This window comes from Notolepis coatsorum (assembly GCF_963971535.1).
Source record: "Notolepis coatsorum genome assembly, chromosome: 20".
NCBI classification, from domain to species: Eukaryota; Metazoa; Chordata; class Actinopteri; order Aulopiformes; family Paralepididae; genus Notolepis; species Notolepis coatsorum.
In genome coordinates this window covers 27,077,705-27,149,793 of record NC_140184.1, presented here as the reverse complement: position 1 = coordinate 27,149,793, position 72,089 = coordinate 27,077,705, and the positions used below count along the sequence as shown (strand labels likewise).

The 72,089-nt window shown below is 42.6% G+C and overlaps 2 protein-coding genes across 2 annotated transcripts; one reads left to right on the top strand and one right to left on the bottom strand.

Annotated features, from left to right (window-relative positions):
• Positions 1-27,877: 27,877 nt before the first annotated feature.
• Positions 27,878-44,814, top strand: hdc (histidine decarboxylase; the record flags this gene model as incomplete). The annotated part of the gene is made up of 13 exons (XM_084337090.1): positions 27,878-27,905; positions 28,294-28,466; positions 28,607-28,720; positions 29,408-29,530; positions 36,614-36,751; positions 37,400-37,543; positions 37,767-37,833; positions 41,134-41,296; positions 42,170-42,260; positions 42,579-42,677; positions 42,940-43,041; positions 44,042-44,638; positions 44,734-44,814. The coding sequence occupies 13 exons, from the start codon at positions 27,878-27,880 to the stop codon at positions 44,812-44,814; spliced, it is 1,920 nt and encodes a 639-aa protein (XP_084193216.1).
• A 1,978-nt stretch (positions 44,815-46,792) lies between these two features.
• Positions 46,793-59,548, bottom strand: LOC311247351 (long-chain fatty acid transport protein 2-like). The gene is made up of 10 exons (XM_084337719.1): positions 59,057-59,548; positions 58,211-58,420; positions 56,200-56,358; positions 54,757-54,881; positions 54,053-54,247; positions 53,598-53,688; positions 52,812-53,010; positions 52,581-52,678; positions 50,832-50,962; positions 46,793-47,542 (listed from the first exon to the last, which is right to left on the bottom strand). Exons 1-10 carry the CDS (start codon positions 59,529-59,531, stop codon positions 47,369-47,371), a joined length of 1,857 nt encoding a protein of 618 aa, XP_084193845.1. The 5' UTR covers positions 59,532-59,548; the 3' UTR covers positions 46,793-47,368.
• Between the last annotated feature and the right edge of the window lie 12,541 nt (positions 59,549-72,089).

Below are 72,089 nucleotides of genomic sequence, written 5' to 3'. Positions count from 1 at the left end.
CAGCAAACACAGCTGCCCTGTGGCAGACTGACGGAATCATGTCTGCTAATCAGCGCCAACCACCATCAACAACCTTCATAAATACATTCAACATTAATGGAATAGGCTAACTACCAACTTAGCTGTAGCAGTTAGCTGTTATATGCAATCACATATGTTTAACTACGGGGTAGTAGTTGACCTAGTTGTTAGCTTAAGCTAGTTAGCTGTGGTTATTTACAAACATGTAGATGAGACTAATCATATACAGATCGAGAACATGGCTAACAGTTGGGAATTCTAAGGTACATCTTATTTAAGCATGTAAAATGGCAACTAATCAATTCAATCAATTAGATTACCAATATTATATCAACATGAAAATTTGGAAGGGAACATAATAGTATTTTATTTTAGTATTTACTATTATAATATTAGTAGCCGATTAATTTGCAGCCCGTCCTAGGTTCTGATTGGCTCTCTAGGTTAGCACTTTAGCTTCTGATGCTGTGGTGGGCACTAGTCCTAACATTGCTAACTAAACTTTTAGTCAGAGAAAAAACGTCACGAGTCACAACTATTTACGTCCACGTGCTGTAAGGAATCAGGAATACGGAAAGCACATTGTCTTGTAATAGAATGACTGAAATCACTGCAAGAGCTAGTATAGGCTAGCTAGCCCTCATGAACCGGCAGACACCAACAGTAGAATATGCACTATAGGCTACTGCACGCACCTGTCATGTTACTGTTGGTTCCTTCCACTTGAACTTCATCATCATTAGCAGCAGCAGCGGGTAAACATGTCTGTAATTTTAGAACATTGTTCTGCGTCTTTTACTAGCAATTTTAGTTTTTTAATTCTAGCTTTTTCAGATCCACCCTTTCTTTTTTTGCATTCTCCATTTCTGCGCTTCTAGGCCTACTCGCGGTTGGGAGGAAACGTGAATCTCATTCACTGATGTCTCATGTCTCATTCAAGACTGGCTAACAAAAGCATGTCTTTCACTTAACACCAAGAAAACAGTGTGTATGATGTTCACAAAGTCACCAGTAGAGGTCACTCACTCTAATGTGTTTCTGGGAGAGGCGGAGCTGGACATTGTACATTAATTCAAGTATCTTGGGGTCACATTGGACTCTACATTGACCTTCAAAAAGTCATGTGAAGAAAGTGACAAACAGTCAAGTTTAACATCGAAAACTTCAGGCAGATCAGGCCCTGCCTGCCAGTTAATGCTGCAAGGATGTTTCTGCATTCAATGATTTTATCACACATCGAGTAGGCCTACTGTTTTATCAACTGGTCTCTTTTATATGTCACTACTCTTACACCAATATAATTACTCTACAAAAAAGCCATAAAAGTATTTGATAGGAAACCAATTTCATTTCATCACTGTAATGTTTTAGAAAAACATAACATGCTAAGTTTCGAGAATTTCCAAGTTTTCAAATATACTTGCTTCATGTACAAGGTTCTTCATGGACTTGCCCCTCCCCCATTGAATGAGTTCATCCAACAGAAAGCAGACACTGGCATTACCACCACACCAGGGCCATCAGTAGAGGCCCCAGGCCATCAGGCTGCTAAACGAACAATGAATGAACACTACACAACAACAACCACCAAACGCACATAGCACACACATCCACACGCACACACTCACTTTAAACAAACACACTGTAGCACCCACTCCACACACTTATAGCACACACCCACTTTAAACAAACACACTGTAGCACCCACTCCCCACACTTTATATTTATGGATGAAGGATTGCACTACAACTCGTACACCTTACTGTAAATTGTACCTAAAATTGTACCTCATCCCATTTCTGCTTTGCACTAGATAGTACTGTACATTAGTACACTGCATAGTATTGTGTATTGTATATTATATGGTAACTCAGAACATTGTACACATGTCTATACCGAACACTGACCTCATTTTCTTCTTCTAAATTCATGCTATATTATGTTATTATGTTATTTGATACTATCTTGTCTAGCACAGTCTCTGGAGCGTAACAGTAAGAAGCATTTTGTATGAAAGTATCCTGTACTTCTGTATGACAACTATTAAAGAACTTGAACTTGAACTTGAACTAAGGTGCCTTTTCGGTATACTACCATTGCAAAAACTGTGTTCTCTGTTAAAAGTGGTAACTACTGGAATAGCCTACCAGTTGTGATTAGAGAGTGCCCTACATACTCCATGTTCAAGACCCATCTTAAACTGCATCTTAAGGCAAACCAGAACTGTGATCATTTTTAATCTGATTTTGTTTATGCAACTTGTTTATTGTTTTATTGCCGGCCCACACACTGGCCCACACACCGGCCCACATAATGGCCCACACACCGGCCCACATATGGCCCACACACTGGCCCACACACTACACCGGCCCACACACTACACCGGCCCACACACCGGCCCACATTAGTGGCCCACACACTGGCCCACACACTGGCCCACACACCGGCCCACACACCGGCCCACATACTGGCCCACACACCGGCCCACACACTGGCCCACATTAGTGGCCCACACACCGACTCACACACTGGCCCACATACTGGCCCACACACCGGCCCACACACCGGCCCACATACTGGCCCACACACCGGCCCACACACTGGCCCACACACTGGCCCACATTAGTGGCCCACACACCGACTCACACACTGGCCCACACACCGGCCCACACACCGGCCCACACACCGGCCCACACACCGACTCACACACTGGCCCACATACTGGCCCACACACCGGCCCACACACCGGCCCACATACTGGCCCACACACCGGCCCACACACTGGCCCACACACTGGCCCACATTAGTGGCCCACACACCGACTCACACACTGGCCCACACACCGGCCCACACACTGGCCCACATACTGGCCCACACACCGGCCCACACACCGGCCCACATACTGGCCCACACACCGGCCCACACACTGGCCCACACACTGGCCCACATTAGTGGCCCACACACCGACTCACACACTGGCCCACACACCGGCCCACACACCGGCCCACACACCGGCCCACACACCGGCCCACATACTGGCCCACACACTGGCCCACACACTGGCCCACACACTGGCCCACACACTGGCCCACACACTGGCCCACATTAGTGGCCCACACACCGACTCACACACTGGCCCACACACTGGCCCACACACTGGCCCACACATCGGCCCACATTAGTGGCCCACACACTGGCCCACACACTGGCCCAAAAAAAAAAGTTAAAAAGTAAAAAAAAAAAAAAAAAAAAAAAAAAAAGTATAATTTTTTTTTTTTTTTTTTTTTTGACCAGCCCACTTTGGTCCCGGCCCATCGGGATTCGTCCCGAACGTCCCGATGGCCAGTCCGCCACTGCACACACACACACACACACACACACACACACACACACACACACACACACACACACACACTTCAGAAACAAACATAGTATCAATGAGAGCATCAATAATACACCTGAGTGATGTCTAGTAAAATTATTTATTTTTTTGGGCCCCCCCCAGTGCTGGGCCCTTGGAATCATCCTAAGCTACCCCCCCCACCCCCCCCCCCCCCCCAGCTACGCCCCTGGATGTAGCAGTACTGTATCTGTATGTCGTGTGTGTCATATATGTTATGATGAATTGAAAATGGGGGACCCTGATGTAAACAAGACGAAAGTCTTTCTCTGGTCTGCATCCCCTTAACAATTGTATGTATTGAGCTGTACTGTACTGTACCCATTCTGCAATCTGTTAATAAAACTTTCAATCAATCAATCAATCAATTGATTTGTATGCTAAAATGAGCAACCCAATGTAGGCTTGCAAGTGGGTCCCATGATAACTTTCCATTTTTGGAAAGTAATGTGTCAGCTTGTGGTTGAGAGACAACAGGAGCATCTGCACTATGGGTATCATTCTCATCAGAGGAGGATGCCTCATAATCAGGGTCCTCCTCAACATTATCCCCTGTCTCATACACATTCTCTTCTATGTCACTTTCACCGTCAAAGAGCTGAGACAAAACTTCACTGGCAGAAAACCTTTACTTCAAGGTTGTTTTCAATGGAAGGCTGCTATGCAAGCTTTTATGTCTGCTCCTTCCCTATGTTGCGTAAAATACCAATGTCCTCGCAGGAACCATGTCCCCATGTTGCTGGAAATATCAGAGTTCTCGCAATGTGAGTATTATGCCCCCTCCCCTCCCGGTGTTGTATCAATGTCCTCGCAGGAACCATTATGGCCCCGCCCCCATGTTGCAAAATATCAGTTCTCGTGAAGTGGGTTATATGCACACGCCCCCCTCCCCATTTCACAGGAAATATCTTGTAGGTAGTCTCCCCTCCCCCATGTGAACTATGATGGTTCTCACACTGCAGGTATGGTATGTTAGATTTGGGCCCTAAAGCAGAGGGACGTTTTTTTTTAAAGATTATACATTTGCATGTAATAGTCACCTTAATATCATCATAAACAATCAAAACAAATATGTGTAAAGTGTTTTCTATATAAATGTGTACATGTTTTATACGGTTAAAACAGCCTGGGGTCAAATTGATGCTTGCAAAGTGTGTACAGGACATTGAAAACACATCATCATGTTGATTTTATGTTTACTCATTTGTAAACATACTGTAAACAAATTAGGAAAAGTCATGAAATAATAAGCAAATAAGCATTTAGATATGTTAAACATTGAATGGGTCAAATTGACCCCAAGGATAACTGGATGATTTAAGGTGTTTGTATGCTATACTGTTAATCACGCTTTAAGGTGTATACTGTTAATCAAGCTCTAAGGTGTTTGTATGCTATACTGTTAATCAAGATTTAAGGTGTTTGTGTGCTATACTGTTAATCTAGCTTTAAAGGCCAACTTGCAGGTTGTATTTTTGTTCAATAAACAATGTGGACTAGGCCAACGGTGACTTTCATGAAGAAGGAAAAAAAATATTTAAATTGACCCAGTTTTAGCGTTTTTATCAAACATTTTGTCTGCCCAACACAATCACCACGCACGTGGATATTTTAATCATTGGTTCATAATGTGCGCATGTAATCGAAATGATGTCGTCACGGCAGGTACAGGCACCAGGGGGCTGAGAGTCACACACAGCTAGTGGCAGGAAGCAGAGAGCCTTAATTGCTACTACTAGCCGAGTGATGAATGAAAATGTATCTGTTTCACCTAACAACACTATTGCTCCGTGATCATAGCCATCCATCTCTAAAGCTAACTACTATTTGTAAAAGCCACAACCACGTTACCATATGTAATAATGTAAATCATTGTGTCATTGTACATATTGTGTATACACTGTTAGAAGCTAACGATAGCTTAGCTTGGTAGCTATTGTTGTGCTAACAACATTCCCCGACACCCAGCTTGTTAGCCAGCATGAATGCCCGATTTAAAATGGTTCTCTCCTCCTTGTATACCCTTGTCCTCACAAGTATTCTGCCAGGGAACTTATGGACATGACAATAGTAGTAGTTATAAGGTGTTTGATCATTGTGTTGTTGTACATAGTGTATACACCGTTAGAAGCTAACGATAGCTTAGCTTGGTAGCTATTGTTGTGCTAACAACATTCCCCGACACCCAGCTTGTTAGCCAGCATGAATGCCCGATTTAAAATGGTTCTCTCCTCCTTGTATACCCTTGTCCTCACAAGTATTCTGCCAGGGAACTTATGGACATGACAATAGTAGTAGTTATAAGGTGTTTGATCATTGTGTCGTTGTACATAGTGTATACACCGTTAGAAGCTAACGATAGCTATGAGCTAACTAACGCTACAAGCTCAAACACCCTACAACCACCACTATTGTCGCGTCCACAAGCTCCCCCGGCAGAACACCCGCGAGGACAAAGGCACACCAAATCGGGCACTCATGCCGGCCAACAAGCCAGACGCCGCAGCACGTTGTTAGCACAATAGTAGCCCACTCGGTGCATCACAGTCACTGACTGTGATGCACCGAGTGGGCCACCATTGATCAACATGCAGCGACGTGTAGCTTGCATGATGCGTGTGCAGTGCTTTGCCACACAGGTCTGAGAAGAGGACCTGTACATGATTTTACTCGTTCCCCAAACTCCTCTACATGCCCCGATCTAAAATGGTTCACGACAGCAGACATAATGCTAACGTTAGCCAGCGCCATATATCCAGTAGTAGTACTATGACCCGGACGGGCATAAGGCATAAGTTGCCTCGAGTGACGTCACGGCCCTACTAGCGTCTGATAAGATTTTTAATTTGCTCGTGCATGTTATTCGTGCGTGGACCTTTTTAACCATTTCTGAGTGGCATTTCCGGCGTCAAATGGAAAAAAATAAATAATGAAATTATATACCAATGATGTAAACTACCCATAATTGATCAGTAGGGTTTAACCTGCAAGTTGGCCTTTAAGGTGTTTGTATGCTATACTACTGTTAATCAAGATTTAAGGTGTTGAGTAGGTATTTCAGAAAATGGTTTACCTGTGGAACTGCTACAGTATACTGTCAAAAGAGAGTGGTTAAAATGATGTGTTGTGTTAAAAAAATTAATTAAAGTACTTTATTTATGGTTTAGCAACCAAGCTGATTGCTAAACTGAGAACTGGTGTTTGCTGTGGGACTGAAAATAACCCACACCAAGTGAACTTCATAACAAACATATTTAACAAAAAGAGTAATCTGGATTTGAAGTGCCTTTTGAAGAACAATAGCACAGGATCAGCAGGTAACATGGTAACATACTGTAATGTTTACTACAAGGTAAACTGGATTAAAATCCCTAGAGTTCAAATGAACATTGCCCCAGGTCGACATCCTCAAATGCCCTATTAGTCCCTCTGGTTACAATCAGTTGAATGATGATTGTCTTGTGCCCACTTTCAGTGCTATAACATGGCTGTGTGCCTGGTGTGTTTGTATTACAACTAGATCCACATCGTGTGAATGGCTTTTGCAGATAAATGGATGTGAGACAGAACATGTTGAGCACAATGCACAGTAAATACCAGAGGGCGTGAACAGTCCAGGTGCTGCTTGTGCTTTTGTCAGGGGTTAAAAGGTATCAATAAGCTATGACATAGCTAGGTTTGCTCTCATCGTCATCCTACCACCATTCAGTCAGAGTTCATTCATTGTTCATTCCATAATGTTCCTCATATTCCCATTCCACGTATTTGTATATAACCACCACCATACAATGCAAACATCACAGGGAGCCCTTTCAGTAAGGGAAAACATGTTTTGTAATACATTCAGCCAACTTGTTATGTCATTTCAAATTGTGTGACGACCGTCACTGCCAGCCGACAGCCTGCACCGTCTAGTGGTAGTGAAAGGGTTAACCTTCTGTAGTGGTAGTGAAAGGGTAAACAAAAAAGAAAACACTGTTATCATAGGACGCAACGACAGTATTAGGTTGGGCTTGAAGAAGAGTCAATTGCAGTAATTTAGTTATCAGGCCTTGATCTTTCTAGTCGAGTCGGGATGTAAGAAATATATTCTATTAGGGTTGTTAGTTGTGGTGCATTAGAAAGGCTTTTGATCAGATAAAGGTCTGTAGTCTATCCACAGCTTTTAGACAGACTAGATTCCATGTCATGCTTTTTACGTCAACTTAAATTTTACTTCCACATAAAAGGCCTTTTAATGTATTACACTAAATCATCATTAACCCTTTCACTACCACACTACCAAATGGTTAACCCTTTCACAGCCACACGACAAAGGGTTCACAACCACACTACAGAAGGTTAACCCTTTCACTACCACACTACAGACCGTTAACTGTCTGTAGTGTGGTAGTGAAAGGGTTAACCTTCTGTAGTGTGTTAGTGAAAGGGTTAAGATTACAAATTATTATGTGGATGTTGAGCCTCAACCCCTGGGCTATAAGGGGACCAATCATGGCCCACCAGTTGCAGTCCATCATTAGTGGTGTGCTTTGGAAACAGGCACGTGCACACATAGAGGCCAAGGGGTGCCTGAGCACCTGCCTTTTTGAGCCTCATCAAAAAAGTGCCCCTTTTGATATATATATTTTCTTTGTACCGTTACGCATATAGACTGCCCTTCCAACTGAAAAATGTCAGGATAGAATCAAAATATTAGGTAAAGAGAGAGAGATGCCCCATATTCCATTGCAGTTTGCACGGCCTCCTCAGCGTGCCTCTCCGCGGACCTATATTTTATGCATAGCGTGGGTGGTGATGATGATGATGATAGAAACCGCTGTGGCGCATACAGTTGAATGCTGGTATTACACTCATTGAGGGACACGAAGAAGTCAAGTCCGATGGGATTTGGGAATCTCAAATACAAATTGGGATTGGAATAAAAAATGCATTTATATTAAACAATACAGAATATACAGCACTTCTTGGGGTCTGTAGGGTAAGCACTTATTCCCTCCCCCCTGAACATTTATGGAGATGTATGGGCCTTTTAAGTCAGTGATAAAAGTGTTTTTCAAGGATAAGTGAGCTCCTGCACTGATTATTATAGTTCAATATTCAATATTTGATCACCAAAACCCCACAAAAAGCATAAAAAGGCGGCCCCCGCCCGAAAAGGGCCCTTAAAAATCGCGCTTGCGCGCTACACGCGCTCGATTAATATATACACACAAGTGTAGTGCCCTTTTCAGCCTTTGAGCACCTGCCCCTCTAAAGTCCTGTGCACGTCCCTGTTTGGAAAGCAGGTGTCAGGCTCCTCATTCACTTCCATTGCTTTTGGGGACCTAATCTAAATATCATACTTCTGAAGTATAAACAAACTCTACAGATTTCAATAAAACAGACAATTCTGAGTCAAAGGTACGTCTTAGTTTTGGCATTTGATGTGTCTTTACAAATGTATCATCTATACAGCAGCAAGATACATCTGTGTGCTGTGTATCTTTGCCTTGCATGCAATGTTTTGGCATGCAGAGCTGTCTTTATGTCTGTACATCACAGCCTGCAAAATAGCTCTACCCCAAGTGCATTATTATTGTAACAAAAACTGACCCCGCAACCAAAATAATCTGAAAGAAAATGCGGTAATAACTTTGCATGTGTACATATCGCAAATAAGCAAATATTAAGCTTATCTGTAAATGTAAATGTATCTGAACATTTATGAGTTATCCCAGCTCTCAGGCAGGGGCCAATGGAAGACCCCTCAAGCATATTAGCTATTTGGATAACAGAAGAGAAACTAGACTCCTGCTGGAAACCAGGAAGAACACTGGTTTGAAAGCAAATGAGCTTGATTACAAGTTTGATTTGTTGTTTGAGTATGTGTATTGTAAATCAGATGTGTGATTAGGATGAACAATAGCAATGTATGTAAGAATAATCATCTGTATAACCTATAAGAGAGTTGAATCCATATAACAGTGTGATGAAGAATAACTGGTGTGGTACAACTTGCGTGGTTGCAAGGAAAAGGGAAGTCGTGGCTAGATGAGTCATGAACCTGAGAAAACATCTGCGGTTGTTTTGACAGATAAAATAGAGAAGTCAGTACTCTTATAACACTGTGCAGCGTGCATTCATGGGTGAGGGGTAAGTTATAAATGGGTTATGGCCTTGTATAGGTCAGTGGTTATGGCAGTTGTTCTCAGCCTTTTTCCTTCCAAGGCCCCCTTGTGTCCAATAGATTATTCCAAGCCCCACCTACACATAACACAGTTGTAACACAGTTGTAAATTATCATTCTGGCAGAAAGGTTGTTATAGTTATCACTGGTAATATCAACAATCTTTCTCGCAGAAAGGTTAGTGCAGTTATAACAAGTAGCTAGTCAGTTATCTTTCTGCACTTATCACTGGTAGTTTAACAGGTTGACAGGACCCTGCTTTAAAACCTGTTTTCCAATCAACTATGTGGATCTACTTTGCCTATGAACTATGTGTATTTACTCTGCCTATGAACTATGTGGATTTACTCTGCCTATGAACTATGTGGATTTACTCTGCCTATGAACTATGTGGATTTACTCTGCCTATGAACTATGTGGATTTACTCTGTGGAACTATATATTTGTCCGCCCCAGAATATGGCCCATAGAGACTGGAGACACCGGCTGTGAATGGGTCCAGGTGAGCAGCTGTAGATAATATGAACTAATTGAGGGGGAGACTTTGCTGGATGTATTTTTGGGCTGTCCTTTTTCCCTCCTCTGCTGTCCTCCTAAGCTTTCCTATAGGAGCGTGATGATGTCACAGGCCCTCACCTGGAGCTTTGGAATGGCAGACTGGTTCAACAAAGACGCCTCATGACAGCACGTTGTCCAGTCCACCTGCTATCTGCAACGTTGAGTTTTCACCATCTGCAAAGCTGACATTTACTATACCTTCACCCTACAGTGGGACCAGTCAACGGCAAAGTAATGTTGCTCTTGCTGTACATGTGTTTTTGGATGATAAACTGTGAACAAACATGCCACTGATTCAGCTCTGGTCATGAGAGGGCCCCTGAAACAGATTTAGTCACTGGAGAAACATTGTTTTGTGCCTGTTGAATTGATTGTACATGTCAGGTTTTCCCTGTTGAAGTTTCTATCCGTTGTGTCTGTCTCTCTGTCTGGAACTATCCTATTGTTTAAATCCAGGTGGATTTAGGTCTTTAGGTCTCTAGGGTTCCCATAAGGTCTGGGAATCCACGGAGTGAGCCCTCCAAGGAGGTTTTCTTTGCTTCAGGACACGGGAGTGTTGCACTCTCAGAATAGCCATTCCAGAAGGCAGATGATATTCTGAATTTAATGGAACGCATGTATGTCTACTACTCTGTGTGGATGGTTAGAAAAGCTGAAAGATACAGCGCTGTTATAAAGGGTCAGCATACCCTACAGGGAGGATCAACGTATGATGTTTTTTTTAGGGGAAGAGAGACCATCTTCCTGTACCATCAGGTCCATTTCATATCTTCTCACCACCGCAATTTAATGAACACTAGGGAAGCCAGGCGAGGAGAGGGACTCACTTCCACCCGTACAATACACACGTTTTGGAAATCCAGTTTTCTCTCTTCTAGGCAGAGATGTAGGCTACTTTGTAAATTGAATGCCACAAATGAATGGTTCACCACCTGGGTTAGTTAGAATGAACAGAACAAACTGTTTACACAGTTAATACAACTCCACATCCTGCACATGGATGAGCAGCCTGGTATCCACCTATTTGTGATAGCATGGTGCCAAGGATCCATCGAATCCTCGGTTAATAGCAGTGACATGTGATGATGATTTCCTTGTCTCACTATATAGGCTACCATGGAAAGATACAGATTTTTATAGCCAAACTGCTAAAGTGTAATTTACAGTGGCCAATTATCTCACAAGATTGCAGAGACATTGACACACACACACACACACACACACACACACACACACACACACACACACACACACACACACACACACACACACACACACACACACACACACACACACACACACACACACACACACACACACACACACACACACACACACACACACACACACACACACACACACACACACACACACACACACACACACACACACACACACACACACACACACACACACACACACACAGCTTAAATGATGTTATTATTGTAAACTACTAACTAGTCGGTCGCAGTCAACCAGCACCTGCTAACGGGTCTGACCCTTTACAGTAGCTCAGCTGGTTAGTGCGGCCGCCTGTGGATCCTATGGTCCCTAGGTTAAAATACACTCGGTTACATTATAATTACACTTCAGTTACACTGGTATCTCAATGAACAGAACACATCTATTCTTCCTTAATTATGAACTGTCTACACAATAGTCTAAACAGGATAAGGACATAGCCCAGGCACCATTTTGCCCACAGTGTGCCAGTTTAAAGCTGATACACTGATACACCCTGCTATTGACTCATTTAAACAAGTCATAATATCTACTTGACGTTATGATACTGTAGTTCCAGACTATTTGGTTTTACTGAAAAGAGTTATCACAGTTCCACATTATTTGGACATACAGTACATACTTTGGATATTCTATGAATATGAAATCCTAACCATTTGCTCCTCTAAGAATCAGTTCTATTTCATTATGGCTCCGCTCAGCATCAGTTGCATATATCTCGCTTCAGTGGATATGCACTGAATAAATTTCAAAATGTACCTTTACATACCAACATCCGTCTGACCACACCCCCATCTGCTGCCTACATAAGCAGGGGTGGGGCCACACACTCATCTCCTTCTCAAATTTCATCCACAATATAGTGCCTGTATACCAATCACTTGGCGAGGAAGAAAGTATTAGCTGGAGAAAGGAAAACAGAAGAACAAGGAGATACGTTGACATTATATCTTTATTTTCTCTCTCACTATTTTCGAGAAAATACGGCGATATTGTCTTCGTCACTGGAGTGTCTGGAAGATGATGATCATTCTAAATCTCCACCGGTTTTTTCGTATTAGGGGCTCGCGTCGCTTATATACTCCCCACCGGCAGTCCTCCTTGCTGCGGCTGGATAGGTATTTGAACCTCCGGTTATACAGCTGGACTGTGGAAGGCACCGTCTGTTGTGAGGGACTGGTTGTTTTCGAGCCTGGGTGAGTAATGTTTTGCTTGCGAGCGCCAGTTGTCTGTTAGTGCTATGGGGGCTAGCTGACAATTTTTACGAAAGCCGGCCCCAGATTAGGGTCCTCTGTTCGGCCTCTTAGGCGACGGCGGAGGATCTTGGTCTGAAGCCCATGATGGTCAACTAGTGGGCCGCGACCAGGACCTGCTGAACCCAGGATTCTCTGGACAAGCGGATACTTCTCTGTCCCGTGCAGGCCCCATCTTTCACTTGAGTGGAAGTACACCCTAAACGAGGAAATGTGGGCATGGATGTTCGTTATCGGAAGATCCATGTTCAAGTCGGCTGCAGCCCAGATGGGACTTGTGCCGGCTCCGCCGTATGTCTGGTAAAATCACCGTTGTAAACTGTGTTGACATTTCTTTTTTTCTTCTCTCTTAAAGGATGAGGAGGGTTTCAGACGGCGGCCTGTCTGAAGTGTGGCTTGTTATGTCGTTGTGTACAGTTCAGGTGATAGCTGCTTAGCTTGCGTGCTAGTTGTGGCCTACCTGTTAGCCAGTCAGCTGTTAGCTGCGGCACTAGCCCGTTGTGTCACTAGGCTAGGAAACGTTGCTATCAGTCGAGAGCGGCTGTTAGCTTAATGCTACACTGTTGAACGTTGCTATGACTATAACATGCCTTAAACACTCTGACTACGACGTCATCTTTGACAGAGGATGTTAGTCGAACCTACACCGGGAGCCCTGCCAGCGAGGACTGCGTCAACATGGAGAAACGTAGCGGCTGGGTGGCGCAGCGACGTTACCCTCGTCGCCAACACAGGAGATGCCGTGTTCAACTTCGGTGTCCCGTATCAGATTGCAGTTCTCTTGGCCTGCGCTCAGGGTAGGAGTCCCAACCGGACTTTAAACACTTCTTCTTTCCTTCCCTTCTAAATGTTTTGTAATAACGATGTTTTCCAAAACGTGTGTTGCTGCAATACATTGAGGATACGACGCGTGTTGTGTGTGAATTGTCGGGTGCTACAGTGTGTTTGTTTAAAGTGAGTGTGTGCTATAAAGTGTGTGGAGTGGGTGCTACAGTGTGTTTGTTTAAAGTGAGTGTGTGCGTGTGGATGTGTGTGCTATGTGCGTTTGATGGTTGTTGTTGTGTAGTGTTCATTGTTCGTTTAGCAGCCTGATGGCCTGGGGATAGAAGCTTCTTCTGAGTCTTTCTGTGCTCACCTTGAGACTCCGGTATCGCTTGCCTGACCGCAGCAGTTCAAAGAGGCAGTTGTTCGGGTGACTGGAGTCTTTAATGATTCTCTTAGCCTTGCCCCTGCAACGCTTGTTGTAAATGTTCTGGAGGGTGGGGAGCCCCCCTCCAATTGTGCGTTCGGCTGAACGTGTCACTCTTTGTAGTCTGCTTCGGTCTTGTGCAGTGCTATTCCCAAACCAGGAGGTGATGTTGCCAGTCAGGATGCTCTCTATTGTACATGAGTAGAAGTTCTTAAGGATCTTCTGACTGACTTGGAACTTCCTTAGGCGCCTGAGGAAGTAGAGGCGTTGTCGTGCCTTCTTCACAACACTGTCAATGTGTGTGGTCCATGTCAAGTCCTCGGATATGTAGGCTCCGAGGTACTTAAAGCTGTTGACTCTCTCAACCGGTGCCCCGTCGATGCTGAGGGGGCTGTAGTCCTTGACCCCCGACCTCCTGAAGTCCACAATCATCTCCTTTGTTTTGCTGACGTTCAGGGAGAGGCTGTTTTCCTGGCACCATCCCGCCAGGACCTTGACCTCTTCCAGGTAGGCCCTCTCGTCGTTGGCAGAGATCAGGCCCACCACCACTGTGTCGTCAGCAAATTTGATGATTGTATTGCTACTCCGCTGAGCCACACAGTCGTGTGTGTACAGGGAGTAGAGGAGGGGACTCAGAACACAGCCCTGGGGGGCCCCTATGTTGAGGGTGATGGATGAGGAGGTGCAGTTGCCTGCTCTCACCACCTGGGGTCTGCCCGTCAGGAAGTCCAAGTAGGGTAGCAGGAGTGTGTGGGTATGGGCCACAATGTGTAGGTCACACGTGGTTCCGCCTGTGCTGTGTGTTCAAGGGGTTCTAGTTCCCTCTTGCTCGCACTCAGGTGGAGTTGACTGCGCCCCCCCTTCATTAGGAAGGATGGGGTGACGGGGCTCCCCGAACCCCTTGATGTGGGCTTACGGGTCCTCAGGGGGTGCATCTGTCGGGCCTCGCGTCCACTCGAACCCATATCTCGATAGGCTTAAGAGCGGGACGCGATAAGCCAAGTACGATATATAACGGTAGGTTATGTATATAACCTAGTTATATGAGTACTGGCTGAGCGTCCCGCTCTTAAGCGGCCCTGAGTCCCCTTGAGGTGTCTTTTACTGGAAACGGGATTTTGGCGAGGAAGAGTGTATTGGTGACCATGCCTACTGTCTTACATTTACATTTTACATTTAGTCATTTAGCTGACGCTTTTATCCAAAGCGACTTACAAGTTCTGTACGACAAGCCATCAGGAAGGGCACAACTCTATCAGCTGAGTAACAATGTTCATCAAAGTGTTGAGTGCTACAGTGTAGGTTAGTTTATTAGGACAAGTGCATGACAGTATGGTTAGTTAGGGTTAGATAATTTTTTTTCCCTTTTTTAATTCAGATAATGGTTGAAGAAGTGCGTCTTTAGTCGACGGCGAAAGATTGGACGTGTTTCGGCTGTCCTAACTGGGGTGGGTAGTTCATTCCACCATTGTGGGGCAAGGATTGAGAATAGGCGACTTCTCTTTGATGACCCTCCCGGAGCTTGGATAGGAGTAGGTCTGAGGCGGCCAGAAGATGCAGAGCGTAGGGGGCTTGAGGGTGTGTAGTTAGGTCTTATAGGCTGCGCCTCCATAGAGGAGTACAATAGGTAGTAGGGATGTCCCGATCGCCTTTTTTTGCTCCCGATCCGATCCCGATCATGTGATTTTAAATATCTATCGATCCGATCGTTTCCGATCCGATCTTTCACATTAGTAATCAATTTTGACGCATTTGTCAGAAACTGGCGGATCGAGACAAGCCCCTCTGTTGCCTATAGTCCGGGGCGCGAGCGCGGAGGCTTTTGTTATTACATTCACCCTGAGAAATGTGCTTCTGCTTCATATGAGAAATATTAAAAGTTTCAATATATGTTTGCACATTAGTATACATTTAGATTCAGTGTTCGACTTACGTAATGGTCCATTCTGGTCTGAAACGCCGACGATAATCCTCAGTCACAGCAAATAATTGACGTTATCCTCCAGGTGAAAAGTTAGTCTGAAAACTTCGCCTCCAGCCTGTCCTCCTTGCAAACATTGCAACTGGCTTGACTTTCTATTATAAAATGCTTAGTTCCAAACCTCTGACATTAAGTCTAGCTGCTCAAGTCAGTGGATATTAACCGTGTTTCGGGAGCGACGTGTTGTACTGTTGTTGTGATGTGAGCGTGTAGCCGGTCTAAATTAAAGGGAATGTGTTTGTTGCAACGGTGTAAATTAAAGGGAATGTGTTTGTTGTGGACAATTATTCTGCTCTGTGTGACAATAAATACATTAATGATGATATATTATATGTAATTTAAAACCAAAACTAAGGCCTCCGTATGAGTTTAAGACTTGGACATGGTCATGTTTGTTGAATAAAAAAATCTTTTTTTGACTGCCGATTTTTATTATTATTTTTTCCCGATCCCCGATCCTCTGAAAAGCACGTGATCGGCGCCGATCCCGATCACGTGATCGGATCGGGACATCCCTAATAGGTACATGAGATGAGGTGTATCTCGATAGGCTTAAGAGCGGGACGCTCAGCCAGTAATCATATAACTAGGTTATATACATAACCTACCGTTTTCATCTGTTGTCCCTTAACACTAGCACAGCCATGGAGAAAATGCCACTAATTCCTGCCAGGAACGGGTCAGATAACCCGACAGCTTATATGAGAAATATGAGAAAAATAAACAGTGTAAACTATATAATTACCTCTGAATATAAAAAGATGAGGTTTACCACAATGAAATGTAGGTTTGAGTGACATAAAAAAAAATATATATATATATTTTTTTTGGATGAAAGAGCCACACATTGACGGGCAAAGAGCCACATGCGGCTCGTGCTAGACCCCTTGTCAGCTGTGCTAGTGTTAAGAGATGTTACCTGGAATCATAAAACATCTAAACAAACATATAACAGCAATTACAGTAGTACTAATACATGTGTACAACAAATCACAATAACACTTTAATACATAATATATTAAAAAAAAATATAATAATAATAATAATAATAATAATAATAATAATAATAATAATAATAATAATAATAATAATAATAATAATAATAATAATAATAATAATAATAATAATAATAATAATAATAATAATAATAATAATAATAATAATAATAATAATAATAATAATAATAATAATAATAATAATAATAATAATAATAATAATAATAATAATAATAATAATAATAATAATATTTAACCTTTATTTAAATATAAGTAAGTCTAAATGTATTTTGTTTGGTAATAAAAAAAAATACATCCGGATACTCTAGTAGAGATATGCATAGATAATGTTCATATTATTATTTTTTTATCTACTTTTTTCTCCCATTTTCTATTTTTTCTCCCATCCCAATTTCGTAAAGTCCAATTCTACCCTCCCCTGTCTCGAACGTTGTTAGGCCATGCCTCCCACAAGCCGGCTGCAATGTGGACGAAGCCTTACATCACGTGTCCCCTCCGGTACTTGAGGAAGCAGCCGTTGCATCTTTTCACCTGCACAGCGCGATCTCTCAGCGGCGGGGGTCTGCGTGGGAGGGACACGCCGCCCCCGTCGCTTCCTGATTCTGCTGCGCAGGCACACCAACCGACCTGTAGGAGTCGCTGTCCACAATGTCCGATCCCCACCCTTCAGCTTTCCCACCCCTAACACTGCCAATTGTGTTAGTATGAACGACCAGCCAAGCTGATAGCAATGCGGAGAGCTGGGCTCGAACCCAGCATCTCCTGCATTGGTGGCGAGCGCCTTGCCCACTACACCACCTAGCCGCCCAGATAATGTTCATCTTGAAAGAGTAAGTGAATATACTTTTTTGGGTGTCGTGATAGACCAAAACCTCAGCTGGAAAATTCATATACATTTACATTTACATTTACATTTAGTCATTTAGCTGACGCTTTTATCCAAAGCGACTTACAAGTTCTGTACGACAAGTCAGCAGGAAGGGTACAACTCTATCAGCTGAGTAACAATGTTCATCAAAGTGTTGCATGTGTAGGTTAGTTTATTAGGACAAGTGCATGACAGTAAGGTTAGTTAGGGTTCGTTTTTTTGTTTGTTTTTTTGTTACATAACTATGTAAAGAAAAAAACAGCGCGTAGCTAGGTATCTTAAGAAAAACCAGACACATATTCAATTTGAGATCATTATACACAATTTATTGTACTCTTTTATTACCATATCTAACTTACTGTATAGACACTTGGGGAAACACATACAAAACGAATCTGAATCCTATTATTATCTTACAGAAAAAGGCAATAAGGGTTGTGAACAATGTTAGTTATCTCCATCCGACAAACACACTGTTTTTTTTATCTAAGGGCATTAAAGTTCCTTGACTTAGTTGACCTTAAAACAGCAGAGATAATTTTTAAAGCTAGAAGTTATCAACTGCCAAGTAACTTACACATTTTGTTTAAAGAACGAGAAGTGAGGTATAATTTAAGAAGAGCACTCAATTTCAAACAGCCTAGAGCTCGAACGTTCTGTTAGTATAGCGACGCTCGGCATCGCTCTCTGCACTATCTCGCATATGTGCACGCGCACTGAATAAAGACCACAAATGTACCTTTAATCCCAATATGCGTCTGACCACACCCCTATCAGCTTACCCATATAAACAGGGGTGGGGCCACCCACTCGCCTCCTTCCCAAGCTTTCGCCACAAGGCGAGGTCAAAGGCTGCAGCGGCGTCGGATGCCGAGCGTCGCTATACTAACAGAACTTGGTTATAGTCATAACCTAACGTTCTGTTTCGTATTCGCTCTCGCTCGGCATCGCTCTCTGCACAAGGGAGGCCGAGCGAGAGCCAACGGCCGACAAATACACCCCGCTGACAGCCCCCCACAACCATCAGAACAGGGAGGGCCGAGCCCCCCCGACCCACCCTAATGGAGGGCACCCCCCCTATTAGGGGCTTCACGGGAGGGCGACGGACCCGACCGTGCGAAGAGGCACTCAAGCAACTCAACGCACAGGGTGAGCAGACCGTGGCTTGACCCCACGACTACGCACAACCCGCATGCCACCCGGGAACGAACGGAGGAACAACCTCGTTACTGCCCCCAGAATCACGGGGTCAAGGGCAAACCCAACCCCGTGGCAAGGCCGTAGCAGCGGAGCGCGAAGGAAGACCCAGACCCACCAAAAGGACTGGACTCCCTGGAATGGGGGCCCGGAGAAGTCCATGATGCCAGCATCAAGACCCCACCAGGTGGGCACGTAGTGCCCCGCCCCCCACATCGCCAGCGTATTCGGACAAAGGCCCCTCAGCCGAGCGGGCCCCGTCCCCCCAATAGTACACCGCCTGGCACACTGACCCTGCAACAGGCAGTCAGCATGGCCGTAAGCACACAAAAAAGGTTAACCAACGGAAGCAGGCAGCGCACCGGGGAAAAACCAGGCAACAGGCTATTAACCCTAGCCTGGAGACTGCGGACGAGACAGGCGCCAGAGGGGACAGCTGAACACAGGCGCCCCGGCGGAAGGAGCGTAAGCTGGCGGTGTTGCATGACCAAGCCTCCATTTAAAAACCCCCACCCAGAGGGGTCGAGGCAGAGAAGGCTGACACGATTGGCAGACGTCATGAACGTGCAGGGGCACCCTCAACCGGTGAACCCGGGAGTTGACACTGCTCCAACACACCAGGGAATCAACCACCTTGGTGTTACCCAATGCGGTGGTTGTTCCTATAACCCCTCAAGAAAAAACTCCAAAACACACCTGCGGGTATACACCGGCTATACCGCAGTACAAGTGTTTCAGTTTCCAAAAAAGGGTTAACCCAGGCCTACGGGTCGACGAAACATTACTTCGGACCGGGCCTGGCGGTACGGGAAGCACAGGGTCACCAGAGGAGGTCAAAAACCACCCCCACAGGCCCCTCTTCGCCATGCGTGAGAGAGGAGCGAAAAAGAATGGAGAACCAGCCCCTAAGCACACCGTACTTGGTATTCCCAGGCGGTCTCCCAACCAAGTACTAACCAGGACCAACCTGTGTAGCGGCCGAGATCCGACGAGATCGAGCGTGTACAGAATGGCATGGCCGTAAGCCATTACGACAGTGCTGAGTAAAAACGTACCCAACCAGGGTCTCCATAGCGCTTAACCCTGTGACACCCGGACCGACCTGGCATTTTTCCCCCTGAAAAAAGCCCAAGTCCCTCAGGGTACCAGAACAGCAGATCTGCATCCCCGGCGGACAACGGGTTCAACTGATCCGGACCAGCGTGACCAGAACCAGTCCCGTGCCCTAACCACGCCGACATGCCTACTCCAGGAGAAAGGGCAGATATGCACGTCGATCTTAACATGAAAAGAAGGCGCCACCCAGACGTTCGGGCGAACCGCGCCTGGTGGCCCACCCCAAGGGCGTGAGACCCCTCTACACATGTTCAGATCCATTCCGTCATCATCCCCCAGACATGAACGAGAATCCGTCGAAAACCAACCCAGGTTGTGGGATTTGGTCGTCGGAAGAGGAAAAACCCCCATCTCAGTTGCTTTATAAAAACGCCGTTTTAACCACAAGCAACCAAGGCGTGCCAGTCAGTCGCCTGTTTACAGCGAGCTAGCCCTATACGTGCGTCGGGACACACCCCCATCAATGAACAGGCTATTTAGACCTGTCATTGAATCCCCAAGGCGCCCAGGGGAACGACAAGAGGGGTGTGACACTCCCTAACTCCAACACTTTTTGAAAAGAAAAGAAGGAAGCATCAACAGTATGTATCCCAGTCTACACAGCCGGGGGTAAAAAAATTTCACATTTTTACATCCCACCACCCTCCCATAGGAAGGAGACGGGGATCCCCAGAGAGACTTCCCACGCGAGCTGTACAGATTGAAAAGAATATATTGCACCTTGAGCCATGTAAAAAATTGGTTTTAGGGCTCTCCGGGGAAGAGGCACTGAACCCATACACACTCAATAATCGAATTGAATCGAATACATATACAATAGAATAGGACACCTTCTAGAGGGTCCACTCACTTTGACAATCTGAGGAGGAAGGCTCTGTACTCCAATGGAGGCTCCCTCACATGGAAGAAGGAGTCCGAACTCACAGAAGGCCCGAATAGGCGCTTGGTGAGGAGGAGCCCTGACCACCCCCCTAAAACAGATCCATCACATGGACCTGAACAGCACACGGAAGTCCTACCAACAGAGACGCGCACGGTGACGTACTCTATGGCGGGGGAATTCCTGCGGTGCACACGCCCAATATACCAGGCCGTGGGACCAGGAAACTCCCTCCCCCCCCCCCCCCCCCCCCGTAACGTGCCGAACCAACATACCCCGGTCCAACATACACATGTGCTTCTGTGGCCAGTCCAACCCAGTTGTAGGTCACATGACACACACAACCCACCATCACCTACAAAAAATGGCAAAAACACTCTACAGAGGAACGCCGTTTTTCATAATGAGAGAATACATAATTCTCGATTAGTATCGGCCACAGGCCTTGCTAAGCACACACGACAGCGACCAAACAATCTTTCTTTTAGGAAAATAAAGTTTCTCCAGCAGTTTTAGCACAACCTCAGCAATCAAGCTAAGGGTTACATCGCATCCCTACCACACAAAAGACACAATATAGTGCAACATGTCTGATAGGAGGATGAAAAAGTCCCCAGGGAACCGGGGGGAAACACAATCCTCTTATTTTACCCTTAATACGGCCAGTTAAAACAGGAAAACCTGTTAATATGTGAACACTGTTCATTGTCATCACAGGCTGAGAAAAGAACATTCTTTTACTCACTTGTCACTAAGCATAGCTTCATAGGTTAGTTACCTTAGTTGTGAGTACACGGTACATATAAACACCATGATGTTTCTCACACAACAACCAGATCATTTTCACATCTGTAACAACAACCCGATTTGCACGGAGAAGCTAACTGCCAGTGACAAAGACAGTTCACACATAACCGCGTCGTATCCTAAATGCATTGCAGCAACACACGTTTTGGGAAAACATCGTTATTCACAAAACATTTAGAAAAGTAAAACCAGAAGACGTGTTATAAGGTCTGGTCAAACCTTGTCCTACCCGGAACGTAGATCCGCGAAGTGCAGTCAAGATACCGTAGGAACACAGCCGATCCTGTGTTGCTCGAACTGGGCAGCGTCGTCGCTCCAACCAGTCGCTACAGTCCTCTTTGTTGACGCAATCCCCGTCCAGGCTCAGGGCAGGGTCGACGAACATCCCCTGTCAAGGATGACGTCGTAGTCAAGAGTGTAAAACATGTTATAATCAAAGCACGTTCAACAGAGTAGCATTAAGCTAACGGCCGCTCCAACCGTTCGGGCGCTACTGCCCCTGCTCGCGAGACGCAGAGCTAACGGCGCACGCGACCAGAAGCGAGCTCGCGGCGGCGCGCGAGGAGCTGAAGCTCCCCGCGCCAGGCCTTGGCCTATAGCAGCAAGCTAACGTTACCTAGTGATCACGACATGCTAGCGCCGCAGCTAACAGCTGACTGGCTAACAGTAGGCCCAACCTAAGTAGGCCATGCAGCGATCCCAGCAGGCTAACGCAGCAGCTAACAGCTGACTGGCTAACCGTAAGCTAAGCAGCTATCACCTGAACATGTATACAATGACATAACACTCACCCAGACAGGCCGCCGTTCTGAACCCCTCCTCACTTTTTAAGAGAAAAGAGAAACAAGATGTCAACACTGCTTTACAACGGTGATTTTACCAACACCCGACGGAATCAGCACAATACCAAACTGGCCTGTGTAGCTGACTTGAACATGGATCTGCCGCTATCGCACATCCATGCACATATCTCCTCGTGAAGGAATACTCTCATTTGGATATGAAAGAAGGGGCTTAACACGGGACAGAGAGATACCCACTCGTCCAGAACACACAGGGATCACCAGTGTTAATGGTCGCGGCCCACTAGTTAAACTAAAATGGCTTCAGACCAAGGTCTCCTGTCGTCTAGGAGACTGAACAAAGGACCCTAGCCTGGGGCCGGTTTTCATAAACATTGTCAAGTAGCCCCCATAGCACTAACAGACAAGTGAAGCCTGCCAGCAAACATAACTCACCAGAACCAGGAACCCACCGCGTCTCACAACCGCGGCGTGTCCTACAGCCCAGCTGTGCCTTTACCGCAACCAGCACACAGCAAGGACTGCAGTTGGAAAAGCATGTAGCGGCACGAACTCCCAATACGAAAACCGGTGGAGGATTTTTAGAATGATCATCATCTTCCAGACACTCCAGTACGAAGACAATATCGCCGTATTTTCTCGAAAAAAGTGAGAGAGAAAATAAAGATATGATGTCAACGTATCCTTGTTTCCCAAAGCTGCTCCTAATCCTTTCTTCCAGCATGGTGTCAAGTGTGGGGATCTACCGAGGCACTTCTTCCTTGTGGTGAAAGCGAGAAGGAGGCGAGTGGGTGGCCCCACCCCTGCTTATATGGGTAAGCTGATAGGGGTGTGGTCAGACGAATATTGGGATTAAAGGTACATTTGTGGTCTTTATTCAGTGCGCGTGCACATATGCGAGATAGTGCAGAGAGCGATGCCGAGCGAGAGCGAATACGAAACAGAACCACACTTAAAAGTATGTCTGTGTCAGTTAAAGGAGTGAAACTCTGGAACTATCTACCGGATGAAATAAAAAACAGCAGGAGTATTTTTAAGTTTAAAAAGATTTAACCTAGAATCTGTTTTCTCTACCATGTAACTCGGGTATTGCAGATTAAGTATTGATTTTCCTGTTGGCTTAATGTTCTTTTCGGGATCGGTTTTTGTTGATTGTTTCATTTTGCAAACATTAACTTTTTTGCAGACTTGGCCTTTGTTTTTTAATTTGTTTTTGAATTAGGGGTAGGTTGTTCTATGCCATTTGGCTTCAAACTTATCCTTTTCGTTTGTTTATTTGTAAACATTTCGAAAAATATTTGTTTATTGTTTATTTGTAAACATTCGAAACAAAATAATTAGGGCTGTCAGTTTATCGCGTTAATTAGATTAATTAATTACACAGCTAATTATCGTGTTATGATTTTTTTTTCATTCATTCCATAAGAACGTAGAATACACATTTACAGACTTTTTTTTAATATGGTCCATTTGCATGTTCTTGGTATCTGATTCTAGGGACATCTATGGATCTCAGGGAATGTATTCCCAGTGTCAGAAATACTGTGTCTGTTACTAGGCTTGAGTAAATTGTAATGAACCAAATGAGAATATCAATAAATCTTTTTTTATATCTTTGACTGTGAATAACACCATGCTAAAATTGACCAGACCTGAAAAATCTAAGCAAATTAATGAATGGAAGATGATTAAACAGAAGGTTTTGTATACAGTACTGAATTCTGCCATCCGGACACATGCAATTTGAAATATGATTATAGAATATAGAATATCAGGCATAAAATGGTTATGCGATTAAAATGCGATTAATTCAATTAATTAATTACAAATCCTGTAATTAATTAGATTAATTATTTTAAACGCCTGACGGCACTAAAAATAATTCATTCATTCATTTGGAACAATAAAAAACCAAGGTACGTTACTTATTACTACATGAGCAGCTGGTGGTAAGGACCTCAGATCCATTTAAAACTGGCTAAAGGAACAAGTGCCATCAGTTTGAGGCTTGACTGAAGGTCATTCCAAGACCAAGGACCAAAATAAAGAAGACTCCTTTTTCCAGCCTCAGTCCGCACAGCAGGTACCTGGAACCTTATCTAGGCACTGGATCTGAGGTTGTAAGAGTCGCAAACTGGTAAAAATATATGGCACATATATACAGTGGTAGTTTGCCTAAAATGGCTTTATACAATCGAAATAACGTATTGTTTTCATCTCTCTATATTAACGGCTCGCTAGTTCTGCCTCTACTAACAGCCTGCATTATCCAATTCATATCAATCGAAATGACGTATCTCTCTATATTAACGGCTCGGACGGTGGTCTGGGGCTTGCAGGACGGTCCACACACCGCTATCAGTGTTCTTCTTCCCCGCCAATTAAGTATTCACCCAAAGACCCTATACCGTGGCAACAACTACCGCACTACCGGTAGAATAAGTGCCGAGAACCGTGGGAAGTGATGCAAACTGTCTTGTCGTGTTTTGAACATTTATGTTGTGTTGATGGAATCACGTTAATATAGAGAGATGAAAACAATACGTTATTTCGATTGATATGAATTGGATAATGCAGGCTGTTAGTAGAGGCAGAACTAGCGAGCCGTTAATATAGAGAGATACGTTATTTCGATTGATATGAATTGGATAATACAGGCTGTTAGTAGAGGCAGAACTAGCGAGCCGTTAATATAGAGAGATGAAAACAATACGTTATTTCGATTGATATGAATTGGATAATGCAGGCTGTTAGTAGAGGCACAACTAGCAAGCCGTTAATATAGAGAGATGAAAACAATACGTTATTTCGATTGATATGAATTGGATAATGCAGGCTGTTAGTAGAGGCAGAACTAGTGAGCAGGCTGCAGGCTGTTAGTAGAGTTGGGCGTGCAGAACTGGCGTAGATAACTGGCGTAGATAAGGGGGGCGTAACTAGCGTAGGTCAGTGGCCAATCAGAGCGCAAAACTCGAACGCGGAAGCATGAATTGTTTGGGCTTCGAATAGACGCGTGGTGGTGCGTTCGAATAGCCTGGTGGTGGTGGCTGGTAGCTGGTAGCCTGGGGCTGGCCTGGTGGTGGTAGCTGGTAGCTTAGGGCTGGCCTGGTGATGGTGGCTGGTAGCTGGTAGCCTGGGGCTGACCTGGTGGTGGTGGCTGGTAGCTGGTAGCCTGGGACTGGCTTGGTGATGGTGGCTGGTAGCTGGTAGCCTGGGGCTGGCCTTGTGGTGGTGGCTGGTAGCCTGGGGCTGGCCTGGTGGTGGTGGCTGGTAGCTGGTAGCCTGGGGCTGGCCTGGTGGTGGTAGCTGGTAGCTTAGGGCTGGCCTGGTGATGGTAGCTGGTAGCCTGGGGCTGACCTGGTGGTGGTGGCTGGTAGCTGGTAGCCTGGGACTGGCCTGGTGATGGTGGCTGGTAGCTGGTAGCCTGGGGCTGGCCTTGTGGTGGTTGCTGGTAGCCTGGGGCTGACCTGGTGGTGGTGGCTGGTAGCTGGTAGCCTGGGGCTGGACTGGTGGTGGTGGCTGGTAGCTGGTAGCCTGGGACTGGCCTCGTGATGGTGGCTGGTAGCTGGTAGCCTGGGGCTGGCCTTGTGGTGGTGGCTGGTAGCCTGGGGCTGACCTGGTGGTGGTGGCTGGTAGCTGGTAGCCTGGGGCTGGCCTGGTGGTGGTGGCTGGTAGCCTGGGGCTGGCCTGGTGATGGTGGCTGGTAGCTGGTAGCCTGGGGCTGGCCTGGTGATGGTGGCTGGTAGCCTGGGGCTGGCCTGGTGGTGGTGGTGGCTGGTAGCCTGGGGTGTAAGTTCCAGCAGCTCGTTGAGGACTATGCAACTGTAATCCAATCTGTGTACCCCTTTACCTGTGTACCCTTCTCTCCTGGCTGCAGCATTATGGTAGTAGCCTCCAGGTAATAGTCAGGTGAGCAGTAATCTTACTCAGTGCAGAGGCCCAAAGTTGGAGAATAAGTTGGTCAGTCCAAATGTTCTGGTTTTTTAGATAAGTTAAATTTGCTTTAACATTTTTGAAACTTCATGTTTTAAAAATCAAAGCTCAATTAAAACGATGAAAACCACAATTACTCAGACGTCAAACAAACATGGAAATGTGCTTGCTGCCAACTTGGATCTTACAATACATAATTACAGTAATTAATTCACTGCTATCTTTAAAACATACTGCTCAACTATTTGCGTGGGGTATTCTCTGATTTCATGTGGCAGACTGTTCCAAAATTAGCCACCCTTTATTGATAGGAGGAATTTCATTTAACATTTCTTAACCCACATAAATGACAAAGAGAGGGATCTCTCCCTCTCTCTCCCTCTTACTATCCCCCCCCCCCCCCCCCACACACACACGCACAATCACATACACATAGCCTTCACTCCCAGGCATATCTACAGTATCTACACATCTCTCTCTCTCTCTCTCTCTCTCTCTCTCTCTCTCTCTCTCTCTCTCTCTCTCTCTCTCTCTCTCTCTCTCTCTCTCACACTTACAACTTGTACACACATATGCACACACACAGCCTTCTCACTCTCTCTTTTTAAAACACACACACACACTATACGCATAGCTTTCGCTCATATTTCTACGTCATTCCCAATCATATCTATCTCTACGTCGTTATCCAGATCTCTCTGCACATCATATCTATAATTCATATTATGTACGTCAATGTTCCACTTAGTTTTGTCTACTCTAATACATTGTTAGCTCGTCACTCTACTCTACAGAGATCTGGGCTATAGGGCCGTTGCTGTAACCTAAACGGTCTCTCCATGTTGCAACATGTCATTCTGTCAGTAAAGTCCATCCTCAATCAAAGACACTGTTGTCCATCTCCATGAATACTCTGGTAAAATTATTCCACATTAACCCTTTCACTACCACACTACAGAAGGTTACCCTTTCACTACCACACTAGGGTTATCCTTCTGTAGTGTCGCAGTGAAAGGGTTAACCCTTTGGTAGTGTGGTAGTGAAAGGGTTAATTACTGAGAATGTCATGATCTCTTGAAGAGTGGGAACCTTGCTGATGACTACCCCCCCGCCTGCCGGGACCATTGTAATGCTACATTTGGTAAATGGTCTAAAAAGGTGGCATGTCAAGATATCCTTTTACAAGTTTACATGTTTGCACTTTTAAAGAACAAGTGAAGCTGTACCCAAATCTGTCACCATCAGTAGAAATTGGGAGCTTAGAGCTGGGGATGGAATGAGTGTGTGCTGAGTATGTTTGTTTAGTGGTTCATCATATGCGTCAGCCAGGGGCGGGTTATTCATAATAGAGCCTATTTAGCTCTGTGATCTCTCCCACTACTGTGCCCAGGAGCACTGCAACCACCCGTCACCCACAACGACTGGTACAGTGGACATTTCAAGGATGCAAGCAGAGGAATACAATCGTAGAGGTATTCTTTCTTGGACTTTGTTGTATTATATCTGTATGGCTTGGTATTCTTCCATTTCTACAAGGTTCCAGTCATTTTTACCGTCACCTGTTACAGTGCAGTGTGTTGTTGTGGAGCAGGTAAGGAGCTGGTGGACTACATCACAGAGTACCTGTTACAGTGCAGTGTGTTGTTGTGGAGCAGGTAAGGAGCTGGTGGACTACACTACATCACAGAGTACCTGTTACAGTGGTGTGTTGTTGTGGAGCAGGTAAGGAGCTGGTGGACTACACTACATCACAGAGTACCTGTTACAGTGCAGTGTGTTGTTGTGGAGCAGGTAAGGAGCTGGTGGACTACAGTACATCACAGAGTACATGTTACAGTGCAGTGTGTTGTTGTGGAGCAGGTAAGGAGCTGGTGGACTACATCACAGAGTACCTGGGCTCCATCAGAGAGAGGAAAGTGATTCCCGACGTGAAGCCGGGATACATGAGGGAGCTGCTCCCTGATAGTGCCCCTACGGAGCCGGAGGAGTGGGAGAGCATTTTCCACGACATCGAGAGAGTCATCATGCCAGGGGTAGGTCTACAAAATCAAGATATTGTATTTTGAATTTGAATTAACTGGTGGAAAAAAAAGTATTACGATCAGTAGCTCAGCTGAATGATTGTACATTGCCTTTGTAAAAGTCATGTAGGTATTTCATGGCTGTTTCTCAGGTGGTCCACTGGCAGAGTCCTCACATGCATGCCTACTACCCGGCCCTGACCTCGTGGCCTTCCATGCTAGGAGACATGCTGGCTGATGCCATCAGCTGCATTGGGTTCACCTGGGTAATCCAAACAACTTTCATGATAAATAATATATATATTTTTAGGCCCTAATCATTTGGCATAATATAATATTATTGATGGCTAGTGCATTTGTTTGGCTATTGTGTCACAAAGTAAATAAACTCCCTTTGAAATGGTGACCGCTGTGTCATTTATGTTTAATGTAGACCTTTTTTTATCTGTATGTCAGTTCTTTGACTGAGTGGAGTCGACTCAACCTTGATGACTTGGACTCGGACTAGGTTAATGGGGACTCGACTCGGACTCGACTCTGGCTTTTCTTTGGTGACTCGGACTTGGACTCGAACACTGGGGACTCGAGACTCGACTCAGACTCGAGATTTAGTGACTCGACCACAACACTGCCATTAGTACTGTATCTCCACTATGTTGCATACAAAAATTACAATTATGTATAACCATGAATTAGCAAATCATCTACGATCAAGAGAATTGGGCCTCATTCATCAACATTTCCTTATACATGTGTAAAAGGTAGAACTTTGATAATTCTGTGGCACAGTTTACTCAAAAACAAAATATGCATGCCAGCTGTTTCCAATGATTCATTCTAATCAAATATTAAGTAGAGATTAGTTATTCAAAAACCCCTCCGTACAAATGTTTGTGTATTTTTGCTTGATGAATGAGGCCTATTGTGTTGTGTGTGATGATGGGTTTGGACAGGCATCCAGCCCAGCGTGCACAGAGCTGGAGATGAATGTAATGGACTGGCTTTGTAAAGCCCTCGGACTCCCCTCCTTCTTCCTGCACCACCACCCTGACAGCATAGGCGGAGGCATACTACAGGTAGGTTACACTATTGGCAATTTACTCTTCTACACTGTCAGTGTCAACACATAGCCTTACCAGTCCTCTCAGTTGTGTCATTACGGCTGTCTCATCATCATCATCATCATCATCATCATCATCATCATCATCATCATCATCCTCATCATCATCATGACACAACCTGCTGAAGGAAGGAAGCAGCATGCTATTTACACAAACAGATATACTGAACTCACCTTACCTTGTAGTGGACTTCTTCAGATTGTATTACGTTTATTTTATCTCCTTGAAGTCTTTTTATTTCATGTAATCGGTCCTGTGTGTCTGCAGAAATTCTCGCAAACTACAGGGCTGATTTTAATGAAACATCGCACATAGGCTGACAGCAGGCCAAGGACCAAATATTTTTCAAATTGGTCAACGATAAGTATTTTATTTTAATGAATTTTCATCCTTGTCCATTGAAATAAATATTCAGTATTGTAACTCTACTGCAATGATGATGATGCAATGATGACAGCACACGTTCTTGATATTACTGATTGGATTTATTTCAATCCGAACTGAACCGATTTTAATCCGAACTGTGAGAACTGTGAACACATACATGAAATACAATAAATCACAGATCAAACCATAACAACATACATCCATATTATCTCTACTTGTCTCGGAGTGTCACATGTCCTTGCAATGTTGTTAACCAAATGAACTTAACCTACAAGCACATTACGTCCGTCAATCATTGATGCTTAGCAAGCCTTTAGCTAGCACCTGAGCTACATGGCCTGGGCCTACACATACGACCAGTGGCGTCGCGTGGGTAAAATAACAGGGGAAGCCAAAAAAAGATTATTAAAAAAAAAATTATAAAATATTTTTATTAATATTTTTTTTTCTTTTTTTTTCAAGTCTCGGCGGCCAGTCAAACTTTCTTTTTATTTATTTAACAGATTGCAGAATGGGTACAATACAGTACGGCTCAATACACACAATTGTATAAGGGGATGCAGCAGACCAGAGAAAGACGTTTGTCTTGTTTACATCAGGGTCATTAATACTGCTGGAGCATTGGTTCATTTTTGGTCCGATTCTTCCTTGCACGATTTTGCGCGCCACGTGGGAGCAAATTCGAGACACATATTCGGTTGCAAAAAGGTGTCCCACGGTCTCCTCTATGGCCGTGAATATTTTTACGCGGATCGGAATCACGGCGCGCCCGTGGGACACTTTTCCGTTTCGGCGAGTTTATTCCACGCTTTCGGCTTTCCTTTTCTAAGCATTTTCGGGGCTACATGTGAATGAGTAAAAGTTGCGGGACGCCCAGATGTTTCCACGATAGAAAGCTTGCGTGGATCCCATAATAGGCTCACTTAATACAGCGTTTTTAAAATCACGCGACATTTTCCCCTCGTTTTCGATGATGGGTGTGATTTAGGAAAAGCTTCGGCACGCCGAGAGGTACCCGTGGATTTAATCTCGCAAGGATCGGGGCAATATTCGGCCCGTGGGAGCAGTCACGGGTTAATACAATTTTCAGAGTGCAAAGGGGAGGTGTGCAGAGGGGATGCCAGACTAATTATTCTGCTCACAGCCCCGTTTTAAACTTTTAAGGTGTGGCAGTCAGCTCGAATCTGATTGGCTAGTATCGGTTTTGGACTCTACATACATGAATCACATGGTGGGAGGCTGGAGAAAGACACCTACCCCCTGCCTCTCCTCTAGCTGCAGTGAGCACAGTGAGTCTGACAGTGTGTTAGAGAGAGAGTGAGAAGGAGAAGAGGGAGACATAAAAAAAAAAAAAAAAAAAAAAAAAAACAGATGCACAGATGAAAAAGAATGTAAACTATATTAAAAAAAAATTATATATATATATATTTTTTTCTTTTGATATTTGATATTTGATATTAATTCATATTTTGGTAGGGAGGCCTGGCTTCCGTTGGCTTCCATAAGGATTCGCCACTGCATACGACACACATTTACGACGCCAAACGTACCTTATTGGCTGCATGCAATACGAGAGGAAATTATGGACTGTAGCAGATTCTTCTTCTTCTTCTTCTTCTTCTTCTTCTTCTTCTTCTTCTTCTTCTTCTTCTTCTTCTTCTTCTTCTTCTTCTTCTTCTTCTTCTTCTTCTTCTTCTTCTTCTTCTTCTTCTTCTTCTTCTTCTTCTTCTTCTTCTTCTTCTTCTTCTTCTTCTTCTTCTTCTTCTTCTTCTTCTTGTGGCTTCTACCCGAAAGGACTGTTTGTGCCGAAGCGTCCACTTATATAGAGGGATGTGAGCGGTTCTAGAATGTTCAGCTATGACATCATCACGAATCACGAACGTTCCAGAATGTTGTGGCAGAGCTAATGTTCTAGCCCAGTGGTTCCCAAACTGTGGTGCGCGCACCATAAGGGCGCCCTCTAGGTGGTGCGTGACATGAAAAGGCTAATGGTGGTAAAAAAATATATATATATATTTTTTTTTACAATAAAATTTCATAAAAATCTTAGTCAAACCTTTAGTATTATGGATATTAAACATGTTGGCAGAGTACATGCATCCATGTTGTCGTGAACATTTTAATTAAATAAAGAAATTCCCTATCCATAGTCGCTGGGAAGAGATCAAATAAAAAATAAAATAGAATAAATTCCCTACCTACTCATGGCCTTAACTGACAACCAACAGGAACCAAACAATATTTTTTTTATGCCTAATAAATATAACTAATATACATTATTTCAAATAATAATAATAAACAATAATGTCTCGGGCGTGTCTGACACAGGTGTGCTTCATCTGTGCACGGAGACCAGCAACAATTTTTTCTAACAGAAACCCATTGGGGGGTGCGTCAGCTAGGTCGGGAGGTGACAGGGGGTGCACGGCCAAAAAAGTTTGGGAACCGCTGTTCTAGCCGGTTCTACTATGACGTCATACTTAAACTTAATGTTATGGTTTGTAACCGACCTCAAACGCAACGGCACAGACAGGAAGTTCAGAGTTAGCCAAATGCTAGGACGTATTTATTTACAGAGTCAGAAGAAGGATAAGTACAATAATCAAACAAATAGGGAGACTGCCTTCGGCAGAGTCATCTGCCGCTCTGCAGAATCCTCCTGGTGATAGTGGTGGGGAATTGGCATGTGACGTTGTAGCGGCTCTGCAGATACTCCCAGCAGATAGTGGTGGGGAATTGGCATGTGACGTTGTAGCGGCTCTGCAGATACTCCCAGCTTACACTCAAGGTGGAAAACGGAGAGAGAGAGATATCAGAAACAGTCCAACGAAACACAGAGGCAGTGTGGTTCCCTCCTCCCTAGCTGGGTCCAGAACCAATTGACAGTGACGGTCTTCAGTGTTCCCCACAACACACAATTTAGAATAATCCAGAACCAATTGATAGTGACAGTCTTCAGTGTTTCTTCAATACACACAATCAGAATAATCCAGAACCAAACGATAGTGACAGTCTTCAGTGTTTCTTCAATACACACAATCAGAATAATCCAGAACCAAACGATAGTGACAGTCTTCAGTGTTTCTTCAATACACACAATCAGAATAATCCAGAGGGGTTTGGTTCCACTCACCCAAGCGCAACGCGTAAAGCGGGCAAAACGAGGCGCAGCTCCAAACGGGGAACAAGGTTCTCAACAGCGGTTCTCCACAGAAAGGTCCTGGAGAGAAAGTAGACCAGGAACAGCAACGGGGAAAAAACAGGCAAATGCAGTTGTATTCCAGAACGACCCGACAACGATAGAAGGAAGGTCCCGGTATATAAAGCCCACTGGGGCGCTGATTAGCACACACATCAGGTGCGTGATGGTAATTGATACTTAACCTAGAAGTGTGCGTTAGGCAACGGACCAATCATCACAGCACCCCAAGAAGCGTGTGGCGGGGAAAGAACCAATCCTCACACTTAAACTTGAACACAGAGGCAGTTACAAGTATAAAGTTACACCTTTTGAACACAAGAGGGCGATACTACACAGGTTCACTGCTCAGAGCCTCCGGTAATCAGATCTCTGGCCTCTGTTTACGAAATGGAAATGCCATAGTGAACCTATTGCCATTGATATGCCTATGCATTAAAAACATTACATACCGGTAACTATAATTTCCGTCATTTTCCATTGAAATAAGCCATGCCCCCTTTCTTTTTTTATTTTTATTTTTTAAACTTACTGTACATTTTTATTAACATTTATAGACAAACAACACTTAGACAATACTTACAATGACATCCATAACACAACAATGCACTAACATGGGCCCCTTGAATATGGCTGCGTTCAGCCTACCAGACCCCCATAAGGGGGACCCCCCCCTCCCGCCATCCAGCCCCAGAAATAGGGCTCCCCCACATCCCAGGTCCGTCCCACGCGGGGCCGAGCACTCAGCGGCACGGGTCCCTTGAATTTAATTGGACCAGGCTCAGTAGAGGAGAGAGGGAAGGTACTCCCCCCCCCCCCCCACCGAGCCAAGCCCGCTACCTCCCATGTCACCAAGCACCCCACCCCACGCACAACGACCCCACAACATACAAGACCCCACTCTCCCGGGCCAAACCACGGAAACTATGCCCCCCCCCCCCTGATTTAAGCCAGTAGAACTCCCCCATATCCTAGGCCGATGCGCGCGGAGCCGGGCCCCCAGCGACACGGGTCCCTTGAATTAATTGGGCCAGGCCCAGTAGAGGGGAGGGACCGAAACTCCCCTCCACGAGCCAAGCCCGCTACCTCCCATGTCACCGAGAGCCCCACCCCCGCACACCGACCACGCAACACACAAGACCCCACCGGGCAAAGCTCAGCCGCTCTGACCCCCATAAGAGAAACCCCTCCCTCCCGCCCATGCCCCCTTTCTTATCTCATGAACCATTTGTCGTAGAGACCTATGGGAGGTGTCAATGAACTCAGTACAGACCACTATTTTCATCTGTCTAGGTTAACTACTCCCCCATTCCTTAACTCATTCAACGCCAGTCACGAGTATAGTCGGGTTAACTCGCTGACCGACCATTCAGCGCCAATCACGAGTATAGTTGGGTTTTGGTCGTTATTTCTTTTATTAGCTATATCTATTCATTTTCATCCATCCAGCCTGATGTTATCATTGGGAATGGGTCTGAGCTCGGAAAAGGGCAAATACCGCCGCCTATTGCACTCCATTGGAAATGGTGTAGTTTCTTTTCTGGGACGATCCGAGCCGTGCGGAGGTAGGCCTCAACAACGATGGCATGGAACAGTAACCTAGTGTAACGCTTGGTAATGTGGGATGGACCTCCACAAGCAGTATTTGGAATGGCGATCAGATAATTGGATTATTTCTTTTGCATTACATCAGATACAAGGTAAGAACACTATATATAAATTTGATCGTTGATCTGATATTTCTTTCTACCCCGATCGAAGCTGTCTCTGTGTGTGTGTGTCTCTGTGTGTGTGGCTGTGTGCCGTTGGGTGGGAGGAGGTGGCAGGGGAGCCCGCGCTACGATGGTATTTTCATTCTTGCATGGGGAAGGATAATAATGATAATCTAGGGTTGATTTCAGGCAGATTCGATAATCAGGCGAAAAATGACAACGTGTTTAGTGTATTCCACTAAAGGGCTATTATCGCGTCTTTCCCTGGAATTACTCAGAAGCACCCAAACTATATTCATATTCAAAACGGTATAAAACGGAAATGTACAGATGAAAAAACAATCTGTTTCGTGGATGTTGACTGGAAGCAACTCACTGACAGTCGACGGGTGTATTAGACCCATAGATATAATATAAGATATATTTTAAGCACTCGCAAGTGAACAAAGCGCCCCATTGATTTACAGCGCTGGCCCTCTGGTGCCCCGACCCGCGGCGCAGAATGAGTTAAGTGTTGTCGTGGACCATTTCCTGCAGAACGTGTTGTTCTAGTCCCCATAAACTAGAGTGACCAAGAAGTTATGAATATGCTTTGGTGATTTAAAGTCACGTGCCTTTATCTTTAATTAACATTTATATATGTACCTAAGCCTTAACATAAGTCCTGTATGGTATTCATGTGACATATCAAGCCATCAGGGCAGATGATTCGCCCCGACAACATTCCTGTGTCTATTCCCTGGCTGTCACTAATCAAACTTCTTAACAGTATATTACAACTGTTGAGTCTCTCTTTAAATCATACCAGGTAATATAATAATGTAATAATACACTTTATTTGTATAGCACCTTTCATACAGGGGATTGCAGTTCAAAGTGCTTTACATCAGTAAAACGTAAAATCAGTGTAAAACAAGCAGCAAGAGCAAAGCATACCGGAGCTGACTAGCACCACACAATTATTGTTGCTATCTCCCATACTTTGACCCTTCTAACCTCCCTCTCAGGGCCAGCCTCCCTCCCTCAGTGCGAGATTCCCTCACTCCCTCCGGGCAAGGCTCCCTGTCAGGGCGCAGTTCTAGGCATGGGTCCGTTTCAACTCCAATTAAAGGCACCTGGACGGTTAATGTCCATATTGTTGCAGTTTCCTATACTAGGACTTATGAAAGACCCTAGACAATCCTAAGTGTTAAACACCCTTTATATGGTTATTGATAAGCATAGTCTCACATTGCTAACTCATCTTATCAATAATGCCATAGATACAACCTTATTAGACAAGTGTGGAGAGGAGAGGCATTATGTCTTACCGTAGTCTGTTACAGAATGACTACTCAAAGATTTGCCCTTAAAGGAACATGCCAACTTTTGGGGAAATTAGCTTATTTGCCATCTACCCTGGAGTTAGACAAGCAGATACATACCCTTTTCGTCTCTGTGCATGCATTAGGCGAGAGAGACTGCCACCTGGTGGAGATTAGTAGTTTTACCTGTTTCATGGTGCGCTCACAGCCCCTGCCTGGTGGAGATTAGTAGTTTTACCTGTTTCATGGTGCGCTCACAGCCCCTGCCTGGTGGAGATTTGTAGTTTTACCTGTTTCATGGTGCGCTCACAGCCCCTGCCTGGTGGAGATTTGTAGTTTTACCTGTTTCATGGTGCGCTCACAGCCCCTGCCTGGTGGAGATTTGTAGTTTTACCTGTTTCATGGTGCGCTCACAGCCCCACCTCTTCCCTCTCAGAGTACAGTGAGTGAGAGCACTCTGGTGGCGCTGCTGGCAGCCAGGAAACACAAGATCCTGCAGCTACAGGCTGAGCTGGAGCAGGACGTGGACGACTCCATCCTCAACTCCAGACTGGTGGCCTACGCTTCAGATCAGGTCAGTCTCACTGACACCACAGTTGTTGACACACCTGCAACTGTCACCCTGTAATAGTCTGTTCTGCTTCATGTCTTACATGCCTTGTAATTTGATTTGGTTGTTTGTTTGGTCCGATAGACTTATCTGGATTGTTCTTGTTTTATAAAAAAAAATAAAGAAATATTATACATTTTTTCAGTTTTTTCTGTCCCCTTTTCCCCCCATTACCCTTTGAGAGTCCCCTTTGTCCATCTTGGCCAATATGTTTCCTCTTATTGCACTGTACCCATAAACCCAGCTAGTATTTCCTTGTACAGAAACAAATAGTTTGATTGGAACTCAAATGTGCCATATCTGATGTGTCAGTGACACACAGGATAAGGGATGAAGAATCTATGCAATTCTATAAAGAATATCTTTATTCATCAAGCACATATTATACCCGAAATGTCTCCTCTGCATTTAACCCATCCCAACCAGTTAGGATCTAGTTAGGAGCAGTGGGCAGCCATAGTCCAGCGTCAGGGCTGTAAGTTATTTTTCCTCTACGGTTAGAGGAAACGTATTGGCACAGCTGGCATTTGATATTTCTTTCTTTCTGTGACAGCTTCCTACCAACCACATGAAACAAGTTGAGTGAGTGACTGTGGGCTCTTCTGTCCTCAGGCCCACTCCTCAGTGGAGAAGGCTGGTTTGATCTCTCTGGTAAAGATCAGATTCCTGCCCACTGATGAGCAGCTGTCCCTGAGAGGAGAGACACTGAGACAGGCCATCCAAGAGGACAGGAGCAGGGGTCTGGTCCCTGTGATGGTAGGTGCTGGAAGGGTCCATGTTGATTGGGGGCAATGTGTTGGGGCATCCTGGCACACCCGTGCTGCATGCCAAGATTGTCTCTCCCTCTCTATTATTACACATAAAATATGTACGATTGGAATACTATAACAAAAATCTGAGAGAGAGACAGATAGAGAAAGATAGAGAGGGTAAAATAATGCTTGGAATAACGTTTATTTTCTTTCTTTTTTGTTTTCAGCTATGTGCCACTCTGGGAACGACAGGGGTTTGTGCCTTCGACAACCTGTCTGAACTGGGCCCAGTGTGTAGGTCTTAATGTGAATGTATTTATTATACAGTAAAACATTTATAGTAACATTACAGATATTAAAATGTGTTGTCATGTCTTGTGTTGTCCTGTGTTGTGTCTTATGTTGTCTTGTGTTGTCTTGTGTCTTGTGTTGTGTCTTGTGTTGTCTTGTGTTGTGTCTTGTGTTGTATCTTGTGTCATGTATTGTGTTGTCTTGTGTTATGTCCTGTGTTGTCTTGTGTCATGTCTTGTGTTATCTTGTGTTATCTTGTGTTGTCTTGTGTCATGTCTTGTTATCTTGTGTTGTCTAATTCTTGTGTTGTCTTGTGTCATGTCTTGTTATCTTGTGTTGTCTTGTGTTGTCTTGTGTTGTCTTGTGTTATCTTGTGTCATGTCTTGTGTTGTCTTGTGTCATGTCTTGTGTTGTCTTGTGTCATGTCTTGTGTTGTCTTGTGTCATGTCTTGTGTTGTCTTGTGTTGTCTTGTGTTGTCTTGTGTTGTCTTGTGTCATGTCTTGTGGTATCTTGTGTTGTCTTGAGGTGTCTTGTCTTGTGTTGTTTTGTGTCATGTCTTGTGTTATCTTGAGGTGTCTTGTCTTGTGTTGTGTCGTGTCGTGTCTTGTCTTGTCTTATTTCTGTCTTTTTTTTTTATCCACTTTTTCTCCTCCTATTTTTCTGTATTTTCCTCCCATCCCAATTTAGTCATTATTGAAATAGATTGAAAACCTTTATTTATCCCTGAGGGGAGATTCAGGTGACCTTTACAGCATAAACAGCATAACAGCAATTAAAAAACAGCAATTTTAAAAAACAATGCCAATTCCCCCCTTCCTGGTCATTGTGCGCATGTGCCCCCCACTGGTCGGTCTAGGGAGCCCTGAAGTCTATCACATGCTTCCTCAGATACATAGGAGACAGCCAGCAGCCTCTTTTCACCTGTCAGTGAGGACTCTCATTGGTGAAGTGTAACGTGTGGGAGGTCACACTACCTTCACCATTTCCCTCCCTCGCTGTGCAGGCGCCCTGACCGACCTGTAGGAGTCGCTGTTTACAATGACCAGATTACCACCCACCGGCTTCCCTCCCGCTGACACTGCCAATTGTGCCAGTATGACTGCCGGCCAAGCCGGAGGCACCGCTGACAGCTGGATCCGATACCAGTGTATCTGCGGTGGTCTCCTTTGTGGTGAGGGACCAGAATGGGAGACAGTAAGATATTGTTGAAAGAATGATTGTGTGTAGAATTGTAGATACTGTATGTGTCTGACAGTACCAGTGAGATATGGTCTGATTTTGTTCAACACATACATTGATTGTATCCTTGTTCAAAAGATTTCAAACACAATTTGTCAAAATCATGGCTCGGGTCTTCACTTTGATGACACTTAAAACCCTTATAAGGGGACCCTGCTGTTTTTATCATAAATCGATCAATAGAAACCGTATTAGATCCCCACGTGGGGTATCATTGGAAAGCCACACTCATTGGCTACAACCCTGTCCAAATATTTTCGGATCGCCAAATGATTGACGGAGCTAGAGCCCCGTGTACTTTGTACTCTGCTGTGTACTTTGGCGCACGCCTCACATGTAACTCGAGAACCGCTGAACGGATTTTGTCGACAGGCAACAAATAGGGCTTTAATTTTATATATATATTGTATTAAAAGAAATGCACACCCGAGCCGCTAGAGGTCGGCAAAGTGGCGCGTCGCAAATTGTCCTCAAGAGGGCCCATATGTGGGCCCTTGGATGTTAACTCATTGACCGCCATGCTGTTTTCCTCTACTCAATGGTGCCAGCTTTATTGACCATTTTAGCGATATTTGCGGACCCATCGTGTGTTCTGTATTATAGCTATGGAGACAATAGTATGTCTCATTTGACAGGCATTGTTCATAGTCCAAGACTGACTAACCAGTTAATTTGTACATACTGTAGTTTGTGCGCTATTCCATGCTAAACATTGCCCCTTTCCAAAATAATCCAGTCTTTTTTCATAGATCACGAGATATGACACGTTATATACATTATGCCCAAATGGTTGCTCGCCTGAAACTCCAAATACTTTCAAATCAAAGGTATATACCATGTACATATGTGTCTTCACAAAATCATCAGGGGGGGGGGGGTCGTTTTAACTCGAAACTGCGATCGTTACCAAAAGCATGTTTTAGGTCCAGTAAAATACGACACTGATCGGTACAGAAGCATGTTTTAGATAAAAAAAATACCAACAGGTTACCTAAGATAAACCTTACCTCAGTCAGAAGGTACTCCAAAATGAATAAATCCCAGTTGATCCCGTGGCGATCGCAATTACTCGTGTATATTGGGCATGGCTACCATACGGGAAAGAATAGCTCTGAGGCACCAAATCTTCCACCGATTCCACTCATAGGCGGAAGCAGCCGGAGGTAAGTCAGTACTGGAAGACAACTGATATCCCCAGTTCAAAATGTAGGCGATACTGCCACCTGGCGGGATTCGATCGTCATTGCAATTCCAACGTAGGCAGCTGTGCCAGGGAGACCCAGGGAGCTCCAAGTGAGTGTTTAGAACGGGGATCAAAGGAATAAGATTAAAGGAACTAAAAACGAGGTATCTCGTTTTTGGCGCTCAAGCGTTGGCGGCGAAACACGAGATATTACGTTTTTGGCGCAGAAAGAGTTAAGATGTTAATGTTGTGTTTCTTTTTCAAATGTAGCCAAGAGTAAAGACCATAACCCTATCAAAACAGCAGTCAACGTGTATATTTTCATTTTTACATATGTTTTTAAGATTTACCGAAAATAAGAATTTTATCGGAAAAATGCTAATTATATCTCTTCTATTGTAAAACTGTGAGGAAATGACTAAATCCAGATTTAACACTACCATTGGAAAGAGGAGCTTTGCCATAATAAGGCCAAGGTCAAATATGAATTTATAATTTAAAATGGATTATAATTTATTACTGTATCTACAAATCCTTCTGTATAATCATCTTCCCTTTATTCATTTGCTTAGCATAATCAAAAGAACCTCAATGTTTTCATGGTGTTATTCACCGGCAAAGATGCAAAGAGAATCATCATTTATATTCTCCTTTGTTTCATCACAATTTACTCAAGCCTAGTAACAGACACAATATTTCTGACACTGGGAATACACACCCCCAGGTCCCTAGATGTTCCTAGATACCAAGACCTGCAAATTGACCTTGTAGAAGTGGAGCAATCTTCCATTTACTTGGGCATGTACCTTTAGGCGGAATTTCTGAAAATAAGGCTACAGCTTAACAGGTTGGAGTAAAGTAATCGTGTTGTGTCTCACAGGTGCAGAGGAGGACCTGTGGCTCCATGTAGATGCTGCATATGCTGGCTCAGCATACTTCTGCCCAGAGCTGCGCTGGTCCCTGGAGGGGGTGGAGTGTGCAGACTCTTTCGTCTTCAACCCCTCCAAGTGGATGATGGTTCACTTTGACTGCACAGCCTTCTGGTGAGTAAGAGGGTCAACTTGAACAAGTGGTGTGTGGTGCACGCGTGTGTGCGTGTGTGCGTGCGTGCGTGCGTGTGTGTGTGTCTGAGTGTGACGGTACATTACAGTCCCCGAAAATACATTTGTTTGCACAGCTCACATAAGACAGTTAATATACAATGTGTAATCCTTTGTGGAAGCTATACAATTACAGTTGGAAATATAAATCACCACCCGGCCTCCTGTCAAGTCAAAGTAAAGGTACAGATATATAGGCACAGTTTTGTGACCAATTTTACTATGGAAGTCAGTGGAGAAATCATACAGGAAAAGGTCACTGAAAAAGTCACCTATCTGAACGTTCACTTAGAGGGGCATGATTTATTGTCTTTGAACCCTCAGGGACTGGACTTCATTAACACCCATAAATCAATTACATATCCCATACTGTGTTTGACTATTCTGATGGAGAGTCCACTGTACACCTAAGATCCCATTCAGATGTATTGAGGTGTGTTGGTCTAACAGGAAAGACTCAATAATACTACTTGAAGGTAAAAATCTGTAATGCTGGCAAACAGCAACCACTAGGTGAAATAGACCCTCTTGGTAGTGCACTTTGTTTACTTTTTTTGTTTTGGTGGGTTGGAATCGAGTGGGGACAGGGGCTGGGTTGCTATTGCTGGCCACACCTCAGGCTTTGCCAAGACAGGTCTGGAGAAATTCAGACTATAATGATTTTCATGATTTCACTGAGCTGTATTTCATATTTCAAATATCTTAATGTATGTAAAGCATTTAGCATTGAACATCTGTATGGATTATATAAATAAAGTCTGATTTGATGGAACAGATACCATCTAACATCATGGCGTGTCCTTGTTGCCACAACAGGGTAAAGGACAAATACAAGCTCCAACAGACCTTTAATGTCGACCCTGTCTACCTTAGACATGAAAACTCACAGGCAACCACTGACTTCATGGTAATATTCTTACTTCCCCTCATCTACAGGTATTTGAAGATACTGTACAATACTGTATATAACAATAATATATATGTCATTCCATTAATATGAGATTTAAAGGCGCACTATGCAATTACGGGACAAAAATGTGACACTCAATTTTGTTTAGAAATATATTCTAGGTTTTAGTTTGGTTCAAAATGATTTTGTGACATAGGAAAATAATTGTAAGAATTACATGTATAATAGATATTTTGTAAACTACGGCAATTGAAACAAATCCACCCCTCCCCTGAAACTGTATTGTGCACCTTTGACTTTTCTTAATGTGTTCAGCACTGGCAGATTCCCCTCAGCAGGCGTTTTCGTTCCCTCAAGTTGTGGTTCGTGATGCGTTCCTTCGGACTGAAAAACCTCCAGGCTCATATCAGACATGTACGTGACATTCATTTGTGTACATTTGACATGTCAGTGCGTGTGGGTTATTGTGGGGATATCAAATATCAGGGTCTGGTGAAAGGTACTGTAGAACGAGTAAAAAGTATATTTGTCTCAGTACTGTATGTCCAAGTCATGCAGGCGATGTGGTGGGGGGGGGGGGGGGGGGGGGGGGCAGGGCCGTTCCCTCATCCCACAGCACTGTAAATCTGCAACTGTATTTATGAAGCTTTATTTACAACGTGTTCTGTAACTCCAGGGTCTTGACATGGCGAAGCTACTGGAATCTCACATCAGGGCTGACCCTCGCTTTGAGGTTCCTGCTGAAAGGCACCTTGGCCTGGTGGTCTTCTGTCTCAAGGTGAGTGGAATCCTGTTGTATATTGATCCAATATGGCAAAAAAACATTTAGCTCAATATTACGATTATACAATTATTGAACATGATTACTCATTGACTTTAGAATATATTTATTTAACTTCTTTTTTTTTGTATCTACTTTTTCCAAGTATTTATTGAACTTCTGAAGAAAAAAACATTTCCACTTTTTAACAGTGGATTTCCCACAATAGTTTTATCTCGATTATCTTGTTCTTTTCATAATCGTCGGAAGCCAGAATTGTAATTTACAAATAAAATGAGATTAATTGCCCAGCCCTACCGGTAGTCATTCATTTATACATAATTTCACACGTTAAATATGTTTAAAAGCAGAAGATTTGTGTTAGATCTTTATCTGTTTTCTCTGTAAAGATTAAGTCCAGAAACTTCTAAGTTTAAGTCCTTAACTGGCTAATGATTGTTGAGTTGTACAAACTCATTGGCAGTCACACCCAGTTCAAAGATGAGTCACTGTAGATGAGGAAACCTGATCTTATCTTGTTCAGATGAAGGACACAGCAATAACCAAGATCATACAATAAAAACTGTCTTACTGTATCTTAAACTGATCTAGCTTTAAAGGCCCAATCAGTGATCCAAGTGTAAACAAATAGGTTAAAAGTAATAGCAATGGAAACATATTTTTTATTTTCTACTTGATTGACAAGAACTAGACAATAGGAAAATAAAAACGTTTTTAATTGTATCTTGTGGCTGTAAAAGGTTGGTAATGTTTGTAAACATTGGAGTAAATAGACATATATTCTGCTTGATGAGATGAGAACGTTCCAGCGGCTAGTAGTAACACAAATTCTTCAAGAATGTATGTGAATATAGCTCAATAGTCAATAAAAAAAATATCACAGATTGGGGCTTTCTTTCTTTTCTGTTTGATCTCAAGGCTTTGAAACCTCACCGTGCTGACTCAGAATAGCAAACTGGTTTGATCAATAATATACAAAGTCATAATCTTTCTCCAGGGAGGAAATGCTCTGACTCAGGAGCTGTTGAGGAGAGTGACGCAGACTGGCTCCATGTACCTCATACCTGCAGAGATTCACACAAAGTCCATCATCCGCTTCACGGTGACCTCGCAGCTCACTACACCAGATGACATCCTCAGGGACTGGGATATCATCTCCAGCATGGCAGCTAACCTCCTGGCAGAGATGCAACCTCTCAGTAACACAGAAGAACTACAAGCTGGCAAAGCAGAGGTGGGACGAGATCCCGGTGACCTCGACAGTGAAACTGCTGATACTAAGCCTGGTCTAGAGCCTGAGGAGATTGAGAATTCCGTCTTCTGCCCTGAGCAGGCCCAGGTGGAGCTCTGGATAGACAAGGCTTGGGATAGACCGAGGAGACCAGTTCGCTCTCTGCGTTGTTACAGCGAGCCTCTACCTTGCACAACCTTTGGGCCTGTGTCCGGCTATTACATTGAGACAAAGCCTGATCCTAAAGATCCTGCAGCCGTCTCTTCCCTGATGGATGAAAAGCAGAGGCCTCTGCCGTCCTCCATAAGCGAAGCTCCCTGGTTCAACATCCCAGAGATGTCCCCCAACCTTCTGGGTAAACAGGTCTTAAAGCAGTGGGTGCAGTGTGGTAGATATCATCTGTGCTGCCCGCTGAGGGGTTCACACATTGCCCCAAAGCCCTTCTCGTCCTCCTGCAGAAGGCTCAGTTGTATGGCTTGTTCCCCTGTTGCCAGCACAGCATCTGCACCCGCTCCTGTGGAAACCACCCCAGTACATGAGGTTCTGTAATGACGTCCTGATAATACAGGCTTCCTACTCGCACAACAATTCAACGGCCACTAATCACACTATTTACTAGTATATTAGATCATGTAAGTGCTCAGGATCAAGGTTATTATAGTTAACTCAAATGAAAACTTAGACTAAGCATGAAACCCATTTTAGTGTAAATAAACTGAAACTGGAATTTCTGCCTTAACTATCTTACTTAAAGATCCCCTCCCACTCAAAACCTCCTCTTTGAAGCATGACTTTGACGACACAGATTGTTATTTGTGTAACCAGAGCACCTTGTAACCAGAGCACCTTTTTCACATTCTTCCCCCGGAGAGGCAGAGCCTCTCTATACTTCCCTGAAGTCTGAGTTGCACGTGTGTTGTCACTAATAGGTCGAACCTATTCATAGTCCAATTGTAGTAACTTTACACTTTTAGCTTCAGCACACACAGAAAGCTGAGTAGGTATTGACATGTCTTGAAAGAATATTAGCTGCCAACTTGGAATTCCTAGTAAAAATGGGTGCTTGTTGCCAAATGTGCATATTGATAGATCCTTGCATCTCAATGAGGGTGTAGAGATGCTGCTAAGCCGTTTTCAGTAGTTTATTGAACAATTTGGTGGAAAAAACAATTACAAGTTCTTATTCAATATGGAAAATGTTAAAAATATATCTGGAGTGGATTTTTAAAGTAAAAGGTGTCTGATTTTAGTATTTTGATCATTGCCACAGTGGGAGTGGGGTGGGAATCATCTAGTAACGAATAGGCCCAGATCAACAATCGCTACATTATCAATATATTATCAATGCACTGTTTTTGCTAATGCACACAATTTTCGCCATGAATTGTGCACATTTCGTATTACGAACATAATCCATATAACTGAAGCGGTATATGTTTTAACTTCACTGAGAATGGCGGATATTCCAGGTGACCATCCACTGAACAACAGCGGGAGCAGAAAAAATTTCTTTCAGCATTCGACTTTATTCATATTTGGCGGACATTCCGGTCTATGATTCAGTCATTTTGCACAAAGTGTCATGCCCTGGGACATCTGCCCATTATCCCCTTGCCCTGGACATTTAACAATCTGCCCCTCTCAATCTGGCATGGACACACACACACCTGTGCCTCTTTCTTGCCCCCTCCTGCCTGGCCTTGGACTGCCTCTCAGTTCCCACGGCCTCTGCCATGGATATGTATTCCCCTGTTCGCTCTCCCTCCTGTTCATGTTCCTCTGTTGGTTTAGTTGGTTAAGCTGTTCCATGTATTATGTTTCTCCGATTTAGCCTTAGTATGTATTTTATATTGAAAGGAAATTCACCCAGTTTTCGCCCTAGGAGGTTGAAATTTGGCAGGGAGGTCAAGTGAGTGTGTGTGAAGGTATGTGTTCATGCCAATTGGCTAAAATGGGTCATGGCAGTGGCCCCTCACAAAAATGTTGCAGCTGTTGTGAATTCATACTTATTCTAGTCTCTTCATGAGTCTTTTTCTAGTCTCATGTTTTAGCTCGTTTTTCAGTTTGCTCTTTTTGGTTAGTCAGCAACGCCGTCAACCATATCTTCAGTACAGTACCTGTTATTTCTGTACCCTGTGTCATCCTTCTTCATCAACACTGCCTCTAATGCCTCCATCCTGCAATTTAAGTCCAACCCCCTACACCTTGTAAGACAAAGTTATTGTGAAAGTTGCAAATACGAATAAAGTCAGAGTTGCCAAACGCTAACAGAAGTTTTTCTACGGTAGAGATTTGCTTCACCAGAGTGCTGTTGTCTGGTGGAAGGTAGTCTGTGAAGTCTGCAGGTGGTACCTCTCTCCCAAAGATACACAAAGACGCATGAAACATGAAAACTAAACCGAAATTAGTAAACAAACTGAAACTAAACTGAAGTGGAACTCAAATTTGATTGAATGGGGTACTATAAAGTAAAACTATATTCACCCAAGCTGGGATAGAACAAACATCAGAAATGTCTAGCTTCTATAAAGATAGTTTATTATTCATACAGTGACAATGTTACACAAACTGGATGTGGCCAAATACCTAAACATATTCTTTACAAACATAGCCACAACACTGGTTAATAAACTACCCTCCCACTCAGGGCATTTTGGGGTAGAACACATAGTAGCATACTACAAAAACCTAAGGGTCCGCAAAGACGACTTCAAACTTGAAATGGTAACAACAGCTGAGGTACTCAAAAAACTGAGCGCCCTCCAACCAAACAAGGCCACTGGCCATGACAATATCCCCTCCAAATTCCTCAGAGACTCAGCAGCCGCCATCACCCCAGTCATCACACACATAATAAACATCTCCATAAAACAGGGACACGTACCCAAAGACTTCAAAATTGCGAGAGTTAATAAAATGTTCAATCAATCAATCAATCAAAGAGGTTTTGAGTTATTGTAATCATGGACAATGTAGTCATATAACTTTTTTTTTTATATCTGCTGATATATCATTTTCTCATTTGATGTTGATCACTTTCATATGGTAAGTAATGAAACAGTTAAAACACACTGGTAACAATGGACAAGACGCTCAGAGCCTGAGGCGGCCCTCTGTGATGGAGTTGAAGATCTCCTGAGTCATGGGGACATATCCTTCAGTATCCTGCAGGTAGAACAAGGGATCCAGGACCACAGCCGGGTCGAAGCCTTCCTCTGCGAGCTTTACCTTCATCTGCTTAAATGTGCCGGTCACCGTCAGTGAATCCTAACAGGAAAATTTATGAATAAATAGTTTAGTTCAAACAATATAAAAAAAAACTTTTTTAAAAGAACAAGGAAAATATCTAATTAAAATACAGAGATAATTTGCTGTGAAAGAAAATAAAAGATAAAGTAAAATAAAAATAATAGTCTCTTGTAGGGCTGTCCCCGACTAAGGATTTGGATGGTCGACTAGGATTGGCCAAAATTTGCCGTTAGTCGACTATTATATAATAATATTTAAAAAAAAAATCATCTGGGCTGTGGGGGGTGCTTAATGTCTGAAGGAGTCGACTGAAGGCTTCTTGTCCTCTGCAAAAGCATGCAATTGGTCCACTGATGGATACATCTTGATATTTGTCTAGTCTAGTGTGTTCATTAGATGGGTGAAATCCTCTTTCAGTGCCTCTGTGCCTGTTTTCATAGGCAGTTAGCCTCTGGTATGCGTGCCATTAGCGTTAGCCACGCTTCTAGGCCTATTTTCTTTTGGAAAGAATGATAAAAAAAAAAAAAAAAAAAAAAAAAAAAAAAGTTAAATACTTTTTTTTTTACATTATATTCGACTAAGAGGTTGGCCAGTCGACTACGGCCCCTTTCGACAGATTAGTCGACTAATCGATTAATAGGGGTCAGCCCTAGTCTCTTGTCCGAAAAGGAATAGGAAGAAGCAAGATTGTTATCAGGTCCTACCCTTTATTACAATAAACCCTTAACCTGTTCAAGCTGTAGTGTCGGAAATATTGTGTCTGTTACTAGGCTTGAGTAAATTAAGAATATAAATTATGATTTATCTTTGCCGGTGAATAACACCATGAAAACATTGAGGTTCTTTTGATTACGCTCACTGAGCTCATTCAGCACCTTCTAGAGATCAAGTGTACAAAAAAATCTAAGCAAATGAATACAGGAAAGATGATTAAACAGAAGGATTTGTAGATACAGTATAAATTATAATCCATTTTAATTATAAATTCATATTTGACCTTGAAGTTCAAGACTTGAACTTGACCTTATTATGGCCAAATCATACATCTATGGATAGGGGAAAAGCCCCTCTTTCCAATGGCAGTGTCAAATCTGGATTTAGTAATTTCCTCACGGTTTTACGATAAAAGAGATATAATTAGCATTTTTTTGATAAATTCTTATTTTCGGTCAATCTTAAAAACATCGCTAAAAATGAAAATATACACTTTGACTGCTGTTTTGATAGGGTTAAGGTCTTTACTCTTGGCGACATTTGAAAAAGAAACACAACATTAACCTCTTAACATCCAACATCCACATGTGGGCCCTCTTGAGGACGATTCGTGACGCGCCACTTTGCCGACCTCTAGCAGCTCGGTGTGCATTTCTTTTAATACAATATATATATATAGAATTAAAGCCATATTTGTTGGCTGTCGATTGCCAACAAAATCCGTTCAGCAGTTCTCGAGTTACATGCCGATATGTGAGGCGTGCGCCAAAGTACACGGCAGAGTCAGATTACCACCCCCGACTCCCGGGGCTCTACCTCTCGATAATCTTTGGACAGGGTTGTAGCCAATGAGTGTGGCTTTCCAATTATACCCCACGTGGGGATCTAATATGGTCTGTATTGATCGATTTATGATAAAATAAAAAAACAGCATGGTCCCCAGATTTGGGGACCCTACAGCTTAACAGGTTTATTTTTCTGTTTTTCGATAAATCAACCACTTCATCATTAGTTCTGAGATACATACCAAGTACACCTTCAAACACAATATTCAAATATCTTCCAACAAAATCATCTATAAACAAAATCACTTGATGATCAATCAATCGTTCAAGTTAATATATAATCATTACAGTTAATGAAAGTTATTGTACAATCAATAGGCTACTGTCCATCCAGCATCTTTAGAAAGCTAAATGAGTATGCTGACTAGATCAGAAAAAAATGAACAAAAGATGCAGCACATCATGTCATAATAACACAAGCACAGCTGCATATCATTATACTTTGATGTATGAAATTGTAATCACATGTTACAATGGACCTGTCTCAAAACCCTGCCCTCTTTTCTTGATCCTCCAATCACAGCTGTCGCTTACCTCTGACTTCCTCGTACAAACAAAGTTTGTACGAGGAAGTCAGAGGTAAGCGACAGTAGAGCTGCCGCGATAACCGCATTACCGCGGTATCGCTGTTGCATCACGCTCACCGCAGAGTTAGGCTGAATACCGCGTCACCGCTGTTTTTTATCATAATAATAAAGTTGGCTTGCGGCTTGCGGCTCTGCAGATATACCCTACTCGGTTCCAAGCGACCCTATTGGGTAGAAGTGGTACCAGAAAAGTCATGTGAAACATTGCAGACCACTGACTGGTCAGAAGAGAGACGCGTCACACTTTGTAGCCTCTGAACGAAAACAGAACGCCGCCATCTTTACTGCCTCGCTAAGGATGCATTTCATTCAGGATTTGTTTGCGACAGAACCAAGTGCAATAAACAAAAAAGAATGGATTCACTGTGTATTCTGCCTTATTTATTGATGAAACAAAACCGACATCAACCCAATTTACCACAGAGCGGAGAGTTTAGTGTCACAACAAGATCGCTGATGTGTTAAGTTTGTTGTTGTACGATTAGCCTAATACTACCGTCAGCCGATATACACGAGAGGTAACGTTAAACCCGGGTTTGCTTGGTAGAATACACAATGAGAGGTAACGTTAGCTTTGGCAGAATAGACGCAACGAGAGTCTGGTTAATGTTGTTATTGATTGATTGATTGATTGATTGATTGAAACTGTGTTAAACTCTGGCTTGCTGCAAGCCCTCGGACATCTATGCCCACGGAGCTTTCAGTGTACACAAGCGAGCGGCCCCGCCTGCATCCCCACACGGAGACAAATGGAGTAGTACCTGGCTGCAGTGGAAAAGGAACGAAGTACCAGGTGCCTAAAGCGGGTTGAGTCGAGTAGGTACTATGCAGTGGAAAAGCGCCATTAGACTAGAGGCAGGCTATAAGAGTAGACTACTAAAAAAAAAAAAAAATGCATTCAAACTTTTTTGTGCGCACTGTGCGGTAATAACCGCGGCGGTAGGAAATATTTCGCAAATTCGTGCGGTAAGGAAAATATCAATACCGCGGCAGCTCTAAGCGACAGCTGTGATTGGAGGATCAAGAAAAGGGGCAGGGTTTGAGACAGGTCTATTGACCCATCTCAAGTCTGAGGGAAGCAAGAGATGTGATTGGAGGATAGAGAAAAGAGGGTGGGGTTTGAGATAGATGCGTTCTGAAACTACACGTTGCAGGGTTTACCTGAATGCGAATGAAGCGGGGTCTTGCGTAACTGGGAAGGTAGGCTTTGACGTGTTGGTATGTGGCTCTGCAATCCAGCTCCATGCCCTCTTTCAGTGTGAGCGCTGCCATTCCAATTCTCCCCTCGTGTCCTTGTCAGTCAGGGCCATGTTGTAGAATGACAGTAAAATGACCATTCTGTTCTTCATATTATACATTAGTATCGATGTGTCATAAATGTTCCATATTCAATATTCCATAAATGTTCCATATTCAATAATATCAAGTTCCATAATTCTTTTAGGCTATATACTGTGTCAGAGCGAGAAGCTCAATAACAAATGCCTGGAGGAAGTATCTGGAATGTCCTTATATGTGATTGATGGTCAAGAGTTTGGTCTGGTCCAAACAAGTATAAAGAGTAAGAATGACCACACCCATGTCAGATTGTTTCCGTCTGCAGACGGAAGCTTTCTCATGTGATACTTTGTCTGTTAATAAAGTTATTTGTACAACAAAGGATCATTCTCCGTCCTGGTTTAATTTCTCTGTTGGATAGAGGTGTAATCTCGTTCAGTCAAAGGGAGCATAGAACTTCTCAACTTCAGCACACAATGGATCTTGGTTTTCAAAATAATGACAAAAATTACTTAGGGACTTAGTCGGTAGCCCAAAGGTTAAGAGAAGCTGGCTTGTGACTGGGAGATTTCCATTCAGCAAGGATATCTGGGTGGGGGAAGTGAATGAGTAATGCTCTCCCCCCTCACTCCAATTGAGTTCCCATGAGCAAGGCACTTAATCCCAAACTGGTTGTTACTTCTTATGGATTGTAAATTATTGTAAGTTATTGAGCCTACTGTACATAACCCCCATCCTCCACTCACTACACTGGCTCCCCGTCTCATCCCGGATCAACTACAAAATCCTGACGATCACCCATAACTGCATAAACGGACACGCACCCCTCTACCTTCAGGAACTCATCACTCCACAATCCTTTACCCGCACCCTCAGATCCGCAGGTAGCCTGCTCCTTCAGATCCCCAATACCCGGCTCTGCACCATGGGTGACCGAGCCTTCTGCACGGCTGCACCACGCCTGTGGAACAGCCTCCCCATCCAGCTGAGGGCACCACAGAGCCTGGACTCTTTTAAAGCAGGCCTGAAAACTGTTCAAAAAGGCCTTTGACTGTTAGCTTTTTATTTTAATTTTATTGCGCTTTTGTTTTTAAATTGCCTGTTTATACTATGTTTTTAATTTAATGTTCTATTTTTATCTTATTTTTATTCTGTATTTTATTTTATTTGTTTTACTAATAACTATTTTATTTCAATTTTTTAACTGTTTTAACCATGTAGTGTAGCACTTTGGGATCCCAGCGAACAAAAAGTGCATTACAAATCCAATCTATTATTATTATTATTATTATTATTATTACTGTCCACATTTTAGGCTTATTGACGTTTCTTTTCTGGAAAGAGTTTCCTTTATCTTGTATCCCTGTATCTCTTTTATTTGAGGGGGGGCTAGCAGAATAAGCATTCCACTGCACCTGTATGATCCATGCGTGACAAATAAAGACTTGGACTTGACTTGGTACTGGGCAGGTGTGAAATGTGTGTAACTGTAAGAGCATCGGTGTTCAGCTAAATCTTGCCTGGATAAATAAAGCTTCTAAAAATAAACATAAATGTATGTAAAGCAAATCATTCAGTCCAGGTATGTACTGTATGATACTTAAATATTAAATAACAATCAAGTTATATTACCTGGTACTTTCACACCGTAGACATTAGCCTCATCAATGCAATCCACCATGATCAAATGATCAGCCACCTCGGTTGTCGCCACATTCTCTCCTTTCCACCTGCACACGATGATGGCAGAAGAGTACAGCACATAATAAGTCATAAGTGCATTTTTCATTGAACAATGTGGGCAGGGCACTTTGTCATTAATTGAAATTCCAAGCTATAATCAAAAAGAAAAATCCACTTAACCTGAAGGTGTCTCCAATACGGTCTTGAAAGTAGACAAATCCCTCCTGGTCAAACTTTAGTAGGTCACCACTGTTGAAGTAGAGGTCTCCTTTCACAAACACATCTTTGAGCTTCTTCTTCTCTGTCTGTTGCTTGTTCTTTGCATAACCGCTGAAAGGCGATCTCGCTCCGATCTTGGCAACCAACAAACCAGTCTCTCCTGTGGTTAAAAGCCCAATCGGTGATCCAGACATAAACAAATGTTTAACCCCCTCACCACCAAGAAGAGAACCAGGCATGGAGAAATGTTGTCATTCTCTAGTTGACTGACTGATAGGAGGACTAACATTAGACAACATACAAATATTAGGTTTTTAATTGATGTGCTGTATTTTGTCGCTGTAAACGGTTTGTTTATGTTGGCATTGTTTGTAAACACTGGATTCAAACAAATCTATATTCCTTTTTACAACGGGTTACGAAAAATCCAAATAGTGTATGTGTGAATAGTGTTTGTGAATATAACCCATATCATGGGTATGGAGATTGAAGCTTTAAAACAACCCGTGGAGGAAGTAGGGTATTGCAAAAGGTAATAACTACATCCCAGAGCCGGGAAGGATGTTCGTACATTTATTTTAGGTGGTGGGAGTGGTTCAGGGATAAGTTAATATTATAAACAATTTTTTAAGTGAAAATGATGATGAGTTACGACTTTGCAGCTTTGCATCTTTGCAGCTTTGCAGCTAGGTCAAAAAGTGACGATTCCCATTGTTGTTGTGCACGGCAAGGGGGCGTTTGTTTTACCTCTGGGTACCTCCCTGCAGAATCCACTGGAGTCTCTAACTGGTTCCTCTTTCTCCGTGTCATATTTAATGAGGGCATACGGATACCCAGCCTGAAAAAAATTTCAGAAATTAAAAATTATATTTTATATATACAGTATACCACAATAAAACAATGATGGGCAGTATAATCCAGTGTCTAACTGGTTTATTTTTCTCTGTCATATCTAATGAGGGAATACGAACACCAACCCAGTTTGTTATAAACATTTTATTTCATAATCATTATGGAAATATATTCTTAAAATGATGATTATATGGCAGCACCTGTGTTTACATGTGTAAAATGTATTAACTGAATTATACTTCTGTACAATTTGGCACCAGACAATTGAGCCAACCGATATTTAACTTTAACATGTGCCAAAACTCACTCTAAAAGACACATCATGAGTGAAAGTTCCCCTCCCCTCTTACTTTGTGGAGGAAATGCTCTCTGCCGATAGCTCCAACCTTTCCAACGTAGTTGACGAAGCCGATATTTCCTTCTGTAGCCCCATAGCATTCGCATACACATATGTTCCCAAAGCGCTCCAGAAACTCTGTCCAGGTGTCAGCTCTTATCCCGTTACCCAGAGCCAGTCTGACCTTATGGTCTCTCTCATTGTCTTTCTAAGGGAAGGAGGGAGAGAGGGGAGAGACGGAGTAGAAACCATCTACAGATATCAAAGGGTTTTCCAATCATTCAAGACGGCGGACATTCTCATATGGCGGACTTCATAAGTCCTTATTGTTGTGCATGATTCTGGATACCATTTCTGTTTCATGATTGTATATGACGAGATAAACTAATTTGAAAATGTAAGGTTAGGCCTGATGGGCGCACTAGAGGAAAGGTCATGGGGTCACCACAATCAATGGGCTTTCTCCTCTACGGGTCATGAATGTGCATAGCACATTTCTAAAAGATTTGAATGAAAGCTATTTGAGTTATTGTGTTCACAAGTTGGATATGAATGTTTGGCCTGGTGGTAGCGCTAGAGGAAAGGTCATAGGGTCACCAAAATCAATGGTGTTCATCCTCTAGGCTAGGGGTCTTAAATGTAATTCGGGGATATAATAACCTGGTTAAATAAAGGTTCAAAAAGAACAAGCGGGGGAAAAGATAGTGAGGAGTTTACCTTTGGTGCGTTGCAGAGGTAACGCATGATCTCCCCTATGTACTGTATCACTGTCACGTTGTACTTCCTACAGTCGTCCCAGAACTGGGAGGCAGAGAATTTACGTCTCAAAACAACAGTGATACCTAGGAGAAGAACAACAAGAAATGACATCTCAAAACAACAGTGATACCCAGGAGAAGAATACAAATACATTACATCTCAAAACAACAGTGATACCTAGGAGAAGAACAACAAGAAATTACATCTCAAAACAACAGTGATACCTAGAAGAACTAAAATAAATTACATCTCAAAACAGTGATACCTAGAAGAACAAAAAACATTTACTGTACATCTCAAAACAACAGTGATACCAAGGAGAACAAAAATAAATTACATCTCAAAACAACTGTGATACATACCTAGGAGAAGAATACAAATAAATTACATCTCAAAACAACAGTGATACCCAGAAGAAAATAATTATTTACATCTCAAAACAACAGTGATACCTAGAAGAAGAACAAAAATAATTTAGATTCTCACTCAAGGGGTCGACCAGGAAGTTCCGTAAAATAAAATAAATGATCTGTGTGGAGTGAGAGAGGGAGGGGATTTTGGGAGGGGGGGGGGTAGAATAACAGACTCCACATATACCTTGTCTCTTAACAATTTACTCTACTGTAAATTGTAGGTGTTATTTTTGTCTGTAAAAAAAATTAAAAATAAACAAGACTAGGCAAGCCTAGTTAAAGCCAGACCTGGATACATGCCTGTGGGGAATCTAAATATATGTATGATTAAAGCAAACAACTATGTGTGTACAGTATAGTCCTGTCTAACACTACAAAGCCAAGCTACAGAATTGACAATGAATTGATACACATTATAGAATGTTAGCAGAAAGTATCCATCACCATCACTAACATTAAGCTGGGCTAAAGGTGTCCAGTACTACTAGGCAAAGCTAACATTACCCCCAGGTCGTATCTTTGCTTCAATAAGGACGAGTAAATAGCGTCAAATACACATGAATTAAGCAAAGAAGCAAATTAATTTGATCATGAACTGATATCCAACACAAGCAACTCAGACGATGCGCGTTAGCTACTGTCAGACACTCGTGCATGCGTGTTTCAAAAACGGGGAGTCAGTTACCCAGCCAGCCATGCAGTCAGACTGGTCTACCGCGACCAGCTAAAATAATTTACATCTCAAAACAACAGTGATAACTACAGAAGAAAAAATTATAATAATTTACATCTCAAAACAACAGTAATACCTAGAAAGAAAGAAAAAAGGTTCTTATTGATTTTCCCATTACAGGTACATCACATTTACATTTAGTCATTTAGCATTTTAAATTTAAGTGGATTCACATGACGTGTGTGTTAAATCTGCATGACAAATAAAGACTTCTTCTTCTTCTAGCTCTAATGCCTGCAGTGCTGGCGCCTTTACCTTGCTCCATGGCTCCGCAGAGGCCCATCAGGAAGCCAGCACTGTGGTAGAGGGGCAGGTATACATAAATTACATCATCTGAGCGGATGCCAGCTATAGACTGGAGGAAAGTTGCCAACCACATTCTCTCGTGGGTAATAACAGCTGCCTTGGGGAGACCTGCAATAGAAACATAAATACAAACAAAATATTTACAAACAAACCATTGTATTAACTCTTTCAGTGCCACTCACGAGATTTCTCGTGTTTTTTTATAGGTGGTTGCTAGCCACTCACGAGATTTCTCGGAATTATTATTATTTTTTTTTTTTTTGCGATCTGAAAAATTATTGCATCACCCGAGCCTACCCGAGTATAGCCGAGGGGCGCCGACGATCACTGTGGAAAAAAGCGCCCCCTGTCGTCTCCCAGATGACATAAGTGATTTTGGAATGGACTCAATGAAAATGAATGGGGAAAAAAATCCGGTACTCCACATTTTCCAGTTCACTGATCCAGCCGGGGTTACCACAGTTCATTCTGGAGCCTCAGATCCCCCCGGATCATAGAGATCTACTGTGTCGCGTTGGATCCATACACTTATCGATTTTTTCTAATGGTGATCAGGAATTGGAATATACCAGTTGGATACCATCTGATGTCAGGTAAGGACTCTGTGTTATTAGTGGTAGGATAATCGGAGTAAGTTTGATGAAGTTATAAGCTGTTTTGTGAAATGTCTTCTTTCGCTTTCATTGTAAAACTCCGAGAGGAAATCAACGAGGCGATTATCCTCGCGCGGCCGTAATGTGCGTGCGTGCACGTATAATATTGATCATCTAGCGTTTATTTGAAAACGATTCATAAAAAGGCCGACGAATATCAACGTTGTGGAATATTCCACTAAAAGACGATTTTCATAGAATGCTCCAGAATGGGCTGTTTTTTATATCAAAACGGGGGCTTTTCTAACTGCTCTGAAACGGCAACGACGCGATAAAAAAACAATCTGCCTTCACAGCACTGTCTGGAAAATAGTCTTTGATAATGCGATGGGCAGATTAGACACATAGCCATAATTTAAAACATAGATTAGGCGATATTAACGTTAACATTGGCGCGGATGGTGGCATTCAAGCGGTAAAATGGAAAACCAGGCATGGCATTTAAAGAGTTAATGTTAACCCAAGCTATGCATTTAACCTCTTAAGCCTGACATCTAGTCGATTAGCCATCTTGCATAGGCTCTAACTGCCCTATTTTCTTAAGCTAGTGTGAAACTAGAGATCCTGATTTGTAGATCCACCAGTCTAATCGAATGGCCTGCAGTTACACAGGGATATTCCCATCTGAGCTCCTAGAGGGTCTGCTGTACCAACGGGAGACTCGGTTGATGAAATATGAATTCAGATCGCTAATAAAAAAATCAAACGACAATTTGCGTCATCGGCACTCAACGGGGGGCATGAAAAGACGGCATTACACGTTGCTGGCACTCAAAGTGTTTTAACAGTTCAGCAGGCTATAAACATGTTGATCAGTTCAGCAGCTATACACATGCTGATCAGTTCATCAGCTATAAACATACAGTTCAGCAGCTATAAACATGCTGATCAGTTCAGCAGCTATAAACATTCTGATCAGTTCAGCAGCTATAAACATACAGTTCAGCAGCTATAAACATGCTGATCAGTTCAGCAGCTATAAACATGCTGATCAGTTCAGCAGCTATAAACATACTGATCAGTTCAGCAGCTATAAACACATACTGATCAGTTCAGCAGCTATACACATGCCGTTCAGATCAGCTGGCTATAAACATGCTGATGAGTTCAGCAGCTATAAACATACTGATCAGTTCAGCAGCTATACACATGCTGTTCAGATCAGCTGGCTATAAACATGCTGATGAGTTCAGCAGCTATAAACATGCTGTTCATGCTGACAGTGTATGATCATGAGGACAGGGTGATCTAAAGTTATAATAACAGGTGCTGTTAAAGGGGAATGAGATTGTGCAAGCTATGCTTACCTGTGGTTCCAGAGGTGTAGATGTACACAGCAGGGCTCTTGATATTGATGTTGGCCCTGAGCTGAGGTGACAGAGGTTGGTCTGAGGCCTGTTGGATCTTATCAGAGAGACTCTCCATGCCCTCTGTGTCACAGTCATCACTGAGGAGAAACACACGGACCCCCTGCTCCAGTAAGGAGGGCAAAACCTCCTCCACAGCACTCCGCAACTCTGAGACAAATGGAGAGTAGTTTTCCCATGTAGCCTGCAGTATTGTGCAATATACTAACTCTCTGGTCTAAAAACAGCTTGATAGGTCAAAAGGGATAGAAGGACTTTACCATATTTCAGTACAGTTTTGAGGTATCCATTTTAGGGCAACTGTATACTTATTACTATCCACATTTTACTCAGCTACATTTCACCTACAGGAGATATGACTATTTTTTAACTATCTGAACCATGCAGTTAGAATAGTTACTTTTAAGAAAAAGAAATGTGCACAAAAAAAACATTGAACATTTAAGTGGATTCACATGACGCACAAAGTGAGTCCATGCCAACTTCAACAGCAAGTCATAAGATAAGAGCCAGCATAACTGGACAAGGATTTAACACTCCCCCAGCAATGAAAATACAACAACAACGCCATGCAAAACGTCACTTTTTCACTATAACTTATTTTTATTTAAATAGTTGTACAAGTAGCCTATCATTTTTTTTGTTTTACTTGTATCAGAGTAAACATAGGGTAGGCATACTATTCCATCGGGGTCGCATTATGCTGGACCCAGACAATTTAATAATATTCATGTGAAGACTCTGCAATTTAAATATTAATTTAACAATATCATTTAGCCAGCTTACCAGCAGAAGCCAGGAGAACCTTGGCTTCACAGCAGGAGAAACAGTGCAACAAGGACTTGGACCTGATGTTACAGTTGAGCAGAGCAGCCGTGCAGCCCAGCTTGGCCACGGCGAGCCACAGCCACACATAGAGAGGCTCGTTGCCCAGGAAGATGCCAACCGTATCCCCTTCTTTCACGTTGGCGTGTTTTGAAAGAGCTCTAGCCACTTTGTTGCTTTGTTTGTCGGCTTCTATGTACGTGTAGGAACTATTCTCAAAGACGATAAATGCCTTGTGTGGGTGCTTCGCCACTTTCTCGAGAAACCGATCTAAAAGGCTGTAGAACGGTTTCCTCCGGCTGCATGTGGCCATTCGAAACCCGATGCTGAGCGCAGCGAACGTATATCCGACGTCTTTGAAAAAGTAAGGATTCCTTATGTAAAGCAATAATGGCAAAAGTGCCAAACCTGCAATCATCGTAATTAGAATATACATGGCGCTAGACGCTAGTACTGCCGATGCAGCCTGGCTTTACTCAAGAGCCCCGTGGTTTTGAAATGCCTAACGTTAGCGCACACCCTCCGCCAATAGAGGGCGTTGTCCGACCTTTGAGCACAATAACAACAACATTTCCCTGCACATTGATTGATTGATTGAAAAGTTTATTAACAGATTGCATAATGGGTACAGTACAGTACAGCTCAATACATACAATTGTTAAGGGGATGCAGACCAGAGAAAGACTTTCGTCTTGTTTACATCAGGGTCCCCCATTTTCAATTCATCAAGTCAAGTCAAGGTGGTCTTGCCCGCAACGATGTGCAAATAACATATAATAGAATCAACATTGTGCAATAAGCAAGTAACATTGTGCAATAAACAAGTAACATGTTAGGGCATATCGGTATATGTACATAAGTTATTTACAGAGCATGGAGGACATACTGGGTCCTTTGGTTAGGTAGTGTCTAATTTATACAATCTCCGGTTATACTATACTATTTTTAAAAAAGTGACCCTTCTTGGTGGCCATAAGTGTGGGCGTGTGCAGCATGAGTGTGTGCCTGCTCATGTTAAAGTGGCTGCTAGTGTGTGCACACAGGAAAATTCGCAGAGTCAAATTTACTCAAATTGAGTAAAATTTTACTCCCAAAAAGACAGTATTGGCTCCGACTCCAGATAGAGTGAAAATGACTCTTGTCACAGAGTTAAATCTTCAGAGTTATTTCTACTCCATTTAGTGTTAACATTTAACTCTACAAAATACCAACTTACTCCATTTAGCATAAAGTAAAAACAACTCTAACATCTATAGAGTTATTTTTCACTCAATATAGAGATATTTTAAGTTATATTTCACTCAATATAGAGTGGTATTTTAATCAATATAGAGTTATATTTTCACTCAATAGAGTTATATTTCACTCAATATAGAGATATTTTAAGTTATATTTCACTCAATATAGAGATACTTAAAGTTATATTTCACTCAATATAGAGTGGTATTTTAATCAATATAGAGTTGTAATTCCCTCAATATGGAGTTGTAGTTCACTCAATATAGAATAGATTTCACTCGATATAGAATATCATATTTCACTCAATATAGAGTGGTATTTTAATCAATATAGAGTTGTAATTCCCTCAATATGGAGTTGTAGTTCACTCAATATAGAATAGATTTCACTCGATATAGAATATCATATTTCACTCAATATAGAATTAAATAATAATTTACTCTGGAATAATACATTTAAAATAAACGGGGGCAAAGCAGAAATCAGTATTTAACAATGCACTTTTATTTGCAACATGCAGGCATATCCTTTGGGATGCAAACAGTTTTACAACAGCGTGTGAGAATCATGACTTCAAGGGGCAATCGATAGAAAAAAAAATTAATAAAATAAGATTCATCAATAAGCTTGTGCAATCTTTGTTTTCAGTTGCCAAGAAATGTGAAATTCCTAGTACCTTGGACTTAAAGGTCTATGATGACTTAAAACACTGAAGTCGACAAGGAGGCGTTTCAGTTGGGATGCAAACAGTTTTACAACAGCGTGTGAGAATCATGACTTCAAGGGGCGATCGATAGAAAGAAAAAAAGGTCATTAATAAAATAAGATTCATCAATAAGCTTGTGCAATCTTTGTTTTCAGTTGCCAAGAAATTTGAAATTCCTAGTACCTTGGACTTAAAGGTCTATGATGACTTAAAACACTGAAGTCGACAAGGAGGCGTTTCAGTTAAAGAAACCAGACATGGGTGTGTTGGAGATTTGTTCACCCCAAGTTGCTTATTAACATGGAGCCTAGCCTCATCCAAAATGTCACACAGGTACTGTATATGTTTGTACTTTGAAATGATCTTTGTTTCTATACGCCCAATGTAATGTAACATAGTAAAAAAAAAAAAAAAAACACGTCTGAGGAAGAACTTGCTTGGTGTGGATCCTTCCTAATCTTTTTACATTACACTTGTCAAACATTCCTCTCTTGCTAATCACACTTGGTATATGTCTACGTGATTGTTAGATTCAGTGAGCCCCTCTGCAAACAACTCCATTATATACAAAAATCACCATGACTTCAAGGCTTCATGGGGAGAGTAATCGATAGAAAAAAGGTCATAAATAAAAGACAATTACATTTTGGCCTCTGTAAAGTGACAGCAGCATCTGCACCCTTTTAAAAAGGGATAGCTCACCCAAAAAAAGAAATCTACCAATTACACACCCCATGAATCCTTGAATTCATGGAGATTTGTTTGTTTGTCGCATTCCTGAGCCAATAATTCAAGCCAGTCATCAAATTATTGGCTCAGGAATGCAACAAAAAGAAATCACCATGACTTCAATTAAGGCTTCATGGGGAGAGTAATCGATCAATTACATTTTGGCCTCTATATAAAGTGACAGCAGCATCTGTTCACCCCAAAGAAATAAAAGAAAACTAATAGTGTTCATCCCCAGTGCAATAGTTCAAGAGCTTAGTGATTTTCTCTTTTCCTTTTTTAAATCACAGGAAACAGTATGGAACAATAAATGAGCTTGAATCGTCATCACTGTATGACATCTGTATATCGAATGCTTTGTAAAACAAAAGCTCTTTGACATCAACTACATGAGGTCCATCTGTAGTACACACAACTTTAAATGCATAAAAATGGTCATCCAGAGACACAGTTTGTAGTGCAAATGTAAACAACAGTAACCTCTCATCTTTAAGAACAACACGGTGGATTTTGTGAAAAACTGGAACCTCACTAAGAACTTTAAGGCAAACAACTAAACCTGGACGATACATATTTCCATGGTGTTTGGCCCATCTAACATTTAACACCTTGGTGTCACTTGGTACCTGAAGAGTCTCCGCTATCTCACAGCCTCTGTCCATCACATTTAATGCTACCATTTTACTTGGACCAAGCACCAGTCTGTTGGGATCAAATGTCTGCCAATTGTATGCTACTTGACTTTGGTGTTTCTTTGCCAACGTTTTAGTTATATTTTTGAAGCTTTTTAGTTGTTTTTTAAAGAAATTATGCTTCGCTTCATAGCGCATGCACCAGACATGCAAAAGTGGTCCAATTTTACGAATACATGTAGGATAGTGCACCATAAAATGATGCTTTGGTAGTAGCCTCCTGTTGGGAAACAAATGCTTGAATAACCCGTGGTGCTCTGCAATCAAGTGTTTTAAATAAATAGTAATGCCAGTTGATAACCTGGGAGAAAATATAATATCTGCTATTTGAAGCAACAGCAGAAGCAAATACCAGTGTTGATCATTTGGACAAACCAAGTCTCCAAAGATAAGTGGTAGATTGCGAAGTAAACACCAAGATTGGATTGCATTTAACCCCAAGTCATTTGAGGTCTCTACTAACTTCAATGCAGGTGGCTTGTTGTTTTGTTCCAGGTAACCATAGTTAAAGCTCTTAATTCTCAAGTCTATTTCCTTTGATGTTGTGTAGTTTTTAATCAAGTGTAGTATTAGCAGTTTCATTTCATATTGTGCCACGCCCTCCAAGATATCATGCATAATATCGACAGAGAAATTGTCACATGTATTGAAGTACTGCAAGGAATTTAGAATGCAAGAACGTTTAACTCCCATCACATAGGGAAGACCAATAGTAGTCTCCATTGTGTGGCAGTGTTCTGCATGAAGTGCTCGAGTTCGCATAACTATCTTGGGTGAATCTTCTTTGAATTCCGTCTGAAAGTCCTCTTTCTCAGCAAGACAAAAGCGGCAACAATATCTGGCACTGAATGATTCTACGAAACCAAACAAACCGTGAATACCAAGGTTGTCACCTGTAACTTGGACAATAGTTCCATACACTGGCTGATCATACAATGGGACCTTAATTCCATCCTTCTCCAGTATTTTAATATCTTCCACAAGTGGAGCAAGTATTTTAGAAAAGCCATGTGTTTTAATGTCTTGGGCATGGAATAAAGCGACCAAATGAATATTAAGCAGAATTGAGTTGTACTTTGGAGAAAAATTACGCAAGGTGAAATAGATTGCTCCTAATTTATGTATTCCCTTTTTACTCCCCAACGGATTCGCGCATTCAAAATCATCATAGAAAAGCTGCACCTGAATTGCATGCTTCTGTTTTGAAAATAGAGGATGACTCTTGAAATACTCTCCATCACACAAGTCATTAAGAAGATCTTCTCTTAAACTGGAATCACTCTGCATCATCTCTTTTATATTAGGGTGTTTGTAAATAAAGTCTAATGTTTTCAAAATTGGGATATAAACACATTTATCAGTAACAACAGCCTGATCATAAGTTCCAGTAGTCCGATTGCGCAGGGTATCAAATCTTGTACCAAGGACATATTCAACTGGGTCTACCCTTCCCCACTTCTCTGTAAAATATTGCCTTCTCTTAGTTTCAGAATTTAAGATACAAAAGGGATTTTCAATTTCTTCATAACACTGATCAATTTTACACTCAACCTCACTTTTGATAGGTTCCTGTAAAGATAGACACTGCTTCACATATTGTTTTGCTTGATTATGGATATCATCAACAATCACTTCCATTGAAGTTACCAAAGAGTTGATTATTGTTTCACCTACACCTGCCACTTTAAGTTCAGCTACTGTTGCAGCACAGCTGTCTACAAGACTATTATTAAGAAGGACTGGAAGGACTGGGTCAGAAGGGGCACTGCCTGATGGAAAGTCATCAACATAACTTTCAGCTAAATGTTCAGCTGTAGAGCGGCCTTCACCAGGATCATCACATGGTTGATGACGTGCTTTAAGATGCTTTCGAAACCCAGAAAAAGTGCAAAAGACATGTAAACAACCAGGCTGACCACATTTAAGACGAAGTGTCCTTCCTGAACAAAGTCCGTGGATCATCCTTAAGTGCCTCATCAGTGAATTGGCATTTGCCTGAGAGTTTTTGCAAATGAAACACAACATCTTATCAAAAAACACTGGAGCATCAGAGGCCTCAAGATAAAATATCTTCTCAGTATCAAAAGTCTGTGCAGCATCAGAGGCCTCAAGATAAAATATCTTCTCAGTATCAAAAGTCTGTGCAGCATCAGAGGCCCGAGATAAAATATCCTCTCAGTATAAAAAAGAAATCAGTGCAGCATCCGAGCCCTCATCTCTTTAACCCTGGGGTTGACATTAGTTGTAGCAGCATCGATCTTGTAAATGGCGGTTTGCAAGAAGTTGTACATATTGGCCAGATCCCGGTTGTATGAGGTACCAAAGACAAAATGAGCTTTGAAAAGCTCATCAAAAGAGGCAAGAGAGTCTGGTGACTTACAAGGGATTGCATGTTTGTCAATCACAATGAAGTACTTGTGAATCACACTCCTCTGGGTCCCCACAGCAAGCAGATAGGGTTGAAGGCTCTCCGTGATGCTGTCCAAATGCCCCTGGATACTGGTCCCAGTCTGTGACAAGAGAACTTCATTAGTCTTGCTATTAAAATTAGTCACGGTTTGCAAACCGTGGTCTTTGCATGATTTCAATCATGCAGGTCAATATCAGGGATGCACGATAATTATCAGGCCGATATCAGCAATTATGACGTCATCCCGATAAAAGTATTGACAGCTCTGATAATAAAAAAAATATATATATTTTTTTTACTTTTTTCTTTTCATGTCAACATTCACACGCACTATATATGCTTATTTAGGATTTGACTTGATTCAACAACAAAGCAGTCGGGGCAAAGGCAAGCCAAAAACGGTCGAAAATGTGGTTATTTGAAGTTTGGATTTTTTTCTTCTCACAACTGAGGTAGGTAGATTACATTTTTAGAGACTAAAGTACCGAAAAAGGTACCGTTGGGTACCGGTATCGATTCACAGGTACCGGTACCGTATCGGTTCAAATGTGAACAGCATCCCTACTGACAAAGCACAATACCTGTTGGTTTTTAGTTGTTCAGGGAAACACATTGTTAATGACATTGACGGATTGTGAATTTTGTGATCGACTCAAATTATATTTATTTGGAAAAATAAATAGTCACTTTATTTGAAGAGTCAAAACTGTTCTCTTGGCTTTGTTTTGTTCATATAGTAACGCTCATGTCATGATAAATCTGGTTAGGTCAAAACTACAGGAATATACATAAAAAAATTTATAATTATAGTACAATAAATATATATATCGGTTATCGGTATCGACCTTGAGGAGCAGAAAGTTATTGGTATCGATATCGGGGTCAACAAATCAATATCGTGCACCCCTAGACAGAACAGTGATCCTTCTTATACTTTAATTCAACTGTAACTAGGGATGCTCGATATTGGCTTTTTTACCGATATACCGATATTGTCCAACTCTTAATTTCCAATACCAATATCAACCGATACCGATATATGCAGGGTTTCCCCCCCAAAAAACTGAATAATTTCAGGTAATTAACATTACATATGTCTTGTTGTGGAATTAACATAACATTATGCATACTTTTGACAATAAATAAAATCAGAATTTGTTCTTACTTGCCTGGGTAAATAAAAGTTGGTTATAGAAATGTAAAAAGAATAATTCATTTTTTTTTTACCGATATTTTCCTATATCACATTTGAATGCCAATATCGGCCGATAATATAGGCAACTGTAACCTTACCTTTATGAACTTCACAAGGGAGTCAATGGCTTCTCTGGCTGAGAGCTTTCCCGGTCTCTTGTTGCGTCCCTGAGGTGATGGTGGCAGGAGGTGGACAAGAAGCAAGAGGGAGGACATTTCACTGTCCCATGCTAAAAATACAAAAAATTAAATAAAAAAAATCAGAAATACATTTGACTAAAAGCTGTGTTTCCATTTGTTTAAAAAACAATTCACCCTTCCATTATTATATTCCTTTAATTCAAGCATACCATTGTTCAGTTCTATTGTGTCTGTTGTGGATTCAGCATTCTGAAGCAGGTCTTGAAGGTCGCCGGTCTGGGTGAGGCCACGGCTTTGTTCAAGGACTTTCTGCCTGCAGAAAGTAGGCCACTTCTCCAGGAACTTTGCAGAGATGTCATCACCAAACATCAGACTGAAATCCTGCTCAATCTGCAGACAAGATGGAATAAAACATGGTTGAAATTTTTTTGTCATACATTGTTAAATAGTAGGGCTGACCCCTATTAATCGATTAGTCGACTAATCGGTCGAAAGGGGCCGTAGTCGACTGGCCAACCTCTTAGTCGAATATAATATTATAAAAAAAAAAAAAAAATATATATATATATATTATAATTTTTTTCAAAAGAAAAGAGGCATAGAAGCGTGGCTAACGCTAATGGCAGGCATACCAGAGGCTAACTGCCTACGAAAACAGGCACAGAGGCACTGAAAGAGGATTTCATCAGTGGACCAATTGTATGCTTTTGCAGAGGACAAGAAGCCTTCAGTTGACTCCTTCAGACATTAAGCACCCCCCACAGCCCAAATGGAATGATAAATTTTTTTTTTTTTTTTTTTTTTAACAATCCTAGTCAACCATCCAAATCCTTAGTCAGGGACAGCCCTATTAAATAGGTTCACCCTATGACCAGGGATGTGATCTAAATTGTTTAAAAAGGTCATTTTTTATTTCAGTTAGACTTTAATGCAAGCCACATACCATTCCTGTGATGTCTAGGAATCTTGGAAAGGTGGTGAATATTTCAGAGGACTTGATTGGGTCGTGCATCATTTCTTGGCGATGGGTGAAGGTCTGTTTCATCTTCTCCTTGATGATTGCTTCATCAGTTGTATGCTTCATCAGTGCACTGGCCTCACGAAACTGGGTGTCTGTGGTTAGCTGGTTTTCCTCAGAGAAGGGGGCTCTGTCGCCAGAACTTGGACCACCTGTAACAGTGTAGAAACCACACATACTGCTGCAATACTTTCCAGTGATATGCATTTACTATAATGATCCATCTTCACAGTTGCTAGATAAACAGTGGACTGGGACAATCAAAATTACATACCGATCAGTGGCTGAACATTACGGCTCTTCTTTTGTCCCTCTGATGCTATCTTTTGAAGTGATTTCACCCTCCATGCCAGAAACCCACTCCCATCTACTGGATTGTAATACTGCTCCTAAAACACAAGAAGTAAAGAGGAAAAAAAAAAGTTATTTGGTTTAAATGGGCATGTGTAAATGTGTTTATTTCTCTCCTTAAAACTTAACACATGCCCTTCTCTGAAGAATTGCTAAAATCAAGGTCAACAGGTAGGACATCTGTGGTTCTTAAATTGTTGAGGTTAGGAGAAATGGTCAGCATACAGAAATGTTAACAAATATTTAGTTGAAATCGTACTCCGCACAGCCCTTTTAAGCAATTCCAGAGAAGTGAGGAGTAATGGGGTTGGTGTTTTATGTACCATGCATGTGATTGGATAATGTTATGCATAATGTTGTGTTAATTCCACGACAAGAGATATGTAGCCTAATGTTAATTACCTGAAATTATTCCTTTTGGGGGGGGGGGGGGGGGGGAGAAACCCTGCATATATCGGTATCGGTTGATATCGGTATTGGAAATTAAAGAGTTGGACAATATCGGTATATCGGATATCGGTAAAAAAAAGCCAATATCGAACATCCCTAGAAATTATATAACAAGAATGACCTATAAACATAATAATTGTTAGACTAGAAGTCTTTATTTGTCATGCAGTTTTAACACACACGCAAGATGGGCGACCCACAGGAACACACATGCACTGAGTCGCCGATGAAATGTCTCTCTGCACTTTTCCCTGATGTACTTACATATCCCAAATTGCCCTGGGGATCGGCCAGGTATGGGAATAAGGCAGTGATGCCCTTTGCGTAGTCTTCTTTAACACGCCTTGAAGGACTCGTCCTACAGTGCACACATACACAAGTATGAGATCCAAACAAAAGTATTGCTGTGCCAATGCCTTCTGCACAATCTATGTAAAGCGCTTTGGATAACCATTTATCATTTACCAATTCTGCAAAAAGGAGGATCTTAGTAAAAACCAAAAATGTGTATTGGGTGCGTAATGTTTAGATAACATAATTACCCATGCTCTTTTGCCATGTGCGCAACCAATATCTTCACCATGTCGCGTCTTCTGGTATCCGTTAGGGTTTTCGTCCGAGCATAATCGGCAATGATCCTCTCTCCTCCAGCTGTGTCCCTCAGAATCTTTTCAGTCATCTAAGCGGGAGTAAAAAGGGGGGGGGGGGGGAGGACACACATGGATAGACAGTCATTTGGTGGCCAAGTATATTTAACCCTTTCACTGCCACACTAGTACCAGTATGTGGTATACAGTATGTGGTACAGTATGTGATAGTAAAGGGTTAACCTTCTGTAGTGCGGCAGTGAAAGGGTTAACCTTCTGTAGTGCGGCAGTGAAAGGGTTAACCTGCTGTTGTGCGGCAGTGAAAGGGTTAAGGTGACAAATGTAAACCATGACCCCCCCCCCACCCCCATTTTCTCCCCAATTGTACTTGGCCATCCCCAATGCCCATGCTACCCCTTTATCAGAGTCACCATCTCCATTTCAAACAGTCATATGCAAAGCTTACCAGAGTGATACGAGTCAGGTCAGCACCGTTTCTTGGAGCAGGACTAGACTGCAAAATGATGGTGTCATCAGACTCCCCCTCATTGTCTGCACCAGAGCTGAGAACGGAGCTTTGGCTGCTGGAGTTGCTTGCAGAGGTCCTCACTGAATCTAACAATCATGTAGACATATAAGTGTGATTAGATAGGAATGTTTGTGACAAGTGTAATGTAAAAAGACCACATTAGATTAGGAAGGATCCACACGTTACATTGGGCATATATACAAAGATCATTTCAAAGTACAAAAATACACAGTACCTGTGTGACATTTTAGGTTAGCCAGGACACGTGTAGCCTTTTTACAACGCATCCGCGTTTCCGGCGCTCTGATTGGCCAGGTCATGTGACATGTGCGCCCAATAGCGTGTTTGCCCATTTCCGCGTCGAACAGCCTGCAAACTACCTGGCGTTCTATCGCCATGCTCTAAGACAAACTCTAACCTTAACCAACTTCGAAGAGTGCCCTTAACCAGTGTAGAAACTTGCCGTCCCACGATTGCCGCTCATGTCACATAACCTGGCCAATCAGAGCGAAAAAAACGGGAACCCGGAAATGTTGTAAAAAGGCTTCAAGCAGCCAGGACTGTATGGATGAGGCTATAAGGCTCCATGTTAGCAACTCACCTTCAGGATTTGAGTCTTGGGGTGAACAAATCTCCAACACACCCAGGTCTGGTTTTTTTAGAAGAAATTGAAACGCCTCGTCGTCGACTTCAGTGTTTGAGTCATCATAGACCTTTAAGTCCAAGGTACTAGGAATTTCAAATTTCTTGGCAACTATAGACAAAACAAGATTGCACAAGCTTATTGATAAATCTGTTGTGCAATTTATTTAATTTGTATTAATTAAAATGTCATAAAATGGGATATTAAAATAGCCACTGAAAATGTGATCATATGAGGAAGATTGACAGCCTTAATTGACATACTTAACACCGGTTCCTGACAGGCAGCGAGCGTGCGAACTGGAGACGAAATCGTGCGCGACACTGTCCTGATATGAGGCGGCGCGTGTCCGGGTGTGTCTGTGTGTGTGTTACCTGGAAGCACACAGGGGCAAAGCAGCCTGCGATTCTTGACCAATAAAAAGTGTTTAGGGGCGTGACTCGGCCGCGTAATCGCTCAACTAGAGACACAGCGAGCTAATATTTGAGGGGGGAACGACATCGCCGCTCAGTTTGCTGTCGCTCGCGGCAGGTCAGGATAGTCTGATTGAAACGAATACATTTTAATCATTTTCGCAATCACGCTCGCTCGCGTCACTGCCTGTCAGGAAGGGGTGTAAGACATTGATTGGTTCACTCTATCCTAAATAAAATGGATTGTGCTTTGTACTGTAGGCCTACAGCTTAAATTAACATGCAGGGAAAGCCTAAACTGATACCCAGTATGTTGTTGCATAGGGCAGTGGTTCTCAAACATTTCATGTCAAGGACCCCCCAAATTGACAATTAGCCCACAGACCCCCCATTTGAAAAGATGTGCCATGGACCCCCATAAGACAATATTTGTACGGCTCTAGCAGTGATTCTCAACCATTTTAATTCCAAGGGCACCCATTTAATGGCATTTGTATCTTTGGGACCCCAATTTATATTGTAAAATCAATGTTAATTTAACTCTTGACGGTGTACAATGGACGTTGGGGTCCATTTGTACACAGTCAGAGTTACAGACCAATAAGGGTCCATTTGGTTCCTAACTATCAAGGCGGACGCCATTTTGAGAACCAACGGCACGCTGTGCAAAATGTTTCACTCACCACACTCCAAAAAAGTTGTGAAGGTCAATTGGCCCTCAAAACAGATGAATTTCTGCCGGTCAACGTGTTTAACACGTACAGCCTGCATCTGATGGCAAATAAATAATAACAGTTACTAAGATGATACATATAGGGCACAACAACTCATGCATTATGAGGAGTGTTACAATTAGAAAATATTACAAAAGCACCATACAGTAAATTTCGCTGAGTACATTTTACTCAAACTGAGTAAAACTTTACTCACGTCTTGGGCTCAAATTGACTCAGTTTGAGTAAAATTTACTCTGTGAAATTTACTGTGAGGATAGTTCCACAAGTTTCCATTATATTATACATGGAGGCAGAACACACAAATTAGTCAACCCAGTACAATGGTTCAAATAAACACTTGTTGAACCGAACAGTGCGTCAAATTAACTTGTTATGTCCATTTACCACTAGTAAAACAGTCAACCTACAGCACATTGCGGCAAATTTACGTGACTCTATTTAGAGTAAAACACACGTTGTCTCTTCAGCAAAATCCGCCAACATGTAACATATAATTGTTCCATCTCCTGTACTATGTCTACTTGTCTTGTATGTTCTTAATACGTCAGTTTTTGTATGGATATAGTTATATCACTACTTTTAACAACAGCCTACAGGCATGGTCTACAGGTATGGTCTCAGGCCTATACAGGTATAGCCGCATGCAGGTGAAAATTAGCTTCTGGCTAACACTAGCTCATATACATTTTACATGAAAACCGACATGTTGATTAATGTGCACTGTCCCTGATAGCAATACTGTTGATAATTGAATACTCGTGTTGCACCGACGTACCTGTTCTTAAGTTATTGTCCATAAAACTGTAAAACGTTTATTTAATAGCGTGCGTGCTAGCAGCTAACATGCTAACATCGTGATAGATGGCTCTGTGGCTTAGCTGTAATGTACGGTGACTCTATTTAGAGTAAAACACACGTTGTCTCTGCCACCGTTTCAGCAAAAACCGCCAACATGTAACATATAATTGTTCCATCTCCTGTACTATGTCTACTTGTCTTGTATGTTCTTAATAAGTCAGTTTTTGTATGGATATAGTTATATCACTACTTTTAACAACAGCCTACAGGCATGGTCTACAGGTATGGTCTCAGGCCTATACAGGTGGAAATTAGCTTCTGGCTATACACTAGCTCATATACATTTTACATGAAAAC

Bases quoted from the DNA above. Each gene is read 5' to 3' on its own strand.
- LOC311247351 (XM_084337719.1), bottom strand. From the start codon at position 59,531: ATGTATATTCTAATTACGATGATTGCAGGTTTGGCACTTTTGCCATTA. The intron at 58,421-59,056 runs GTAAGCTGGCTA...CATTTGTCTCAG, and splicing joins GGTTCTCCTGGCTTCTGCTG to AGTTGCGGAGTGCTGTGGAG. The intron at 53,689-54,052 runs GTAAGAGGGGAG...AATTTTTTTCAG, and splicing joins GAGAGCATTTCCTCCACAAA to GCTGGGTATCCGTATGCCCT.